General features: G+C 41.8%; 3 protein-coding genes across 3 annotated transcripts; 2 read left to right on the forward strand and 1 right to left on the reverse strand.

Annotated features, from left to right (window-relative positions):
• The first annotated feature begins 18,860 nt into the window (after positions 1-18,860).
• Positions 18,861-45,810, forward strand: top1a (DNA topoisomerase Ia). Its single transcript, XM_080845821.1, has 21 exons — positions 18,861-18,998; positions 19,461-19,485; positions 27,712-27,808; positions 32,039-32,165; positions 33,621-33,664; positions 34,578-34,661; positions 34,853-34,937; positions 35,090-35,184; positions 35,526-35,641; positions 37,722-37,843; positions 37,973-38,095; positions 38,251-38,438; positions 39,027-39,171; positions 39,579-39,722; positions 41,150-41,335; positions 42,028-42,096; positions 42,267-42,381; positions 42,856-42,983; positions 43,125-43,219; positions 43,512-43,661; positions 44,122-45,810. The coding sequence occupies exons 1-21, from the start codon at positions 18,966-18,968 to the stop codon at positions 44,222-44,224; spliced, it is 2,274 nt and encodes a 757-aa protein (XP_080701947.1). The 5' UTR covers positions 18,861-18,965; the 3' UTR covers positions 44,225-45,810.
• Positions 45,811-48,303: 2,493 nt separating this feature from the next.
• On the reverse strand, positions 48,304-60,983 carry LOC308370877 (zinc fingers and homeoboxes protein 3-like). The gene is made up of 3 exons (XM_080845610.1): positions 60,865-60,983; positions 50,476-54,090; positions 48,304-48,372 (listed from the first exon to the last, which is right to left on the reverse strand). The coding sequence occupies exons 2-3, from the start codon at positions 53,880-53,882 to the stop codon at positions 48,339-48,341; spliced, it is 3,441 nt and encodes a 1,146-aa protein (XP_080701736.1). The 5' UTR covers positions 53,883-54,090; positions 60,865-60,983; the 3' UTR covers positions 48,304-48,338.
• Positions 60,984-64,397: 3,414 nt separating this feature from the next.
• LOC308371290 (protein FAM83D-like) lies at positions 64,398-69,808 on the forward strand (the record flags this gene model as incomplete). The annotated part of the gene is made up of 4 exons (XM_080846135.1): positions 64,398-64,886; positions 67,530-67,697; positions 68,266-68,390; positions 68,866-69,808. The coding sequence occupies 4 exons, from the start codon at positions 64,398-64,400 to the stop codon at positions 69,806-69,808; spliced, it is 1,725 nt and encodes a 574-aa protein (XP_080702261.1).
• Between the last annotated feature and the right edge of the window lie 2,281 nt (positions 69,809-72,089).

The raw sequence follows: 72,089 nt of genomic DNA on the forward strand, positions 1-72,089 counted from the left end.
GCACCTACATTTGCATGCACTTTCTGAGGAGTAGTCACTAGGAAATGACCATTAGAGTTTCAATGAGATCGTGAAGACATGCAGACACGTGGTTATTTTCAGAATGACACAACTTCGCTTTCCATCCCTCTGGCAAGGTACATCTGTCAACCAATCAATCTGTTGTCAAATAAGGCGGGCTGAGTAAGTCCATGATCCCATGATTAGACAGAGAAATAGACACGAGACAATGCAAAGATCTGGAAAGACGGGTCGAAGAATTTTGGAATGCTAGACTCCTGTCACAGGCATAAATGTCTCATGACTGCTGATGTATGTGACGTGCCTGGAGTGCTCAGTATCGCTAACCAAACTCTCAACTTGTGACACGAGGCCATTCCTTTACAGGCAGTCAAGTGAGTCAGGTGATATTGTTTTTTTCTGGTTCTGTTTTTAACAGCCTTATGACAGTTCTTTGTTTGCCCCCCCTCCCTCTTCCCCCGCAGACACCACCAGGAAGACCGTCTCTCGCATCAACTCCATGCCAAGCATAGGATCCAAAAATAAACCTCTTGGGAAGAGAATATCTGAACAGAGTCAGACCCCCAGCATCAACGGCCTGCCATTTCCTCGGCTGGAGCCGGGGTCTATGGTGGAGGTGGCATCGGACAGAAATGTCATTCTGTATGGAGTGATCAGATGGATTGGTGTACTACCTGGAAAGAAAGACGATTGGGCAGGAATTGAACTAGTGAGTTGATATACTGTATCGGCAGTGGGTCCATGCACTTTCTAAAAACTTCTCCTACTGATGCACACTTAATTCACAAAAAATAAAAACACTGGTCTTACAGCAGTCCTAAGAGCCAGGCATGTTGTGGTGCTCATATTCATTTACCAAAAAAGGCTCCCCAGCATTGCCTTGTATTATTCCCTGCTTTTTTACTGAATCTAATGACTAAGTCACCTGTGCTTCTGTCACAGGACAATGAGGTTGGCACCTGTACAGATGGGACTTTCATTGGTCAGCGGTATTTCACCTGTAAAGGGAACAGGGCAGTGTTTGTGCCCCTGGAAATGTGCGTGCAAGACGGGCGCTTCCCCTCCCCCTCCCCGACCACAGAGACAGTGGAGCCACCTCTGCCTCCCACAGGTGTGGTTACCCCCCAATGCACCCACCCCACCCAGTGTAATGTTGAGGAGAAATGAAAGAACACAAACAGTGTTGAATGTGAAAGATGTGTCTATACACAGGCAATATACCATACTGAATGCATTTTCAGAAGAACATAATAACAAGTGATTGAAATGTTTACATGTGCCGTTTGTTGTTCCATTGTTTTGGAGCAGTCACTCCTGGAGAGGAGGGTGAAGAGGAGGAGGACGCACCCCCTCTAGCTGAATCTCAAGTCCTCACTGTGCTAGAGGGCAAAATGAAGGGAATCCAAGGACATTTCAACTCCTGCTATCTGGACGCCACAATCTTCTGGTAAGATTTCAAGAATTTCTGGTCAGGAGGTCATCGGACTAACAAGTCAGGGAAGTGCCTAATTGGTAATGACCTCAAAGCAGATTGACTCGTCTTTTTCCATTTAAGTCTTCAGTCTCCTTCCACGGTCACGGCTACGTTTAGGTCAACACACGATTCACATGATGCATATTTCGTCACCAGGATGGTGTGTGCAGCACCTAAATTTTGCACGACTTCTGCACGTGCAGGAGCATAGATATTCTCAGATGTCAAATAATTCGTGGAGGGAGATTACTGCAACAGTCGTACAAATATTTGTGTGGTTTACTAATGTTACGAGTCTTAACCCACTGTGCTTTATTTGGCACATTACCTCTGCTTATTAATTCACAAATGAATAACGGTGATGGAGCTGACTGCCATGTATATTTCACTGTACTGTGGTTCGGGGCATTACTTTCCAGTGGTGTGTAGATGGTATTTTTCTTTGCATCGACACCTGTCGTTAAGGAGAAGACGGCAGTGAGTTACCAAGTGCGAGCATGAAAGGTTTGGCGCTGTGTTGACGTCACCATTGGCGACCCCCTATATTCTCTGTTACAGCATAGTTTCATTAAGGACTCATAGGGTTTTTATGCAATGCTTCTCTGCAACCACATTAACATCTGATCTTTATCCCTTTTATCATTGGTAAAAAAATATTTGTACTTGTCTGCATTCATTGTAGAGATGGGAGAATCAAATTGTGTTGTATCACAGTATTTTTTGGCACTATTATATCGATACAGTCGATACAAGTATCACGATAAAAGTATATAATATAATATTATTTATTTAATATTGTGATTTAAATTAGTTTTTTGGTACATATGTTTACTCTGATAAGATTGCTTCTGAAATCCAAAAGATTGCACAGTACCTCGTTCTTCACTTTTGTCACAGTGAAAATTGGAAAGGAAGTCAATAACAAATTTGCAGTACCAAAAAATGCCTGAAGGGACTCCCAGTATACGAAACGTAATATATACATATATACAGCCGCGGAAAAAATTAAGAGACCACTTCAAAATTATCAGTTTCTCTGGTTTTACTATTTATTGGTATGTGTTAAAGTGAAATGTACATTTTTGTTTTATTCTATAACCTACTGGCAACATTCCTACCAAATTTCAAATAAAAATATTGTCATTTAGATCATTTATTTGCAGAAAAATGACAATTGGTCAAAATAGCAAAAATGATGCAGTGTCTTCAGATCTCGAATAATGCAAAGAAAACAAGCTCATATTCATTTTTAAACTACACAATACTAATGCTTACACTTAGGAAGAGTTCAGAAATCAATATTTGGTGGAATAACCTTGATTTAAAATCACAACTTTCATGTGTCTTGGCATGCTCTCCACCAGTCTTTCACATTGCCGTTGGGTGACTTTATGCTACTCCTGGCGCAAGAATTCAAGCAGCTCGGCTTCTTTTCATGGCTTGTGACCATCCATCTTCCTCTTGATCACATTTCAGAGTTTTTTTTATGGGATTCAGGTCTCGAAATTGGGCTGGCCATGACAGGGTCCTGATCTGGTGGTACTCCATCCACACCTTTACTGGCCTGGCTGTGTGGCATGGAGCATTGCCCTGCTGGAAAAAACATTTCTCAGAGTTGGGGAACATTGTCAGAGCTAAAGGAAGCAAGTTTTTCTTCCGGGACAACGTTGTACTTTGCCTGGCTGAGGTTTGTAAAAGACCATAAGGATTGAAAAAAGCGGACTGGAGGGTCTTCTAGTTTGTCTTCTCTGATGAGTCCAATTTTCAGCTTTGCCCAACACATGGTCGTCTGATGGTTAGACGGAGACCTGGAGAGGCCTACAAGCCAGAGAGTCTTGCACCTACTGTGAAATCGGACTCATCAGAGAAGACGAACTTAGAAGAACCTCCAGTCCGCTTTTTCAATCCTTATGGTCTTTTACAAACCTCAGCCAGGCAAAGTACAACGTTGTCCCGGAAGAAAAACTTGCTTCCTTTTGCTCTGACAATGTTCCCCAACTCTGAGAAGTGTTTTTTCCAGCAGGGCAATGCTCCATGCCACACAGCCAGGCCAGTAAAGGTGTGGATGGAGTACCACCAGATCAGGACCCTGTCATGGCCAGCCCAATTTCGAGACCTGAATCCCATAAAAAACCTCTGAAATGTGATCAAGAGGAAGATGGATGGTCACAAGCCATGAAAAGAAGCCGAGCTGCTCGAATTCTTGCGCCAGGAGTAGCATAAAGTCACCCAACGGCAATGTGAAAGACTGGTGGAGAGCATGCCAAGACACATGAAAGTTGTGATTTTAAATCAAGGTTATTCCACCAAATATTGATTTCTGAACTCTTCCTAAGTGTAAGCATTAGTATTGTGTAGTTTAAAAATGAATATGAGCTTGTTTTCTTTGCATTATTCGAGATCTGAAGACACTGCATCATTTTTGCTATTTTGACCAATTGTCATTTTTCTGCAAATAAATTATCTAAATGACAATATTTTTATTTGAAATTTGGTAGGAATGTTGCCAGTAGGTTATAGAATAAAACTAAAATGTACATTTTACTTTAACACATACCAATAAATAGTAAAACCAGAGAAACTGATAATTTTGAAGTGGTCTCTTAATTTTTTCCGCGGCTGTATATATATCTTGTAAGGATAATGGAAGACATTTCTCTCTCTCTCTCTTTCCTCTCTTTCTCTTTTCTCTTTCTGTAGTCTCTTCAGCTCATCTATGACTCTGGACAGGCTTTGCCTAAGCTCAGCTGAAAGAGAGGGGAGCATCTGCCGGCAGATGAGGAGAGACATTGTGAACCGGCTACGTAGGTAAGACCAACCTACCTCCACCTGATCACATTTCACACGTAGTTCCACAGGCCTGTCGCATGTTTCCAAATAGGGTAGATAGTTTTGACAGCAGGTCACAGAGGTTATGTCAAATACCTGTTGTTATTGAAGTGGGTAGGTTCAAGTTTCAGTTTCACACCAAATTATCCCAGGTTAAAAAAAACTGTAAAGGTGTGTACATTTTTGTTTTGCAAGCAGCATATGACCTCAGGAGTTGACTTTAGTGTGTATCTGAATGTGACAAGGAGCATGTTCTTAAAGGACAACTATGTGATCTTATGTCCTAAGGACAATAAATTATTGAAATTGGTCCAGTATTGAGTTAGAACTCTAGAATTAGCAACAGCTATAGAGTGGAATTCTATGAGGCAGGCCAGCATGTCAAAGTAAACCCCTTGTTTTCGCCACTGACTGGCTCGTACATGTTATTATAAGTGTCTGACAACATGGAAAGGATCCCTACAGAGATACACCTGTGTTTGTTTACCTCAATAACCCTGAAGAAACTGTAGAAAATTACAGTTTGTACGGTCAGTGGTTTAGCTTTCTCTTCTTACAGTCTCTGACGTAGCACCCCATTCAGTGCCTGTAGTCGATTGGCCTCCCATGTGGTGCTGGAGTGGGCACTCAAATGAAATAAAAATCAAATAATCTACAAGCATTAAGTGGGATACTATGTCAGAGACCGGATGATCAAGACAGGTAAAAGACTAATTGTCCTTAGTAAAAGTTTGGAACCAGAAAGATCTAAAATAAACAAACTAGGTTGAAAATGTCCTGAAATCCCTTTAAGCGAACCTGTCATCACTTTATCACAGGCATGGCTTTGTCCCAGCGGAGAATGTGATGAACTTCCGCAAGCAGCTAGGATGCAACACATTTGTGACTGAGGAGAAAGGTACATCTCAGCCGTCACTTATTTCACGTCTTGTTATTTATTAGGCTTTTGTCAAAAATAAGGACACACTGTATCTGTTCCATGTGGGCTGACATTGTTGTGTAAACATGATATCAGTCAGCTAAGAAGCACAGCCCCACCTTCGCTTGCTGAATTGGCTGAGGTTTTTTGCCTGCTGTTTTCCCACAGACCCAGAGGAGTTCATCTCTATTCTCCTTCAACGTGTCCTGCAAATGGAACCCCTGTTAAAAATCAGGTATGAGAGAATAACAGACATTTTTGTCATGTGGGACAGCAATGGCACAGTTGCGATTTGCTAGAGATTATTATTTTATTTGAATCATCTCACTTCAGGTCGAATGGAGATTCAGGAACGTCACAAAATGCCTACACGTACCAGATCATCCTTGAGAAAAATGAAGTGGGGGCCTGTCCTTCCGTCCAGCAGCTGCTGGAGACCTCCTTCGTTTCCTGTGATCTCAAGTTTGAGGAGGTGGGTAGAGAGCAGTCAAATCAAGTTTGAGTATTAGCTAAGGACCTGGCCAGTTTGAGGCACAATAATGTTCTAAAATCTAGTAATCGCAATCAGATAAAAGGGATTCTACGTCAATCCTTTTATATTTTTCAAACCAGAAGACATTTCATATAACAAGACACCACTTGATCTCACATGACCTCTGTTTCTCCCTTTGTCCTAGGTCCCATTTTGCCTTATGGTTCAGATGCCGAGGTTTGGTAAAAACTTCAAGATGTTCCCCTGTATCATCCCCTCCACAGAGCTTGACATCTCAGACCTCTTATACCAATGTGAGGCTCCATTAAGCTGCCCTTTAAACACTCACTAATGGCACCTCTGAAGTCTGAATTCTCTGTGCTCCTTACAGCTGCTTAAGAACGGCCTTAAATGTGCCACATTTTAAGCACAGCGGATAAACGTTGCATGTCAACTTTAGTCACGCTCAACATAATTCTGTCACAGCAGCAACATTGAATTGTCAATCAGTTGCTCCTCTTTAATCTCAGTGCCTTTCTATTTAAGGATGAAATAAAACGCAGCTACATTCGTAGCCTTATTGTATTTTTCTCTAGGGTCTTAAAAGTGCTTGACATGATTTTTATTGGTAATAGGATTATTGAATTGAGTTTAATTGAATTGTTGACAGCCTCCAGGGAGTGCTTTATCTGTGGGCGGCTGGCACAGCATGAGTGTGGCCAGTGCTTCAGAGACCGTAAACTCCAGCCTGGGAGGATCAAACAATACTGCTCCGCCTGCAACACCCAGGTAAACCCAGATATTATTGTCCCATAAGTAAGCATATTACTTTTCAGGAGCGAACATGTGTTACAGTCATATGATGTGGTTTGACTTACAATGCAGTTAATACAAAGATTGCATTTCATTAGTATAGTGTGTTACCTTGGAGACTCAGATGAATTCTCATCTTGCTGAAGCTTTTTAAAGACAGTCACCTTTTTCAAAAACATACTGCAGAAAACTGACGAGCATGCATCTACTTAAAATGACATCTCTCCCCTTTTTCTGTGGGTCCAGGTTCACTCTCACCCTTTGCGACAAGGTCACACCCCTCGCAACATGACGCTCCCCGCTGAGGTCAGCCCAGATGGCCCTGGACCCAGAACTCAGATGCAGTTGTTTGCTGTCCTCTGCATCCACACCAGCCACTACGTGTCCTTTGTCAAGTATGGCCCCGGGGCTCGATCCTGGATGTTCTTTGACAGCATGGCTGATCGCTGTGGTAAGGAACACTTGGTCACATGCATGTGACATAACATACATGTTTTTCACATTCCATACGTCTGACTGAGAACGTGGTCCCCACACAGCAGGGACATTTTCTGGTAAACTTCCTGTTTTGAACGGAAAACAGATCATCAGATCCTGATAATAAATGTGGCCAATGCCACAAGGATGTTTACTGTCTGAACCCTGAAGTTGCGGCTCGTAGGAAATACTGAGCTGGATCAGCGGTTCCTCTGCTTGTCTCATTGTTTTCACTCTTAATGGACAATTGGTTTAACTTCTCAAACTTTACATCCATATGACTTGATTCCCATTATGTTCTATGATGATAAAAAAAGAAGTTTAAAAAAATAGATGGGAATATTCAATGTGTTCAATTATTTACTTTACGTAAACACTGCTTGATACACCTCTACTGTTACAACAAATTTCTGTATTACATGATCAACAGATTGTGACTGTCACCTCGAAGGACACCTGAACTATTGTGTGTGCTTTCTCTTCACACAGGCGATGACCACACCGGCTACAACATACCAGAGGTCCGCGCATGTCCTGAGGTGGGTGACTTCCTCTCCCAGTCGGAGGAGGAGCTTGCTCACATTGACCTCTCACAAGTCAGCGGGCTGGTGCGCAGACTGCTGTGCGATTCCTTCATTTGCCTATACCAGAGCTCAAGATAAACTCAAGCAGTAGGCTCTGGCCTGACAAGAGCTCGAGCCCACTATCACATAAACAGAGTTGTTGTCATAACCTTGACCAGCTGGCGTCTTGGCAAAAGCACAGAAAACGTCCATGGACACTTGGAGGAACAGGAGCTACTTGCCCTGCCTTCGGCAACCATAACTCTAGCTAGAAGTGGATGCTTAGATAACGGCAAAGAACTCCATGTCCCTGTCTAGGTCTGTTCAAGAATTTGTGATACATTAGCACTGCATTTGTTCCAATGAAGTCCTGGCTTTTGATGATATGAGACTATAAGATGAGCCTATAACTTTAGATATGAAACTTAAATTCTATTTATTTGTGTGACGAGTTGTTTATATTTTGTCTAATTGTGGGTTGATTATATAAAATATTGGTTTACCGTGTTTAAATGATTATGTGCACTCCCTGTGTATATAGCACTTGAAGCACATACTGAATATACACTATATTGTAATTCACAAAAGGTTTGACAATCAATTTGTATTTGAATCTGTTACAAATTACCCATGTTTGATTAAATGCTAACCTGTTAATCTTGTACTTGTATGTTTACACAATGTCATTGAATGTTAGAAATCCTCAGGCTCGGACCTCAAGTCAATTTGGTGATGATCCCTTTCACAACATCCTACAAGATGGAGGGAATTCTGTTGAAGTACAACTGTCTGACTACTAACACTTTGTACGATTTTGGTACATGGTCCAGCACATACTATGGAATCAGATCAATGCCATAAATATTGATCTGATTCCATACAGCACACCTTTGACACTAGTAGTGCTAAATTGTCAATGCATTTTATTAGTCTTTATAACAGAAGAATCATTTCTGCCATCTGGACTTCGTATATCAAATAGGTAACTTAGCCAAGTCAGAAGGACTGTAAAAGGCAAGGTCAGGATGGGCTTACTTAAATCATAAACAATTTGTATTAACGTGGGGATTACAGTCAAATGTGAACTTTCAGCTCTATCGCAGTCTAGGCTGCAGATCCTCCTGGATGGATTTGAATATTTTCTTTTTCAGTAGTATGTTTGTGTTCTTGAAGTTCCTTCCAAACAACCGCCATTTACTTGCTCAAAAATTCAGGATATATTATTACAACTACATGCCTCAGAAGTTTGCAGCACAGAGTGATCAAATTAAAAAATGTGCTAATGTTATCAAACAGATGTGGACAAAGCATAATTGTCTACATGCAAAATAGAGGTTCTGTTCCACAAAAACCGAAGACCTGTGGCTCAATGGATTCATGTTACAGCCAACACACTGGCTGGGGGGTGTGGTCAGTACTAACAGGAACCATTCCAAGTTAAGCTGTCTGCATGAGGAATATGAAACAAAAAAAGTGTGTTTGGTTTGTGATCTATATGTTATGGTAGAGGTCTGTGTAACCAGGTGGAGCCCCAAGCAAAGCAGATGCCTGTTGCTAGATGTACTTTGAAAGGAGTGTAAAGGATTATGCGGAGGATTTAAATTATATATTTCATCCCTAAAGATTTCTTAAAACTTTCTAATGACCTGTGAAAACACTTTAGTATTTCTGCATTCATACTTGGACAAAATGTATTTAGATAGGCCTTGGGAAAAAATATGAATAAACTAAAACAAGGCTTCTGTCTTTTAAAGACACAATCCTACATTATAATCCATTACACTTTTATATTGAATTCAGATAGATAAATAGATGTCCATCCTGGGTGCGCTCTAAAAGTCTCCGGTGTTCAAGCACAATCCTGGCTCCGTAAATGGGAAACTAAAAGTGGCTCAGACTGAAACATATATTATTACAGCCAATCATCAGCATTGCTTCAGAAGCAATGAAGGGAGGGGAGTGTTTCATTGGCTGTTGAGCTCAAATATCAGCACCCTTTCACCAGGATTTAAGATGGTCCCTTTAACTAGTAGTACATTAGAAGTGCCTGATGTTTCCTCTTTTGTAATACATTGCTGTCTCCTACTGGTAGAATGCACAGGCAGCAGGAAGAGTCACTTTTTTGAGGAACTGTGGTTGACTAGTCTTAGTGTTAGTGAATTAGGTCAACCAAAATTTCAGCCATTTAGAATCATTGGAATTTCTAAAGGACATTTAAAGGTTATTCTTTTAGTTGCGGTCGGATGCTTACATAAACATTTGAATGGTATGCTTTTTATAAGCATATTAGAAACAACACAAACTCACTCTATAGCCATCTAAAACTCTGCATAAAACAACAGTATAAATAATGAAATAAAGTCGTTTGGCCTATGAGTTGCAAGAACAGGCATAAAACCGCAGATTTTGGCAACCCTAGCAAATGGTTGTTAACCATTATATCCCTATATCTTTTATAAGGCCCTGGTGGTCACATTTGCAAACAAGTGTTTCATCCAATACTAATATTAATTTTTTCTCTAAACTACTGCATTACCAATACCAAATGCAAAGTATTACGATGTCTTGAAAAAAGATATGTCCTGTGTGAAAGGAATATATAGGCCTTTAACATGGCCCATGATTACAGTGCAATCATAAAATGAAAACAGGTTGTTCCTGAATTAAATGGTTTATAATTGAATGTGTCATAAATTAGGCCTATCATGAAAAAATAGGCTAGGCTTTACACCTCTGCAAAAAATGACCATGAATATAGGGTAAGGGAAACATAATTAAATTGAGTAAAAAAAAAAAAAAAAATTGGCTGAGAAATATTGAAAATATTTTCAGTTATCTTCACACTGTTGAACTCTAGAGCCTTGCCCAAATAGACTGGACAACTGATCTCAATGATAATGTTTTGTCTCAACGCTTCTTTTGTAAAACAGGCAGAAATACATTCAAATGATGAATTGTGAGGTAGTTTAGGCCAATAATATAGGCCTAGTGAACCATAAGCCCCTTATACATGTGTTAATGTGATCTGATCACATCGCGTCTGTTCCGATAGAAACTCGCGATACGGTTACAATCATAGACATGTATAGGTAGACGCCCCCTTCGGCCTTGGACCGCATAAATCGTCAGCGCCATCTTACCAGAGGAGCTATTTCGTCATCGGAGTGAAGATGCCTAGTTCATGTGCCGCTTGGGGGTGCACTACCGTCAGGTAGATTCAATCAAGATCGCAAGGAATTACCTTTCACAAGTAAGACTAAACAATTGTTTCTATTTGTAATTGTAAAATTCAGTCATGTCACGTAGATCATGTATTATGTTGAGAGCTAAGAGCTAAGTTGAGACAGCTAAGTTGCCACCAGAATCAGACTATAGTCTAACGTGAAATGGCCATGAGGAGCAAAGCCTTATTCTATCGTTCGTCAACAGGAGATAATATTGTCAAGAAATATAGGACAGTATATATATATATATAATCTACCACTACTTGCTTGTGAGTAGCCTAATTACAATGTATGTATAATGTAATTATATAGCATTTATGGTCGCGACGGATGGCTGCGTTACGGCTGAGCGACTGGCCTTAATTTCTCTCTGTGATGTATTTAAAAAAGAGACTAGATTAAAACAAAAAAAGGCTCAAAACATGCCACTGTATATGTAATAGTTCTACAATATATGAAGGTGTCACGTAATGAATGAAACTACGGAAAAAAATGTCACGATATTCTACATGCACCTGTGAGATGCAGCTGCAGTCAGTCGCCGGCCGAAATTGACGTTTTAAACGATATTGCTATTTAAATGTTTTTTTTTGTTTTTTTAAAGATACATCTGTATTATGAATCTGACTGACTGGCTAGCTATCCTTTCTCGCAATTTTAAGGTTTCCCAAAGAGAAGCAGTTGAGGAGACAGTGGGAAGTGGCTGTGAAAAGGGAAGACTTTTCTGCTACTGAGGGGTCATTGCTCTGTAGCCAGCACTTTCAGCTGGAGGATTTTGACCGGACAGGCCAAAGTGTCAGGCTCAGGGATGGAACTAAACCATCTGTGTTCAGTTTCCTAACACATCTCAAAAGAGTAAGTGCATCACTAAGCTTGCTGAAAATGGTTTTATTTTGTGTGTGTGTGTTCATTTGGAATGATTGAGAATGAGATACACCTGTTCAAGTATTTTGTTCTTCTGTTTTAGAAAGTGGCAACCAGGACTACACAAGCCTCAAGGAAGGCTGAAGCGAGCCTTGTAATTGACTGTTCTTTGTCATTACAAGTCACTGAACCTTCACCTACCTACCTTGTGAGTATTTACACTAGCTGTGCCCCAAAACAGCAGTGAGCATCATGGCATCATAAACATTACTCACTACTGTTTTGTCCTTTTTGACTAGGAACACACTTATGCATTGCCTCCATCTCCATCTTCTTCCTTTCTATTTCCTAAACAATTTCTTTTAGATTATTGACAGGCTGTTTGACATTATGAACAGCCGCAATCCCCGTGCCAAAGGATTCAAAGCCCCCCTGGGATCTTTGAATTGGACAAGGAGTGTAGAACTCTTGTCCAGAGGCCGGGAGTACTTAATCAGTTTGGTGATGAAGGATGGAACTCCCCTTCATCGTTCAAAGAGGTCTTTTAAATAGTGACTCTTCCATATGTGCATGCTCTGCTTATGCATGCATATGATGCTCTGTTCTCTTGTTCCGATCTTTTTGCTGTCTGCGGTTTTTCAGTTCATACAGGTGAATGTGGAAATGTCCATGAAATGTCAGTGAATTGTTTGTGAATGTCTCTGCCTTGATTGGGGACCACAGCTACTTGCCAACCCGATTTGGTGGCCTAGTGGAAAACGCACTAGTCTACATTGCAGGGTTTGTGGTGCGGCAGGTTTTGAGAAAGCTGTCCTGTGGTGCGTGCCGTGCTTGCCTGGTGACAGATGCTGCACGCGCATCTTTCCACGAGAGCTACCAACTGCTGACTCTGAAGAACAAAGGAGGGCTGATGATTCCATCAGAGGGGACAGTGAAGGTGGTCAGGTCAGCAGAGAGGTTCATTCGCCAGTCTGCATCAGGGCAAGCTGTCGGTGTGTCTGTGGTCAAGCAGTTTGTCCGGGCTGACATTGGCACAGATGATGTGTTTCTCCTCAAGGAGCACATTCAGGACACACAATTTGGCATTGATAACCACCACTTTGCACTGTTGTCCTTGGTTGTGTCTGTATTCCATAAAATCAGGCTGCACCACATTGCAAAACTGAGCACGCTGCAATTACAGACTGGCAACAGTCGAAAAAAGCTCAGCAAGACCATGCTCTTTAAAGGGTTCTAGCCTAGATTAAGTTATTATATTATATCATATATATCTTAAAATATATTATATTATATTGTATCACATATGTATGTCTTAAAATATATTATATTATATTATATTATATTGTATCACATATTATATATATCATATATATGTTATTCCATTGCACATTATACTGAGTCATTATATTATATTGTATTATATATATGCTATGTTATTTATATTACAGTTCAACTATTGAGATGTGTATGTGTATATTGAGATGTGTATATTTTTACTGCTATAGAAATATATAGCTTTTTTTTGTAATGTTGATTTGTGAAATAACTGTGTATTGCCAATTGCACTGTTCAAGGTTTCTTAATGCACATACTTGAAAAGGAACTATTAAACTATGAAAAACACACTGACTGCCAGTTTCTCACTATTTGATGTATGCTCTTTCTCTTAATGATGGTCAATACGTAGTAACTAAAGAAGCACTATTTCGATAGTTTATAGATCTTCTCAGTATTTTTCAAAGTGCACGAGCTGTGCAATTAAAGTGAGCGTTTATCATAGACCCATGCACATGTATGACTGGCGATTTAACTAGCGAGATTCAAAGTAACGTAGAGGCAAATCTTTTTCACACACTTCACGTAGAGCATAAACCCTTGAATACTCCATGAAATTGGTTGCGAAATGTAAAAGGTTATCGTGATTTTTATCCAGATAAACCGCAGCTCCTGGCAACTTGCGCTTGCTTGACACATCTGACAGACCTCTGACGGCAGAGAGCTCCTCTCCCAAAATGGCGGCCACGCGTTTCACCGAGGCAACGGGCTGAAGCAGTGGAGGCGACGTCTATCTATACATGTCTATGGTTACAATTGCCTCATGTAGCACTGGCCTAGATGTGATCTGATCGTTTTTCCACCGATGTCTGAGCCTTTCGAGAGAGGTGGTTTACACCGATCGTTAAGCTCAGAAAAAGGCGTGTCAAATCAGGCCGATGTGCCATGGGGGAGGCGGTGACAGGAGGCTAGAAAGTTAGAGGCTAGAAAGTTCTTGCCTGTTCTTGAAAGGAGACTGATCCAATAGGCTAGTAGGCCTACAATTTTTTATCATTGTAATAAAACGCAATTTGGTACACCATTTTAATATGGTAATATAGCCTACTGTTTTTTGCAAAATGAAAGAAAGCATATCAAGGAAACGCCAACTCGAGCCTATTAATTCCGAAATTTCACCACATTGTAGGCTATATACTGTAACAACCCCAACACTTGCCTGCTTCCCTTGCAAATCAAAGTTTTCCGACTATTTCTCTTACCTTCTTTCTTAGCTGTTGATGTTACTGAGCTAGAAGTTTAACTTGTTCTGAACATCTCGCGCTGCCAATGCCCAATGTCACTTCTAAGTCAAATCACTCCATCATCTCTTTAAAATTCCTTATTCCACGAGTGGTAGGCTACAATGACTGGCTGTTTTAAAATATAACTAATAGCCTAACGAAAAAAAATAACCCAGGCAGTTTCATCTACGAGACGTTAAGGCTTCTTTCAATACTGACAGCTGACTCATAGCTTGCAGGTTTGCGGCGCTGCAAGGAGACGCGACATTTGAGAGATCGTCACTTAATTTAAACCTTTTTTGCTTCCGTTAGTGTGTGTGTGTGTGTGTGTGTGTGTGATAGAGACAGAGAGGACTCAGTGAAACATCGGAAAACACCGTGTCTCGTAAGCCTTAAGCTATCAATCACCCCACAATGAAATATGCCATTACAGTCGCGACAAACTTCTTGGCATTGTGGTGCGCCCAAAACGCAAGCTATAAACGTAGCCATCCTAATGTAACCAAAAATAACCTTCGTTCTATTTAGAATTTGTCTTAGTACTATGCAGGAATAAAATAGCATCTAAAGTGTCAGGATTCAGGCGAGAGCGCCTGGCTTCTATAACGCGCCCTGCTGCACTGAAGGAGCGCTCACTCGCAGCACTTGTTGCTGGAACGCATAGAATTGGTTTTGCAAGGTGCTGTAGTCGTGGGAACGACTGGCCTTGTTTCTCCCAAAAGGAAAGTAGATTTTCCTCTGCTGATCCCGCGTCTATATGGAAGTTTGTAGAGAGATTGCGGGGGAGTAAAATGCTCCGCTGCCGAAGTAGATTACATGTTTTTAACTTTGGGGTTAATTCCCTTTCCTTTACGTCTGCTGCTGGCTAGTAAATACAGACAGCCGGAAAGGTTAACAAACGGAATGACATAGCTACACATTACACACGCTATGTTTTAATAAAACCCACGTTACTCACATACTGGTTAACATGGTTTACAGCACATAAATGTTTGTCGCTACATCCAAACTATGCATCACCGTTGTCCCTCCCTGTATGCTCCAGCCGCACCATTTTACTTGCAATGTGAATCATTTAAATTAAATATGCTTATTGGCATTTGTTGCACCTTAATAATTTTCTACAAACATTATATGCTATGTATGGTGTAGTAGACTGAGACTCTATTCACTACTGCACAAAAACTAGACACGTTTGCAAAACTAGACGTTTGCAATGAAGTAGGTAAAACAACTTTCGCCAATATCTCCGTAAGGGAGATGGGTTATGTGCTCAAATTTCCTGGGATCAAAGAAGACGTATTCATGTGCAAACTAAAAATCACGTCTCAGGATTGCTGCGCATGCAGGTTATTCCGGGTGTATCAACTGTACCCATGTCTCAACTGTACTAATACCACTGTCATATAATTATGAGTTCACTAAAAGACGGAGCAAACACAGTTTTCTACCGTTGTTGAAACACATCCACGCGTAGACTCGTTTTCTTTCCGTCTGAGAGTGGTTATTCAAAGAAAATATTAAGAACTATATGGTGATAGAAAGAAGGGAACTTTAAGCCACTACACTGCCTGTGCACGATGCGGATCCACGTTGATGTTGTTAGTAAACAAACCAGGTGGGAGCACATCTCCGTCGTCTTTGCGCATGCCTGAGGCAAGGTAATCGGATCACATTTTGCACATGTAGACACGTAACGACAAGAGCCGATTCCCTTAAAAATGTTCACACCTACACACGAATACGATACGATAAACTGATCGGATCACATTGACACATGTATATGGGCCTATAGATAGATAGATAGATAGATAAATACAAACCCGATTCCAAAAAAGTTGGGACACTGTACAGATTGTGAATAAAAAAGGAATGCAATCATTTACAAATCTCATAAACTTATATTGTATTCACAATAGAATATAGATAACATATCAATTGTTGAAAGTGAGACATTTTGAAATGTCATGCCAATTATTGGCTCATTTGGGATTTCATGAGAGCTACATATTCCAAAAAAGTTGGGACAGGTAAAGATAAGAGGCTGGAAAAGTTAAATGCACATAGAAGGAACAGCTGGGGGACCAATTTGCAACTTGTTAGGTCAATTGGCAACATAATTAGGTATAAAAAGAGCCTCTCAGAGTGTCAATGTCTCTCAGAAGTCAAGATGGGCAGAGGATCACCAATTCCCCCAATGCTGCGGCAAAAAATAGTGGATCAATATCAGAAAGGAGTTTCTCAGAGAAAAATAGCAAAGAGTTTGAAGTTACCATCATCTACAGTGCATAATATCATCCAAAGATTCAGAGAATCTGGAACAATCTCTGTGTGTAAGGATCAAGGCCGGAAAACCATACTGGATGCCCGTGATCTTCGGGCCCTTAGACGCCACTGCATCACAAACAGGAATGCTACTATAATGGAAATCACGAAATGGGCTCAGGAATACTTCCAGAAAACATTGTCAGTGAACACAATCCACCGTGCCATTCGCCGTTGCCGGCTGAAACTCTATAGATCAAAAAAGAAGCCATATCTAAACATGATCCAGAAGCGCAGGTGTGATCTCTGGGCCAAGGCTCATTTAAAATGGACTGTGGCAAAGTGGAAAACTGTTCTGTGGTCAGACGAATCCAAATTTGAAGTTCTTTTTGGAAAACTGGGACGCCATGTCATCCGGACTAAAGAGGACAAGGACAACCCAAGTTGTTATCAGCGCTCAGTTCACAAGCCTGCATCTCTGATGGTATGGGGTTCCATGAGTGCATGTGGCATGGGCAGCTTACACATCTGGAAAGGCACCATCAATGCTGAAAGGTATGTCCAAGTTCTAGAACAACACATGCTCCCATCCAGACGTCGTCTCTTTCAGGGAAGACCTTGCATTTTCCAACAAGACAATGCCAGACCACATACTGCATCAATTACAACATCATGGCTGCGTAGAAGAAGGATCCGGGTACTGAAATGGCCAGCCTGCAGTCCAGATCTTTCACCCATAGAAAACATTTGGCGCATCATAAAGAGGAAGATGCGACAAAGAAGACCTAAGACAGTTGAGCAACTAGAAGCCTGTATTAGACAAGAATGGGACAACATTCCTATTCCTAAACTTGAGCAACTTGTCTCCTCAGTTCCCAGACATCTGCAGACAGTTATAAAACGAAGAGGGGATGCCACACAGTGGTAAACATGGCCTTGTCCCAACTTTTTTGAGGTGTGTTGATGCCATGAAATTTGAAATCAACTTATTTTTCCCTTAAAATTATACATTTTCTTAGTTCAAACATTTGATATGTCATCTATGTTGTATTCTGAATAAAATACTGAAATTTGAAACTTCCACATCATTGCATTCAATTTGTACTGTGTCCCAACTTTTTTGGAATCGGGTTTGTAGATGGATGGATGGATGAATGGATGGATGGATGGATGGATGGATGGATGGATGGATGGATAGATAGATAGATAGATAGATAGATAGATAGATAGATAGATAGATAGATAGATAGATAGATAGATAGATAGATAGATAGATAGATAGATAGATAGAAAGATAGATAGATAGATAGATAGATAGAAAGATAGATAGATAGATAGATAGATAGATAGATAGATAGATAGAAAGATAGATAGATAGATAGATAGATAGATAGATAGATCGATAGATAGAGTACGTAAGCTATCCCCAAACGAAAATTTCAGTGTTGGAGCAATTCACATAAATTACAAAAAAACCTAATGCTATTTACTCATTCTAAGTTAAAGGTAAAATATGCATCCTCAAAGGAAGAGTCTCCGGGGAGTCATCGTAGATGACAGTCCTCAATGCAGCAGAGCTGAAGCAGCTTGTGAGTGAAGACACTCTGTTGTCTGACCAGCAGGTTGTGTGAGGTGTGTATAGTGTGTTGTCCATTATATTGAACAGCTTGTGCAACATTCTTCTCTCCCCAACCAACTATAGGCGCTCCAGAGCAGTCCCCAGCACAGAGCCAGCCTTCTTTATCAATTTGTTCAATTTCAGAGGAGTTGCTGGCTCTGATGCTAATGCCCCAACAGATGGCTGCAAAGAAAATTGCACTTGCCACAACAGACTGGAAAAAGATATGGAACATTTGCAGCATTCATCGAATGACCTAAGTTTCCCACAAAAAGAAGAGTCTGGTTTGCCCTTTCCTATAGACAGCCTCATTGTTACAAGATTAGTCTGGTCTGTTGTCCAGGTGGAACCCATGTAGCCCTGCACCACCTCCACCTCTCACAATAAGTTAACCATTTCATCATAAAACATCCGAAAGAATTGCCCATGAAAATATGTATGTACCATCATCGATGGACTATCAATACAGAAAGTTCACCGTGGTAGAAAATTAAAAAAAACTTCCCGTTTCCAAAATGTGGTCTGATCAGTTTTTAAAGACATCTCTTTCCAAACAATAGTAGGCCTACGATGGAGACATGCGTACAAATACACCACTTCTCCGACGCCGTCATCAGTTGCCACATGGCTAGAGAAGTAGGCCTACTAACGTGGGCAGGACAATCAAGTGTGGGCATGCTGCGAGGGGAGGAGTTTCGGGTCTCATGTTTTTTTCATCCTTTTTAAAAGCCAACGAGCATGCGCAGTCTTTAATTTTTCGGACTTAGCTTGTTACACAACTGCATCTTTCTTCATTCTGCCCACAGCTCTTCGCCGGCGTTTTACTCTAACATAATTTTAACTTTGATTTTAAAAAGTAAGGTCGTTGGAAATGAGTGGGGACAATGCCCACAACCATTCCCAGGTAACATTTATCATAATTTGTCATGTCATTGTCCTATGGTGAATGTAGTTATTGTGGCTAGCTCCCTGTTTTAATTGCCCCTACAAGCAATAGCTTACAACCTGGCAAAGCGAGCTGGCTAGCTGGCTAACGTTTGTCCAAGAAGTCAGTTAGCTAGATATCTAGTTCGCTTGGCGTGCTGTTTATTAATTTACTTGACAACTAATCGTTAGTAGTAAGTCGACTTTAAAGTAATGATGGAGTTGTTTTGTATGCACTGAGGACTGCCTTGTCTTAGCAGTGTTGTACTGAGAACTTTTTGAGGAGTTGTAGCTTTAGCCATTTCATCAACCATTTGCAACCCTGTAAGGTGGATGGCTAGCTATTCAACATTAGCTGACGAGCTAGCTTGATAGCAAGTTCAAAGTTAGCAACCCACTGATATGGCTCACCTAAAACCGCCAAATATGTTTTATCTTACAGGTCGATTCTGGATCCAGGTATAATGGTAAGTATCAATCTAACAACATCCTTGTCTCCACAAACAAGTGTTTATAACATGACGTTTGTGATTGTCCGTTCTTCAGCTAGCTAACCTAGCCATCCAGACTGAGTTTTTAAGGACAGAAATGGCGTCTCAGAGACTAAGTCCCCTCTCGCTCACTGACAAGCGTCTATTGTTCAAATTGAAGCCTTTAAAAGCTCATTTAAACCGCATTTTATTTGAAAGTGAATACAAAATCACACAGAACCAGAGATACTTTTTACGAAAAGTGCTTTGATTTGGACTACGGGTTGCCAACAGTGGTCTTATTCTGCTGCTGAAAGTAGAGGTTTGGGGGTTGAGGACTTAGTCTCTGCGCCATTTTCTTTTTCCCTGCCTAGCGGTCTGAACGTAGAGCACATTAAGTGCAGATCGACGTGATATGGAGGCGAAGCATGGAGTAGCGTGTGGTACCATCTGAAACGCGGTCCTCGGGCTCGGGCCTAAGATATAACCGTACTATTTTATACCATATATCAGATCACGTTTACATTACATATGGGTTATTCTGGACGACTTTTAAAATCTGACAAATATGATTCTGAAGTGAGAAGTAGACGGCCACAGCCATTTAAGAACAGTGATATGTGGTGTCACGGGCTAACCGATGTAGTTAAGGAACGGTGTGTTCACAACTAATTAAAGGAGGAACCTTTAACTAGCATATTTGGAGTTTCTTACATTTGTAACGTATCTCTACCTAGGCTGTTGCTGGTCTCTCATTGCTGTAAATTTCACCTACAGTACTCTTAAAATGTTTTGTCCATTCTTCTGTGGAAAGGGTAATACCATTATCTTTAACAAAGTGCACCCCATACCCCAATACTGCAAGCCCATATTAAAGGCGTGCACAATGATGTAGCCTTTATACTTTTTCATTAATTGACACGCCATTGTAACTCTTCCAGTTAAATGTGTCTTTTTTTTTTTTTTTTTTTTTTAAACTAGTTTATGGCTTGTCCTTTCAATATTACAGCTCTTGCAAGCGCATTTCACTAGCGCTTGAACATGTTTGCACTATTCTAATGCATCTAGTTGTTAGTTGATTCACAGAAGCGCCAGCAGTGGTGGAGAGACTGAGAAGAGTCATAAGAACTCCCAGCTGTAGCACTCAGTCTTTCTGATTTGTAGGGGGGAGACCTTTTGGCCTATGTGCTTTCCTTGTCAGTTGTAGTGCTAGATCCTTTTAGTAGAGGTGATCCAACAAGCATGTATCTGCGTTTAAAATAAATAACTAATGTACTCATGGCTTACTGTCACTTTGATGTTATTTTTTTTAAACCCTCACTTTAGTTAGTTTAAGTGTAAAGATATCTGATTTTAATGTTAAGTTTTGAATGTTGCTGCTCCCGTTGAGGATATGACATCCTTGGAGGGTGGTGACGACGACGCATCCAGAATGGAGGAGGTTGATTAAAGCCACAGTCTATTTTGTGTGCAGAGTAAATCTTGGCTTAAGTGCTGTAAAAATATGTTTTTAATGTCGTGTTTTGGGCTGTTTTTCAAAGTTTTAGATATAGGATCTCATAATCAGGACCCTGATGCCTGAACTGAATTTCTTGGATTGTTTCAAACTACCCCCCTATTGGGCCTGTCTGGCACTTCCTCTGGTGGCCACTTCCCTTACCATGACTTGCGCAAACAAGCTTCTCCGAGCACTCCGTGTCCCTGCCATCACAGTATGTGTGATGCTATGCGCAGGCATAGACATTATAAGGGATGAGATGAAATCACGGTCAGGAAAATGAATGGGGGAGTAGGTAACACTTAACATGGTAGATTTGTAACTAGATGTCCAGCCCTGTATTATGAACAGCCAATCAAATTGTTGGAAAAGGCATAACTGATATTTTGCCTCACCTGAAACTTCCAAAAGCAATTGCCACACTGCGAAATTAGGTGCGTGCACCGTTAAAAAAAAAAAAAAAGTCAACATGAAAAGTAATACCTAATACCTCTTCTTGGCCTTATTTAAATGGGGTGTGAAAAAATTAAGGTTTGTCAGGTTTAAATGCAGATTTGTGTGATCTAGCCTACTTTAAATGTCTGTCTGACCATCCTGTGTTGGATTGCAGATCTTTCACCATTAATTTAGAAAGGAGCATGATCTTGTTTGCCTGAAATAGCTAACCGGGGGCATGACCAAGATGGCTGCTGAGTGGCGAGGCTTGCCTATAAGGACCTTGGCGCAGGCCATGCTGTGTTAAATAGCTGGCCTATCAGCACCTGAGTCTTACGTACCTGGCAGCCATGCTGCTACATTTCAAAGACATGTTGCCTCTCAACCCCCCTAACCTGGTTCAGGCTTTTCTTTGTAATGATTGTAGTAGTGAAGGAGGGCAGTGGCACTTGATGTGCTACGTTCTGGAACTGGATCTTCTAAATGTCCCCTTGTTAAGAGGTAGTGCAAGTGTGTTGTGCCTACAGCCATTAGAGGGTGCTGTCCACAAATGCAAGTTATTCATCCTTATGTTCTCTTGCCTTCCAACCTGTACTGTGGCATCCTCTCGTAAAGTTCAGAGCAGCTTGTCATCTTTCTGGTCGAGTCTAGATTTAAAGTAAATAAACTCAAAGCAGTTTGTCAATCTAAAATTGGCCTCTGTCCTGTTAATCATGCTGTGGCCTATTGCAGGAAATTCTCTCCTGCTAGTTTTCTAATGGCTGTGACTTGTTTATTTAAACACCTGGGCTGGTGCACATGGAACATGTTTAAATGTATTAAGAACAATAAAATGCCCCCCATATAACCTCAAATTAGGTAATTGTTCCCCTTTCCAGTTGTCTTGTGTCCAGATCGCCAGTTCTGAGAATAACCGATAGGTCTACATGACATTTTGAAAAACCATAGTTTCCTGATCCTCCATCTCTTACCTCTGTTTGCTCTCGGCACTGCTTCTTCCCAGGGAGCAGTGGGGCACTCTACTCAGCCTTTCCCTTCCTCCTTTCATGTTGGCCTCTTCACCCTGCAAACAGTGCCTGCAGGCCTCTACAGTTTCAGTAAACCCAATCTAGTGTACCGCACTAACGGCTGTCTCAAAGCAGAGTGCTCCTTTGGATAAACACACAGCTGAATTTAAGAGAGGTTCTGGTGAACATAAACGGGTGATGCACTATAGTGGTGGGAAGAGACCCCCTTTTTTTATCAATACATTTCAATCAGCAACAAAGCAAATAAATAGAATTAATAATGTTGGTTTGAGCCAAATAGATATTTGAATAAAAGCCCAAATGATGTGTGGTTTGGCCAGTAGTAAGTGTTACCGACCAGATTTAATGTCAAAATAGAAAAGGTTCCTTGCCGTTTTAATAATGCGTTTGGATAGCTTGGGTGCATATCTGTCATAGTCCACTGTAGTACTGGGGTGGGTGGAATATTGAAAATATCAATATATTTGAAGGCATTTTAGTCATCAGAAATTACCGTTTTCTTAATATCAAGAGAGTGTAATGTAGCTTGTGCGTGCTGTATGTATGGTGACCAGCCAATCAAGTTATTCTATTGCTACGAGGAGGATGTAATATCTGAAACATCCCCATCTTAAGCCCCCTCTGGAGTTGGTAAAAGTGAATACTAGCAACTACTTCAAGGGCAAGTAGCTGGGGCAGAGCTGTGCACCCAAAGCACCTCTTGCTGATGCAGACAAATAGACGATGTATCGGATTTGATCATCTCGTAGTGTCATTGCGACAATCTTGTTTAGTTGTAGACTGTTCCTTGAGTAATGGCCCATGCTACAGCTGCAAAACAACCTAGCCAGCCCCAGTAAATTGGGCATATCAGTGTTCCTTTTAGTCTCAGAATGCTTGAAAAGTGTGCGTTTTTAAATCGTCAAATGTTTCTCACAGGGATGGTCCACACACACACACTTTCATGCCGCAAATATTGAATATATTATTAGAATATTTTGGCTTCAAGTGCAAAGTTGAGATTGTAGCGTTCACTTTGCAGGGCTTGATACTGCGACTGATCTGGTCGCACATGCCACTGGAATTTTGGCGGTGCGACTTGAAATCACCGGCGCACGTGTGCGCCTATAGAAATAAGCAAAAATGTAAGGCTTGCGCCTAGATAATGGGCTGCAGAACCAAGTCATGAGCGCTAAAAATAAAGATCCACGCCCCGCTGACAAACTAGTCCCCTGTCAGGAATAGGGATGCAAATGATTAATCGACTTTAGATTAATTGTCGATTAAGAGGTTGCTCGATCAAATTGTATTAATCACGATTAATCGCTAGAGGGCGCTAGCGCGAGAGACCGGTTGAAAACAAAATGAAGCGAGCGAGAAGAAGTGCGGTGTGGGACCACTTCAACATTGTTAATTCAGGTAAAGAAGTCAAATGTTGTCTGTGTAATGCGGTATTGAAATACAATAGTTCCAATAGCTCACTCAGTTATCATTTGAACACTGTGCATGCTGCTGTCCTGCATGGCACCACCAGTTCACCTGGTTACTGCCGCGAGTTAAGACTGTAGTCTTAAAACTCAAGTTAGCTATTAGTTCGTTAGCGGGCTAGCTCACCTAGACTTCATAGAGTTAGCTACCTAGCTCGTTAGCGGGCTAGCTCACCTTGCTATGAATATGAATATCTCTGTCTACTCCCGCGCTAACGTGTGCCCGCGAGTTTGGCTCATGAGAGTTAGTAAGTAAGTAAGAGTTGAGTTGGCTATTTAGCTTGATAGCGGACTAGCTCACTCAGGCTTAATGATATTAGATACCTAGCTCGTTAGCGGGCTAGCTTACCCTTGCCTGATGGCTTGCCATTAAGAATGTAACTACTCTATCCCTCACTAACGTGAGCGCGAGTTAAATTTAGCTTGTAATAGCCTAGATGCAGTTTCTTCATAATCTATCCACAAGTTAGATACAAGATTACATATATAGTTACAAGATAGGCTCAATAATATTCTGTTTGGCTCGCTATTTCATTTCTTCTATTCTTTTTTTTTTTATGTCTGTTTCAAATGCAAGAACTGAGCCAGTCCATAATTTATTTCTTTGTTTTAAATTAAAGAATGTATTTTGTTATACCATAAAAAAAACTTTTCTGCTTTCTTTTCCTAATGCATAATTACTTGAGGAATGTATAATAGAATAGAATATAATATAATTATCATAATGTAATGTAATAGAATAACTCAACTATTTAGCTGATATTTGTAAAGGCCCTATTGAAGCACTGAAACTCAGGTGAAAAACGCCGCTTATCAATTAATCGAAAGTCGATCGATAAGATTATCAACTAATGATTAATGAATTAATCGATAATTTGCATCCCTAGTCAGGAACAAATAAACTACTCTGACTCAATTCCAATGACGTAATGCAGTTAGCTGATTATGATTTGAAGAAGACTGCTTTGGTAACTCAGTGAATAATACGTGCCCTTCTTAGATTGTTGTTTGCCAGCCATCAACAGAACAGAAGACTTTAACATTTTATGTTTTAAATGCGATTGGGAAGACGAGCAAATGAATGTGACAACCGTTGAAAAGGGGGGCGTGTCCGGAGCAGAGTTCAGCGCAGACGTGAAATTTCATGACTGCTTTTGTTCTTCATTTAATGTTTGTTCATTGTTGCGATCGTTGTTGTGTTTATTTGAAAGAAATTCAGTCTTACAGGGTAAAATACAGGGGGTTTTGGGCGATTTTGATGCACAAAATGATGTTTCCGTTTGAAAAGGTGCAATTCCATTTTCAATGGTCCATTCCGTTTCAAATGGTCCATTCCGCGAATTCTGTCCGTTTTCGCAGAAAACTATTGACCCTACATGCAAAAAAGACAGTCTGATACCGCTAAATCAAACTTTAGCGTATTCACAATAACACAATAACTCTCAAAATGGTGCAGAGTATTGTAGGTCTTAACTACAATACTCTAGCTAGCTGCTAAGTGTTTCAATGGATTTCTGGTCTCAGCTAACGCTTAGACCAGAAATCCATTGAAACACATAGCAGCTAGCTAGCCTCGCTGCTAAGAATTATAACGTTAGCATGCTAATATGCTCCCACACACTCCTCTCATTGAGGCAGAGGTACTGTTTGCCTCCAGTTTCTTGGCTCTTTCACTGCCGTTTTATGTAAGTTCAGCCATTCTAAATAGGTTCTACACATACGTGAAATACATTCTCTATTTAATGGATAGAGAGCAACGCTGTTCGAAGGTTTATATACAGTTGCCGTAATGCTGCAAGCTTTGTTGTTTACCAAAGTCGTACCAAAACATTTTGACAGAGCGCCGTGTACCACACAAAATCGCTTCGAGGTCAGTAAGCACAGCCTGAACCTGCCAAGATGAAGCGTTATATAAGAGATTTGTTCACCAAAGCCTCTCGAGAGAAAACTCTGGTTCATGTAGGCTGGTCAGAAAACTCTGACCAGCCTACATGTACGCCCGATAGCTATGTGGAAGACCTTCCCACGGCCACGGACAGGTTCCTCCATGTACCGGGCGCAGCCGAGCACATGGAGGAACCTGTACCAAGCACGTCGACACCCAGGGAGCCACCGGAAAAAAAAAGGAAGTGGGTTCAGAGCTGGACGTAGAGCCAGGAGATCGGAGTCCAGCGTCTCCTCTCTGTCTAATTACCTGACTGAACGTTGTTGGTTTTTCTGAATATAAAATAATTTGGTTATAACAAATAGTGTGATTTGTCCTGCTTCCCCTACCATCTAAACCTCCTAAAATACCATGCAATTATTTTCCACTTATCCATGTAGGCCTTTAACTAAGCAAGTCATGCCTCTCCTTTTATAATCTGTTCAAACATGTCATTCCAGGTTGTTAACATTGATCAATAGTAGTATTAATTGGTTTGGCCAACTTTTTTTATAGTGGTGCGCCTAGATATTTGTTGGTGCTCCCACCTTTTCTGGGTTAGGAGCACAGTGCTCCTAAGCCAAAAAGTTAGTCTCAAGCCCTGACTTTGGCAGACAGGTAGGTATTGAATATGATCTACTCGTGCTGAATTAAGTTGCCCACCCTTCAAATCCAAATGTCAACCTCAGAATGCTGCCGCTTATTCATATTTTGAAGTAATATGATCATACAAGGCTGTGGTTCCCAAAGTGTTGCTATAGGAGGGGGACGGGGATGCAGGTCAAGGGTGAAAAACACAACAACTAGTCAAATTAAGTATGACAGTGCTCTTATAGCATAGCTGCCTTTAAAACATATTAAGTGATGAGTTTTCAGCCTACTTTGTACTCCTAAATATGGTAGCTAGCCTTATTTTGATTATTTAGATTTAAGACGGCATGCCATTTATTTTTTCTTTTTTTTACCATATTGCCCAGCCCTTGTCTATACTACTGTTAGTTGTTGGCACTCCTACTTCACACCCTCTTCTACATTATAAGAGGGTATTTAAAGTTAGGTCACCAGTGTTGAAAATGAATGGTTGTTCCCCCCCCTCCCCTCCACTAGGAGGATTGGCAATCTGGCTCAGAGGTCTGAGGTGAGTTTGGCACACAGGTGTGAGGGATGTATAGGACCCTGTTACTTCCTTCAGCCAGAGGGCATTTCTTCCCCACACTGCATTTTCATTTTTTTTTGTTTTACTTGTGTGCTTGCCATTTGAAGTAAGCTGTAGATTGTCTTCTGTTTTACTATTGATATGCCCATACCTGTATGCAAACATCCGTTGTGTCCTTTTCCACTGCCCTGCTTGCATGAGGGTGCTCAAGAACACTTTGTGGAAAGTAGGCCACAGCCAGACGAAAACAATAACAGGCAGTGCACATGGTTGCTGAGCTTTACAGAAGTCATGAGCTCATGGCTCCGCTCATCTTCCTTGGTCCTGTGTGGGTTTTTCTTTTTTCTCATTCTCTCTTTCTGGCTTGGCACTTGTCAAATGCAGCCCTCCTTGAGTTAGTTCTTTCAGGACGCTCTTTTGTCTGTGGAAGTAGAGGCTTGGATGTTTCACAATTGTGTGCTCTTCAATGCCATATTTAGTCCAAAATGAGTACCTTGAGCATATTTAGTCTTCAAAATTCAGGGTCTGCAGGTAATTAAGTGTTGCATTCACCGAAGTTATGAGTTTTAATGAAAACTTCGCTCAGGGCCTGTTGCCTGTGCTTTTACCAGAGATTGTCCCAGGCAGGAGTGGGTGATGGGTGTTGGCTGAATGATGAGTATTGGGGCAGAGTTCAGATTTGCTTGGTGTAATGTAATCACGTCTCTGTTTGACAGATTCTCACAAACACAAAGAGAAGAATAAGGACAAAGAACATAAACACAAGGATCATAAGAAGGACAAGGAGCGTGAGAAATCAAAGCACAGCAACAGGTATGGCTGCCCGCCCTTTTTCTTGTCAGTAACTTTCTCTTCCTCTTTCCCCACCCTTTACTTTCTTTCTGCGTGGTTGCTTTAATTTTTCCCCATTTCCCTTCTGCTCACTACTTCTTCTTTTTTCTTTCTCTGCCATGTTCTTGTTCCTCCCCTTCTGTCTGAGCCTGAGCCTTATCTTTGGTCATTCTTTTCTTTTACCTCCAGACGGAGACAGGTCGGGCTGTGTGCATGAGCTTAGAGAGGCAGCCTTTATATCAGCTTGTCTTCCTTTTGTAGTTGCTGTCACAACTGACATTACCACACCTCATGTTCACTTATATTCCTGTGTGCGGGGAAGAAACTTTTATCGGTATTAGAAGGCGAAGACCGCTTCAAGTGAAACTGGCAGATCCTTGTCCGAACGAGGCTGAAACTGTACTGCAGCCATGTCCTCTCTCCTAGCCCATGCAAACAATGACACTGCAGGAGGCAAAAGCACATCATGTGCGCTCACACATCGTTCAGCTGAGGGTGTGCAGTGAGTTTCTCTCCACTCATCGTCTTTCAACTGGACCCCCTGATGGGATCACATTACTGAACTCGTAACTAGCCATTTAGAGTTCTTAAACAGAGCTCAAATAGGCCAGCTAGCAGCTCATAATGACAAATTGTGCAACAGTGAAGTGTATCTGCTGAAATCTTGGAGGGCATTGGTAATGGTTGCACTATTCATTTTCGTATATAATATCTGAGTATGGTCACCAACCGTTTTTACATTGATCCACTGTAACTGACCGTAAAGGTAACACTGGATGGTCATCATTGTATTTGTATCCTCGTAATCTCTTTGCATTATGATGTGACCACAGGATGATTAAACACAAATTCATTTTACACCGGATTACAATGCCCCCAGGTTGGATGTACAACTTTTTTTGCCATTACATGCTATCTGATCATGATGGAGACACTGAAACCCTCTGTTACACTTGGCAGCGAGAGGGCCGATGTGAAGGCGGATAACAATGGCAGGGTATAGCTTTTCCACTAGACTGTTATTTCAGGTAGCTAGACCATAGTGCTTCGCTGCTAAATTGGCCTCCTCTCTTCTGGTTGTCATGCTGAATATGGAGTACTGTGACCACACAGATACATGTAGATAATGCAAATGCAGTTGGTCAGCCTCAAATTGGTCTTGTTGGTGCATAAAGGAGACATTGCTTGTTGTGCTGTGCTAAACAACAAAAAGAAAAAGACTGTACAGTGATTTTAACTTACCCCTTTGCTGTGTAGTGGTGATCTCCTATATCTGTGATTTTGGCTGCATCATTTTGCATACTGTATCAGCCAACCCTTTCTGGTGAGTGTAAGAGATCAGTATAAGAAGGCTGTAATCGACCCCGTTGAATTAAACAGAGCTGCTTCTGTTGCTTTGAAACCGCTTGAAAACATTACTTTCCCCCCTTATCTGTACATCGGGGCTGTGCTTAAAATATTTAGATGTTATGAAGGCCCAAGTTGATGGTTTTTGGATTGGCCCATAAGCACCAGACTTGTGTGTCAGCAGTATAGAATGACGTAAACAGAGACGGCTCCAGGCTCGTCCATCTTATATGTGCCCTACTCTTCTGATCTGTATTTATCTTTTCCCTTTGAGACCTTTTCTTTCTCTGCTTTCTCTGTCTGGCTCTGCCTTCTGTCTATACTAGGGCCCGACCGATATGTTTTTTTTTCAGGGCCGATACCGATATTTATGAAAATGGGAGGCCGATAACCAATAACCGATATGTGCAACCGATAAATAGAAAAAATCAAATTCTCAAATAAATTAAAAATGGCACACACTGACTCGAACTTCCATTAAGTGTTTTTAATAGTAAACATTTTAAGTACAGGGAGCTGCCAGCAGCATTTGTAAAATAAAGCCAAACTTAACTTAGAATAACTTAACGTAGAATCAAACTGGGAAAAAATTAATAAATCAATCAATAAATAATCATCAATTAAAAAATAAAATCACTCCCTGAGAAATGAGTACAACATCACTGTAGAACTACTTTGAAATGAACCATAGGCTGGTTTAATGCCCCAGCCTAATATTGCCAATTAAGTAAGAGAACATTATAGTGCAGGAAGCACAGCTGCTCGGCATGTTGCCCAGTGAGGCTTCTCCTGTTCTTCGAGTAGCACGTATAACACCTCCTGAATCAAGAGTTTATTTTACGTCTAGTGGCTGTGCTGGGCTGCTTGTCTGCCTCTGGGTGGCGAGGTGAAACGAAAGCATTTAGGTATAATGTTTTCACGTCACAAATAAAGGCGAATTACAAAGAAGTATTTGGATCATTGTACCTAGCGCACATCAAACTCCTTACCGATCGGCCAAATGCCAGCACTTTGAGATCACACCAGGCGTGATTAAATGGTCAAAGGGCCTGGGAACGCACAATAAAGAAACTAATAGACTGAACGTACAATGTGTCTTTAGGGCCTGAGTCGCGTAGCGTAGTCTTCATGAAGTTGTTTACCTAACACCAAGTTAGTTAGCGCAAGCCGAAATTAGCTACCAGAGATGCTGTCGTATCTCTGTAGCTACTTGCTGCTAGCTACTGCTAGCCTGTCTGTCTACCCGTAACAAGATGTTACACCAGTTTGAAACGCAGCGACTGGCCAAAACGTAATTCTATTTAACTTAATTTGAGGGACATTGCGACCAATCACCGTTGGTTCTACCGTGCTGGGTAACTTGTTAGGGAACAAGGCTCTCACCAGAGCCGTAGATGGGAATGTATATAAGGCTCTGGCTGCAGATACTCGAGCCTCTATGCTGGCTCTTACTCAGGCAGGCTATAACGTAGCTAGCAGGCTATCAAGTAGCTAGCAGGCTCTAAATGGTTCGTCTCGGGAACAAACACGAACACGTTTTATTTGGTCTTCATTGACCATGGCTTTCAGTCCACCTTTCGTGTAGAACTACAGACACGTTCACGTTTCCGTGTGTGTGTCCGCATGAACGTAACAAGGCCACCCACACACAACCGTCACACAGATGTGCCCACTCTAGTTAAGACGGGTGTGTGTGTGTGTGCGTGCATGTTGTTTTATGGTACTGTTCTAGTTCCTCAAACATATGGTCTCCTTAGGGTTTTGATGTTTCCATGTTGTTGCCGGGTAGAACAACCAGGGTACTGTTCGGCGACGCTCGCTAAGCGGTTTAGCAAGCTAAATTCCAGGCAAAAAAACAGACAACAGCCATTTATCCAGTTCGGCGAAGCAACTTTTTATTAATAACCATGGTAACCAATCGCTTAGCACTAACCTGCTCCAGGGCAAGCTAACCAAAGTTTAGCTGGCTAAACTTGCCACACCCATGCCAAAAGGAGGGATCCCATTGGCAAGGATATTATAGTTTGATTAGCGTAGGAAAAGTTCTTTGCGATCTCTAAGAAGATCCATTTTTCCATCATGATGAGTTCTTGTATGAACGCTACCGATCCACCCGACAAGGAATGATTAATTTAGAAGACCACCTCGTTTAATTTATTTTGTAATGTCGGCGATGCGGAGAACAAAGCACTCATAATTATATGACAGTGGTAGCCTATTAGTAGCTTGAGACATTGGTACAGTTGATAAACCCGAAATAACTTTCATGCTCAGCCTGAGACGTGATTTTTAGTTTGCACATGAATACTAACGTTTTCTTTGATCCCAGGAAATTTGAGCACATAACCATCTCCATTATGGAGATATTGGCGAAAGTTGTTTAAGATCTTGATTTTATGTCCCTTCTACAATCACGATGTTATTAACCATACGTCATCAACAAATGCAACTTACATCATTGCAAACGTATAGTTTTGCAAATGTGTCTAGTTTTTGTGCAGTAGTTAATAAAGTCTACCTCACAGTATATCATTTTTGTACAAAAGTTGGATGCATGATAAGAAAAGAGAAACACACACAATATATTTTCATTGCTTCAATTTAAAAAATCATGGTTTTGGTGATCGACCTATCCTGCCTTTTGAAGCAGGACATGCACACGCAATTTTTAGCCTGGGACAATTTAACCTGAGGATTTTTTATCTTAGCTCACGTCGCCAGACAGGCTTGACCTGTTCTCATTTAGCGAGCTAAATTAATTATCTTAGCTTCAGTTGTACGCCGGACAGGGCCCAACTCTCTCTTGTCGATCCTGCTATAATATTTTTTTTTTCCCCTCTTCCAAACTCCTTGGGGAATGTGCAGCGAGCAAAAGGACTTCTCAGACAAGAAACACAGAGACAAAGACAAGCTGAAGCACAAAGATGGCTCCTCTGACAAACCACGAGACAAAGACAAATTCAAGGACAAAGAAAAGAGGAAAGATGAGAAGGTGAGCCCTCCCATATTCATTTTGTGTGTGTGTGTGGTTTGTTTGTTTGTTGTTTGCATCCGTTTCTGACTTGAATCTTATCTGACCTTCCAGATCTTTCTCAACTCAATAGAGGGGGGGGGGAATACCCTCAAAATGTCAGAATTGATTCTATTTCAATAACTACAAGAAAAAGAGGGTCAACAAAAAAAACGAATTCATTAATTGTAACTGTTTATTTCCTGAATAGATTTTAAATCTGTGTGTCTAAATGTTGAAAGCTGGCGCACATAATAGAAAATCTCTGTCTAGACTGTATAAAGTACTTCTGCCTTGTATTGCTTTAACCAGTTATAATGGGGGGTAAAAAAACGTACGCTTTGGGATGTGACGTCTTTAAAAACTGGGAGCAAAGATGTGTATAGATAGCTACCATTCTAGAATTGTTGTGTTAACCAGTTTGTTGCATGAACATGCGTGTCACTCCCAATGCAAGTCGGTGCAGGAACAGAAATAGTTGTAGACAGGCCGGATATGAACAGGTAGTTCAGTACTGAAATGGCTATATATAAATCAGTGGGGTAAACAATAACCAATCTGCTGCGTGCTGTGGTTTGGATTGTTTTGGATTGGGTGGGGGGGTGTAGTAGTACTTAGGTGGGTTAGTAGGGTAGATGCACCAGAAACAGCCATGGATGGATGGATGCATGCATGGCTGTGGAAATGTAACAAGAAGCGTTAAGGGAGGACAGATATTGGCTGCTTCCTGTTTTGCGGCATGCATGACTCTCTGTGACCTGTAATCGTGTGGCCTGAGGGTGGGGCAGAGGGCTGTCATCACTGAGTCACGGGAGGATGGCTGCATGATCATTAAAGACCAAAACCCGCTCCCTATCAGAAGGAAGAGATGCTAGGCCACATGGCACCTGTCAGTTTCTTATGTGGTTACCACTTGTTTCGAACTCCAGTTTGCAACTAAGCTCATAACAAAAGTGTTGAGTATCCTAGTTGTCTAGACCAATAGACAATAGATAGACGTTTCATACATACTATGTGGATAAATGGGCAAAGCTGTTTCTCCAGCAAGATGGAAAGCCTAAGTGCAGAGCTGCTAGCCACCAAGCTGCTGGCACGGTTAAAAAATGTTTACATGTAACCCAATAAGCAAGCTGGTGCTCCCTTGCTGATAATGTGTGGTTGTGAACGAGTATTGTCTACATTAAGGTTTTATTTAATTTCTTTAATCTACTTTTTTTTTTTAATATACCTTTTCTACATTTTACTTTGTCTTTTCATAGACAGATGTATTTAATTTATGATCAGATGAAGGCATTGATCATTGAAGTGGTGTGTGTGTGTGTGTGTGTGTGTGTGTGTGTGCCCCTTTTAAAAAAAATCATAATGATAAATTAAATCACCCAAACCTCAAGTCAGATTTTTAAATGTATTTATTAACTATCTACTTTCTTTTTGTAGAAGTCCTTGGAAGGCAAAATCAAGAAGGAAAATGGCTTTGCCAGGTGAGTGAATTTCAATGACCTATAGCTTCAAATATGATTTAAATTATTACTAGAGCTGCCAGTTTAACGCGTTATTAACGGCGTTAACGCAAACCCATTTTAACGCCGTAATTTTTTTATTGCGCGATTAACGCAAAAAAAAAAAAAATCATTAAATAAGATTAACATTCTTTTTGCCCTCCCAAACTGTGTAGTAGGCTAACGTTACGTTTGCGTGAGTGGTGAGCGCGATACGGCGAAATGGATGATAAAAAGCTTCTGAATAGAAAGTTTACCTTTAAAAGTTGTGTTGTGCAAAACAAGCGAGCTTCACTGTTGTCTGAAAATGTCAACAGGCAGCTGGCTGAAAGCACAGAAGTAGTAGGCTTACCTTTTATTGGTTACCTAACTGTTACGGTTCATTGTTTTTGAAATAAGAGGCCTGACTTTTATGTTCACAGCAAACTTGAAAAAAAGAAAATATTAAGCCATGTTTAACAGCACTATAGGCTGAGTCCTTCTTAATCTGAAAGTTGCACTTTATAATTTGATGTTGTACCGCCCTGTTTTGCAATGTTGTTTTTTAAACAAATAAAACATTGCATAAAGCAAGCCAATCCACCTTCCTTGTTGATAAGAGCATTCAAATAAAATAAAAATGATGGAAAAAAATAATTGAAGAGACGTTTAGAATAGCCCGTGGTGCAAAACATTTGGGTTATTCGATGAATAACCGGGTTCCAGACAGCTTCGCTTGTAGTGATTGCATCAGTGCTGCTCTGGGTGTGCTTTTGAGTGACTACTCCAGTTAGAACCTAGTCCACTAAACGCCTACTTGTTTTCATCAGGAATTTACCTTTATCACCCCAGAGACCATCTTTGTGTGAAGTGCTGGTGTTGACACTTTTGTTCCGTCTTTCCTCTCTCCCTCAAGCCCTCCTCGTATCAAATCTGAACCAGACGGCGACGATTTCTACCACTCTCCCAAGTCCCTGAAGCGCGAACGTGACGATGATGAGTGAGCAAACACACGCACACACACACACACACACTCTGTTGTGTTGTCTTAATGTTTTAAGGCTTCAGTGGCTTGGCAGACTTGGTCGATGCTGATCCTTTTTTCTGTGCCTAGCATGAGGGGAGGGCATTGATGAAAAACCTCTTTTCTTCTGTTCCTCCCTACCCCCACCCCTGTATTTCTCCTCCCAGATCTGACTACAAGCCTAAAAAAATCAAAGTAGAAAATGATAGGGAGGACAAAAAGGCAAAGAAAAGGAAACCGGAGGAAGACGAGGCAAGTCGCGCCGTTTGTCCATCTGTCTCTCGGGTGTCTTGTGTGGCTGGCACTTCACTAACTAACTGTTCTTCCTCTGTGTGTGTGTGTGTGTGTGTGTGTGTGTGTGTGTGTGTGTGTGTGTGTGTGTGCGCTCCTCCTTCTCTTCATAGGACATCAAGCCCAAAAAGAAGACCAAAAACAAGAAGGGAGAAGTTGCGGACGGGAAGAAGAAAGCAAAGAAAGAACCGGAGGAGAAGTGGAAGTGGTATGGGTTTTATTTATTTTTTGTTTCCCTTTCGTCTTCCTCCTCTCTTCTCGTCCCTCTGAAGATGCCTCGTGTCGTGTTGAAAAAGAGGGAGTGTACGCCGCACCGCACCACTCCACTCCTCTCCCGGCAAACGGGGACTGGGTTGTGTAATGACTACAGCCCTCTGGCAAAGCTTAAAATATGGATGATGTTTTCAGTTCTGGGTCGCAACGTCTGGCTCATATAGTTGCATACGAAGTCTGGCCTTCTCTCTTTTTAAGACAAATTTTTTTTTTGTGTCTCCCTTCCCCTCCCCCTCCCTTCAGTGTGTTTTAATTCATTCTTTTGATTTCCTCTAGGTGGGAGGAGGAGAGGTCCACAGATGGTTCCAAGTGGAAGTTTCTGGAACACAAAGGGCCGGTGTTTGCACCTCCTTATGAGCCTCTCCCCAGCAACGTCAAGTTCTATTATGATGGTAAGTGGCAGCTGTACAGTGGCAGTGGGCAGTTCTCCGAGGCTCGAGGCAGCCCTGGGCAGGTGGAACCCACTGTGCAAAGCCTTAACATTTTCAAGGGGTCCTGTTTGCCATTTTGGGGCAGATTTCAATGCTGTGGATAAGTAGAGTTGGAGGAGGAGGAGGAAGGTTTTGTTGCATTTTTAAATCGTACATTGCCGTCTGATTCTTAATTGATCTGGGGCTGGGCACATATTCACAAACCATCATGAGGCGAAAAGTAGCTCCTATCTTGCCGATTTAGTTGAGCGCCTTAAAAAATAATGGGTGTCTCTAAACTGAGAATCTTTTTGAATTTAAGAGTAATTCCCAAAGCCCTTTAGCACTAAAAGTAGCTGTTAGTCTTGACTTTAGACCAACTCTCAAACAAACAAGGTAATGGCCGTTTCTATTATCCTACATCACGATGTTTTGAAATGCAAATGTCGAATCCCTAAAAAGCAAGCATGTGACGTCAGGTATAGCAACAAAGCTCTGTGATTAGGATTTAGGGGAGAACAACTAGTGGAACTTTTAGTGTAACTTAAGACAACTCGTAGTAGTCAAATAAAATGCTTTGTGAATATGGGCCAAGGGGTCTTTCATTATTTACCTTTAAACTTTTAACTGAGTTGGATGTGTGCCTTAATGTAAGGCCCTTTCCATGTTTATAGTTACATGTGGAATGAAGCTAATAAAATCTTGGCCTATAATGTTGCCTTTCTGTGTGTGAAATTCTGTGATTTAAGAATGAATTGCAATGAATCTCTTCCTCAAACTTCACTCTTCCTCCAGCTCCATTCAGTAACTTCAATGCCCACAAAGGACTAGATTTATTTTTGTTTTCATGCTCGTCGACTTGTCTTGTTGAATCCTTAAAGCGAGTGATTCATGCATCTCGTTCAAATAAACTCCCGCAGCCCTATACCGCTGAATAGATTGAACCATTCCACACCTGCGGTCCCCAGTTCCTGCTAGACCCTTGTGCTTCGGTGTCCCACACAGTCCTCAATGGAGACTTGGCAATGGTTGATTCATTATTACAGTGCATGAAATGCCCTGTATTGTTATTCCTAGGCTTTTTCTTCTTATTATTATTCCGTTTACCGAACTTCTGCGATAATTCAGCTCCAACCGCTTAACTTAGAAACTTCGTTCAAGCTTTGCTGTGTAGGTCTTGTAAAGGACACTTATACTATGTAATTTTCATTTTTCTGAACTTTATACTTTATAAGATATTAAAGAAAAACGAATCTAAATTTTCCCATTGACTTACATTGGGCCATTATGACATCATAATACGGTCATTAAACTGGCTTGCACCTGTGCTTCACTGACACCTGTGCCAATGTTCCAAGGCTCCTTTTTTCTCTGTCCCTCTCCATTCAACTGTATAACTAGGAATATTAAGACACCTTCCATACTCTACTACTTTTTCTCTCCCCTTCTTTCTCTCTATCCCTCTCACTCTACTTTCTCTCACAATCCATCTCTCTGCTTCACTCTTTTTTTCTCTCCTTCTTTCAATATTTTCCCTCTTTACTGTCTTTATCCAGAGCCACTGTTGCTCACTCTTTCCTTTCTTCTTTCTTTCTTCCACTCTTCTTTCCTTCTTCCACTCTTCTTTCCTCTCTTCTTTCCTTCTTCCACTCTTCTTTCCGTTCTTCACTCTTCTTTCCTTTCTCCTTTCCATCTTCCTTCCTTCTTCCACTCTTCTTTCCTTCTTCCACTATTCTTTCCTTTCTTCTTTTACTCTTCTTTCTTTTCTTCTTTCCTTTCTTCTTTCCTTCTTCCACTCTTCTCTACTTTCTTCACTCTTCTTTCTTTTCTTCTTCCACTCTTCTTTCTTTTCTTCTTTCCTTCTTCCACTCTTCTTTACTTTCTTCTTTCCTTTCTTCCACACTTCTTCCCTTCTTTTACTCTTCTTTCTTTTCTTCTTTCACTCTTCTTTCATTTCTTATTCCTTTCTTAACTTTTGCATTTCATGCACTGGTATTTCCTTCAGGAAATGCATTTTCTAGTTATTTTTAAAATTGTATTTCTTTTTTCTCTTCCTCCAAAGGCAAGCATATGAAGCTCAGTCCTGACGCTGAGGAAGTGGCTACCTTCTTTTCTAAAATGCTGGAGCACGATTACACCACCAAGGACATCTTCCGGAAAAACTTTTTCAAAGACTGGAGAAAGGTGCCTCAAAAATACCAGTGAATCCTCAAACATCCAAATCCAAAATCAGATTTTGTCAGAACAAAAGCTCTGCCTATGTAATCATAGTGTCAGCTTTGCTACATTGTTGGTCTTGGGTTCGCCTCACAGGAAATGACATCAGAGGAGAAGGCCAAGATCTCAGATCTGAACAAGTGCAACTTCACAGAAATGTACGAGTACTTCAAGGCTCAGTCGGAAGCCAGAAAGCAAATGACTAAAGCGGAGAAACTGGTAAGTCTTGTTGTTCCATACTTCTTTCTATGTTCCTTGACATTCTCTCTCTGTATTTTTGTGCTTGCTGAGCCATTGCCGTTAACAGGCCTAAATATTGCTCCCGCATTCGTCACCACGTTTGTACCCATCTGTTGGTCGTGTCCTCTGTGTAGAAAATCAAAGAGGAGAATGAGCGCATCCTGCAGGAATACGGCTTCTGCATCATGGACAACCACCGCGAGCGCATCGCCAACTTCCGCATCGAGCCGCCAGGCCTGTTCCGCGGCCGTGGGGACCACCCTAAGATGGGCATGCTTAAGCGCCGTATCCGCACCCAGGACGTCATCGTCAACTGCAGCAAGTAAGACGAGGCTCCAACGCCATTTTAAGAGATGAGCGTGGGGGGACGATAATAGAAAGGAACAAACTTTCAATGGCAGCATATTGTGTGCCCTCTCAAGGTCTTAAGGTCTGTGTTGGTGATGGGAATTTCAATTATATTTGGCTGACTCGTTGAGACCAAGGCACTACTGAAAGTACAGTTTGAATAAGAAAACTGGTCAAAATGTGAGACGACTGCATCAATACAAAGCCCAAACAAGTGGATCAAGAACATGTGTGTTTCAGTTGTCTTCAGATCAGCTGACATTGGTTTAACATGAGTGTAATGACAATGGCCATCTCAATTTATTAAACTGCTCATAAACCTCTGATATTTTCTTGGACTGAAATAGTTTGGGTTTAAATTAATAGTTTTGACTTCGTTCATAGCTGTGATTTATTCAGAGCTAAATTCTTCACAAACTTTAATGTTCCCAGGCGTGGCATGTGGTAGGTGCCTGCCAACTGGATTGATGTGGAGCTGATCAATGGAATCGACCTGCCACTCAACATCAGTGAAGCGCTGAAGAGTGACCCTTGACCTTTTGTTTGATTTTTCCTCTTTCAGAGACTCCAAGCACCCCAAGCCTCCCCCTGGCACCAAGTGGAAGGAGGTTCGCCATGACAACAAAGTGACATGGCTGGTGTCGTGGACTGAGAACATCCAGGGATCCATCAAGTACATCATGCTCAACCCCAGCTCCAGGATCAAGGTACCAAACAGCACTGCTTGTAAAACGGGTCAAAAGTTTGAGCCCGATGGCTCTGCTTGTCTATGATTAGTCTTGAGTCGTGAGGGGATATCTGGTGATGACCATGAGGAGTTGTTCGTTTGTTCCCTTTTTATTACTCCGTCTCCTTACCCAGTGGTCCCTTTCGCTCCTTTTCAGTTTTTCTGCTCTTTTATTTGTGCTTGTGGCTTCGACTGTAGAGAGTTTGTTTGTTCCTTCCTCTCTCTCCTACTGCTTTGCTTTATTACTTGAGCTTTTTATTTTTATTAATTTATTTTTCTCTCTTGCTTCGAACAGTCCTCCTTTCCTTTTTAGGTTTGACTTGCTACCTTGCATGCACCCAAGACGTAGAGTTAGTGTGCTGATTGCCGTGTGATTTGTCTGCGCAGGGCGAGAAGGATTGGCAGAAGTATGAGACAGCCCGGCGGTTGAAGAAGATCGTGGATCGCATCCGGGCTCAGTACCGAGAGGACTGGAAGTCCAAAGAAATGAGGATCCGTCAGAGAGCCGTGGCTCTCTACTTCATTGACAAGGTATCCCATGATCCTCCACTGCTCTCTCTTTGGACACAGCTTTCTTCAAGCATCCAAAACAGTGACCTGCACATTTAAAATGATCCTATAATGATTGTCTTGGTTTCTAGGCAGGGAAAAGGATTTGTTTTCTCCTAGGACTGTATTTGGAGGGACGACAAAGCCACCAGATGCAGAGTTATTGAAGTTCAGACTAACTTGTTACCTCTAATGCACCACTACAGTCCCAACCCCCACTCTGCCTTTATGACTTCAGTGTGTTTGCACAGAGTAGAGATTATTTAATTTATTTATTTGCCTTAATACCATTCCAGAGTAGGAGAAAAACCCACACTTCAGTTCTGGTCTCTGTCTGCTGTGCAGACGTTCCTTTTTTGAAACACTAATGTCTTTGAAGCCGAGTTGCCATGGGTGTCAACCTACTTTGATCAGCTGCGATCACAGGATCCTTAGCTTAAAAAGTCCTTCTGAGATGCGCGTATTCGTTCTGTTTTCATTTTTTATTCTGGCCAATTGAACAATGATCGTTATTGATTAGTTTTTCAAACGCATGGGTTGGACTAGCCCCTGACTGGTAGTATATACCTCTTGCCCATGGACTGTTGGGAGTGTGAGGAGGTTGTTGTGGACCTGAATGAAAGACCGTAGTAGCCTTAGACATCAGAAGGCAGCACCCCCCTGTGCAATGATACTTCATTGTCAAATGATGAAACTGATTCAATTACTGTTAGATTAAAGAGTTTTCAAAGTTGATCAGTGGGCTATTTGCCGTTATCTGAAATTAAAAACTATCAGTTTAGATTTACTGTTACACCCTTTTTTCCAATCCTTCGTATGTCCACCTTTTTTACTTTTGATGGCTGACTCAATCCTTCTCCCCACCATGGGGGGATACCAGTACTGGCTGCTTTTTTTTTTTTTTATGAAAGTGTTGTGTTGCTCTACCTTTCCATCTTAAAATACCCCAAATGGATTCCAAGACATACTTGGCCAGGTCTTAGTTTTCATGTTTTGTTCAGAGACAGAGAATATTCCTCTCTTTTCCAAAGTTCTGGAGTCGTCTTGACGTCCAGTATTTTGGTATATCCACATGCATTCATGGTGCCATCTACAAATGTCCTCTCTTGCACCCCATATCACACTCCCACCTCCACTGTCAGGACTGCATTAACTGTGGTAGCCCTGGCCAGGTTCAGGTTTGTGCTTAACATCAGGGTTTGTAACTGGTTTTGTCCCAGGGACCACTATTCTGACAACTCTTATTTCAATGTTCTTTGTCACAGTTTGTTGCTTTGTGACTGTCTCTCTGGTCTTTGACTGAATAGCCCTATACAGTTACAATTGAGTTTCGTTAAATTGATATGCATCCGAGTACTGTTATGTAAGTGTGTGTGTGTGTGTGTGTGTGTGTGTGTGTCCCAACCTAGTTGGCTCTGAGAGCTGGTAACGAGAAAGAGGAGGGTGAGACGGCTGACACCGTTGGCTGCTGCTCGCTCAGGGTGGAGCACATGAACATCTACCCTGAGAAGGACGGCCAGGAGTACGTGGTGGAGTTCGACTTTCTTGGAAAAGATTCCATCCGATACTACAACAAGGTTCCAGTGGAGAAGCGGGTAAGCAGCTGAGAGGGAGCCTGGCGCTCGCTCGCTCACGGCAGTTGAGTCTCCTCACTAGGCTAGCGTAGGAATAGACTTCATCACTATCTGTATGTGTCATAACATTAAGTTCAAAATCCACAGAGCTGCTCCGATGTATGTATGATTTGTGAGGTGCTATGTTATTGTACACATGAGCAGCACCAGCAGAAGAAGCAAGAGATCTGGTATAAACAGACTAGATGGAATGTCTGCCATCTTGTTGTTGCCCATCCAGCTGCTCACCGTTCTCTTGCTCTGAGAGGAAAGTTTTAAAAGGAAAGCATCCAAGGTCTAAGCCCTTTTGTCTGCATAGGTGAGGGCTGGGATATTGCCTTATAAATGAAGGGCTTGTAAATGGGTTGGTGAAGGATACCCTAGAATGTCTCTCCAAACCTTCCACAATTATAATGGATGCCTTTTGTTGTTGTCCTTGGGATGTCTGTTGTGTAGGTCTAGTCAAGGGCGTCCCTTTATTCCATTTAGCCAGTGAAAAATGGTATATGAAGTTCAAATTGATCGATGCTTGCTCATCTGGTGTTGGTATCTGCCCCCCCCCCCCCCCCACCCAAGCTGCACTAACTGGCGTGTAAGGATGTGCGAAACCACATAAAATGAGGGAGTGTTCAGTATGTTTTGTGTTTATGACACGTCTGTGTCCTTGGTGCCAGGTTTTCAAGAACCTTCAGCTGTTCATGGAGAACAAGCAGCCAGAGGATGACCTGTTTGACCGCCTTAACGTAAGCAACAGATGGACATATTTATCAAATAATCGCTCTCCATGAAAACTAAATCGGATGAATATTTCAAGTACATTTCCAGAAATCATTGTGAAACAGCGGAGGAGAAACAAAGCCCTGTCATAAACTTTGTGTTTTATTTATTTATTTCCCCCCCTTTCATTCTCTAGACCTCCATTTTGAACAAGCACCTTCAGGAGCTGATGGATGGCCTGACGGCTAAAGTGTTCCGTACCTACAACGCCTCCATCACCCTGCAGCAGCAGCTCAAGGAGCTGACTTCTCGTAAGTGCTGCCCTGACCCTTCACGTGACCTTTGACCCTGACACTTTAGCCCTGCATTACCTCACTCCCAATCAAGTTTTTTATCTGACCTACCATCTGTTAAACCAAAAAAAGAACCGCTTTTGTCAGATGTATGATTGAGACGGTGAATGAAGGCATTCCTCAGAACTGGCGTGTCAAACACAGGCCTCTGCAGCCCCAGCCAGCTCCAGATGTTTGGCCTGCTCTGTCCCTTTTGTCTTCACAGCTCAGCTCGTACCTCCACGCCAAAAAAAGGGGGCGGGGGGTTTGGGGGGGGGGGGGGGGCGGGCAGGGCAGAGAGACATGCACGTCTGGCTTTTGGACGCACTTTGCCACACTGGAAACTTCCAGGGGGAAACCACATGCTCTCGCCTTAATGGCTTGGCACACCGTAGGACGAGGTGCCAGTGTCTGCTGCTTGTAACTGTTACTATCTGCTCATTCTTTATTTAGCCGACGAGAACCTCCCTGCCAAGATCCTCTCCTACAACCGCGCCAACAGAGCTGTAGCCATCCTGTGCAACCACCAGAGGGCGCCCCCCAAAACCTTTGAGAAGTCCATGCAGAACCTGCAGACTAAGGTGAGCACCGTAGCCAACAGAGCAGCATGTCAGGGCAGTCGTTGAGCCTGAAGGCTGCGTTCTGCTTTTGTGACGAGGGTTTAATCATGCTTAATCGCGTTTTTGTTTTGTCTCTGTCGACTGTGTGTCCACTGTAAACAGATCGATGCTAAAAAGGACCAGCTTTCTGATGCAAAGCGAGAGTTGAAGAGTTCCAAGGCGGACGCCAAAGTAAGGAGGGACGAGAAGGCCAAAAAGTAAGTTGAGGCTTGATTCTAAAGCCAGGAGTTTCTTTTTTTTTTTATAATGTTTTAATTCTTGTTTTTGCTCAATGTGCATTTGAGAAGTTGTGCCAAATGAAACGCAACAGCGCCCAGCCGGGCCTCAGCGTGTGCCCTTTCAGTGCAGGGACCACAGCTGGCCCGTTTGGATTCAAAAGACATTTGCCAACTCTCTTGGGTTGTGTCTGAGGCCCCTTTGTGAAGACATGAAAGATTTAAAGCAGATTAAAACGAAAATTACAAAAGTGTGTGTGTGTGTGTGTGTCAGGACTGTGGAGGTCAAGAAGAAGGCAGTGCAGAGGATAGAGGAGCAGCTGATGAAGTTGGAGGTGCAGGCCACCGACCGCGAGGAGAACAAGCAGATCGCCCTCGGCACCTCCAAGCTCAACTATCTTGACCCGCGCATCTCTGTAGCCTGGTAAGCCTGAGCCCTATGTATATATGCGTAGACTTGCCCTTGTGTGCCCTTGCACAACACACACACACACACACACACACACACCGTTTTGCATGCTCCAAAAAATCATGCCATCATTTTAAATGATCCCTGATCGAAATTGAATGTTTGCAAAACTACAAATTCAGAAATATATATTTTGAAAACTAGATATTCTGTCAAAGTGGTTCTCAGAATGCATAAATGATGCCTTAAACCCTTTGCCAATGAACCCCAGTTGAATATGACCTTGATAACCTGTAAATCTGGCCAGAAAGCTGAAGAATGGATAACAAGGGCGAAATATCTGGAAGGTTGTCAAACCCGAAAACGGCAAAATCCATACGTTCTGGAGGTCATCACTGAATATGTGTAATTGATTGTTCTGGTATAAATGATTCATGCACTTTTACGTTATTCTGTTTGTTTCACTTCACTCTAGGTGCAAGAAGTGGAGCATTCCTATTGAGAAGATCTACAACAAAACTCAGCGAGAAAAATTTGCCTGGGCTATCGATATGGCTGAAGATGACTATGAATTTTAGAAAGCCTGCTTTGTGGTTTTAAATTTTGTTTTATGGTTTCACCTGTATTTCTTCCCCCCTTTTTCTTTGAAATGCCTTTTTAGCGCAAGTGGTTTCTGCAGGTGCTCGTAGCTGTCATAAAAAAAAACAGTATTGAGTGAAATGAGCTAATGACTTTGTACAAAAATGAAAAAAAGGAAAAAAGAAAGAGGAATAGAAGAAGGCCAGTGAAGGGGGTGATACGAGGGGGAGGTTTGGGAATTGGGGGGACCAGCGTGGTTAGCCGGCGGACTAGTGGACTGGATGAGGCCCTCTATGCAGTGTGTACTGCAATCATGTTCTAGCTGTGCTTTTCACCTCAGGGTCCCCAAGTCCTCCTGCTCCTGGGTGGTAGGGTCTGGGGTCCATGCGTTGGTCCCTGTCAGCCTCTCTGGCTCTCCCACTGCCCCCCCGCCCCCCCCCCCATTCTGGGCCACCAGGGCCTGTAAAGGAGTGTCTGAGTACCCACCACTCCTAGAGCTACTGTATTCAATATCAAACTGCTTTGTGTATCATTTGGAGAAAAAACAAACTAATGTTTTGTCTGTATTTTTACCCCTTCTGTATAATTAATTATATATTTTAATAGAAGAAGAAAAAAGATGATTTAAAAAAAAAAAGAAGAAAAGAAAAGAAAAATGATTTCCATAAGTGGAGCCATGGCCTTTTGTTAGGGAATGAAATGTGTACTCCACTTTGAGTTTTTATGATGTTGAAAAGGAAGGTATGTGGTGTTAAATAGGCTACCATAACAAGGTGGTTTGGGCTGTGTGTGTGTGTGTGTGTGCGTGTGTGTGTGTGTTTTCTGATAGAGGAATGAAGAGAAACATGAGGTAGATGAACTGGACCGAGTCAAGCCCATACTACACTTGGCTTGCAAGAGCAATGGGGAAATGCTACACGTTGGACAATATTTACATATGCAGACAGAATGTGAAATCTTTTTTTTTTTTTTTTTTTTTCTCCTTTTTTGTTAACATTTTACAGTTTCTATCAGGGACTTTTCAATGTAAATGTGAACCAATATATATCCCTATGCATTGCCACAAAAACCTATGGTTCTTTCTGCATAGCTCTTGTGTCTCCATCTGGTTTTAACTTAATCATTTCTGATTACTGTTTCCAAGAGGAATTAAAAAAAAAAAACTCCCTTATCTGTTACTTGAAATCATTTATTTTAATGTATTGTTTTGGAGGTAGTTCAGTGGAAGATTTTGTTGTTTTTGATTTTTGTTTTCTCTCTTCCAAAATGGTATGTGAGGGATATCAACTTTGCCAAAAAATAGTCTGTGTTACAGCTGTAGGCAGTTTTTATTTTTTAATTGTGTAAAGAATGAGAACATAACATATTTTAACATGAATTGTAATGTGAATTCCTCATGACGTTTTATTCCATTCTGTTTTAATTTTGGATGCAGAGCGAGGAAGTGATTTGAGAGAGTATGCACACAGGCAGATTCTTATCCTTCCTCCTTTGCCCGTGTATCAGTTCTCTCATAATCTCCAATCATGTTGCATTTTATTCGTTTTGTTTAATTTTTTTCTCATTGTAGGTTATTTAAGAATAAAATCCCTACAATTCATTAATTTTTCTGTCTCTTTCCTATTGTCATTGCATCCCTCCCAATGCCTCAAGTGACCATATTGTGACACCATTTTTTTAAATATATATATATATATATATATATATATGAAGACTTGAACTTGAGCAGGGTCTCAGCATCTCTCACTCTTAGGCGATAAAAAGGTTTGCATTAGGAAAGACATTTTATGTTTGACGCAGCGGCTTGGCAATCACTGGATGAAAGACTTCCTGTGTTCCAGGAACCCAGCGAGGGGAGCAGCAGCTCTGTGCTGCTATGAAAGAGGGCCCTGCAGGAAGAATCGCCAGGGAAGAAAAGTGCCACACTGTTTGTCTTGGAAAGAGGGGGCTGCAGTACATGCAGTGATGGCTGACTTGCCTCAGGCTAGGGTTCATCCTTATACTTTCTGTTTTTCTTTTGTTATTTGTGGTGTTTAGGGGGTGGGTGCAACTAACCACCCCTGACAGCTCCACATTGACACAATGAGACTGTTTGACCTTTATGCGTGTTGGGGAAGGGTGATGTATAGAAGAAAACTTGGTGGGGGGGGGGGGGGAAATAAAATACTTTTAAAAAAAAATTCTCCATCCTTTTGTTACAGAATGCCACACACGTTGTCCCCCTTGAGAAGGCTGAGCAGAGAGAGCATTCGTGCAATGAATGTTGACTTTGGGGGGCAAGGCCTGTTCGCAAGTGCTGTAGAAAGGGAGGCCTCAAGGAGGTCAATGAGGACGAGCCTCACTAAATTCTAAATTCCACGAGTAACATCAGGCGCACTGGTGTATAGGCTTTCAGAGTGTTTTTCCCCCTCATTCCTGAGCTATACTGTGGATACTTCCCTGTTTATGTTCACAATTATTTATATTCCAATATCAGCATCTCAGTCACAAAAAGCAATTGTCCATGATTTGAAGTAGCCAGGTTGTAGAAACCACATCCATCTTGTGTGTTGATGCTGTGTTTTAAGCTTTTACTTGACGATGTTGATCGTACGATGTTAAGGCTCAGTGAAAGTGTCAGAATGGTAGCTGTAGTTAATAAATGTTAAAATTACACTTGGAGATGAAAACATAATGTATTGGTGCATGTGTATCAAAGAAATTTGGCCCAGGTTTGCTGTATTCCATTTATTCTGTAAAGATCTTGAATGTGTAGAAAGGGTAATACAACGGTGCTAAGTATGTGTGTTTTCATAGTCAAAAGTGAACAGGATAATACTGTAAGCCCAGATTTGTCTTTGCTATTGTTCAGAGAGATCAGACTTGACCACATTCAATACAAATGCATACAACACCAGAAAGGGATGTGTCCACTCTCTTTGGGATGGTTTAGCACCTTTCTTAACACACATAGCAGCTTGTTTGGAGATGCAGGATAGTTGCATTCACATTGTTTAAATCAACATCGAATAGTCAGCAAACACAGAAGTCCATTCAGCAGAGCTCTTCATTTGGCTGTCTAGCTAGGAATTGTTTTTTTTTTTTATTACACCATGTCATCTTTTTTCCAAGTCCACCATTTCAAGTTCTGCATCATATTAGTCTTTCTTTTTTTAATTAGTTTAAACATAATATTCATCATTTCAGCTGTTTTTTTGTGTTTTGTTTTTATACAGAAGTTTTAGTACCTTTCTGAAAAATACAGCAGCAGATTCTCCTGGGGAGATTTCTAGCCATTGATTTATAGACTCCTTATAGGGTCTTTGCAGCACAGTTGCTGTGGAGCCAGTCACTGTAAAACAGGGAATGAGTGGGTAGGGTATTAAGGCAACGTTTACATGTGAAACAACTCAGAAGTGTGCAGCAGACACCACTAATGCGGTCAAATATGACTTAAGCCTCTCCTTTTTTTTTTTTTTTTTTTTTTTACTTTTTTACCTTTTAGTTTAAAAAAAATTGTCCTTTTTTTAATGTTTTCTTTTTGCTTTTAGCGGCTGTGTGATTTTTCTTCACTAACATTTATAGAGCTTAACATAAAGTACAGACTCACTCTTATCTGGAATTACAGTGATAACAGGAGAAATACATTTAAAAATCCGTTACGGATATAGTACAATTCAAGGCAGTGCTGAAGTACTGATAACTAAAAAATCAAAAGTAAGAAATATCACAATGTCACAACGACACCTTTGTCCAGTCATTTAAAAAAAAACAACAACAACCAAACAACCCTTATCAATAGTGCAGTTTCAGACATGGTTCACCATAGGCCCCCAAAGAGGTGGGTTTATCTTTCCATTTTCCTCCATCTCCATCTTTCTGGTCCTTCGGTGGGCTTTTTCTCTCTCGCTCTCTCTCTCTGACATTCTTCTCGACGTATCCCTCCCTTCCGGCGGGGGGGTCTCACACTGCCTTCACAGACTAATTACAATCACGTGTGCTGTCATAACGAAAAACAAACCCACAATGGTTAACAGTAAACCCCCCCCCCCCCCCTTCTCCCTCTCCCTCCCCCTCCCTTGCACCCCCAGCCCCCCCCCCCGACTCCTGTTCGGCTTCCGCTGCCTGCAGTCATCACACCTTCAGCAGTTCCCTCCTCAGACTGTCCCTGGGCACAAACAAACAGAAACGCCCATCAGACCCCATTGACAAAAAAATAAATTACAAATATAAAAGCAAAGAAAAAAACCTAAATGCCAAGTGAAACATCTACGTGAGGCCTCAAACAGTTGGTTGTCTCTTCATTTGCATAATTTTAAATATAATCCCCTGCAGCCGTGACATTTTCACCATAAACAATTTTCATGATTTATTCACATATATTATCACGCGCTCTGAATCTATAATTCAACGGCCCGAGCTCCATCGGAGCTAAATATAGCTTCTTAACACAGACCTCTGATTGTTTGAGCATGCAATGCTATACAAGTATTTTGTTCTCCCCTCTCTTTCTACCCTGCTCTATTTTTGACAGATCACAAAATAATACCTGCCAGAGACTAGGTGATATATATATTTTTTTTTTTTTATCAATCTCAGTTCTGTGACTCTCTGAAGAAAAAATTGTAAGTTGAAGACAAGTGTGTGATCTAAGATAAATTGAAAGTAGGAAAGATGAAGACAGCAGGCCTGCTATTTTGTTAAATGCTGGTCAAAGAAATCACAAGGATCATTTCAAGTATAAATAGGCTAATGGTGTGCTCCCACTGAATAACAGCACATGGATGTGTTAAATACAGAGCCCTGTGTTTGTGCTCTGACTTGTTATCTGAATCTGACTGTATCTGTAGTACTGTATTACTTGTTTGTGAAATGTTTATAATGTACAAGGCCAATGGAATAGTCCCTTCCTGGCAGATGGTGCCATGTATGTGGATTTGGGTTTGGTACCGAAAGAAAGAAAAACATCCAGTGGCAATAATCTGAGGTCATCAAAATGCAGAGAATATTCTTGGGGTGAAATATTTGAATGTTTGAATGTCTATCTGCTATTCATCCAAGCATCACAAGGAGGAGGACTCTTGGCTGCATTAATCACAGCTCATCTGACACTTTTGACTGTTTTATGTTCAGAGCAGAGAGAATGTCTGGCTCTGAGGACACCTCATCCTCATGCTTAGAAACAAACAAGTATTTCTTTTTTCCCTCCATGTGATCCCAGGAGCCAATGGAACATTCAAAATAAGCCAACTCTATTTAGGCTTTGTTGTGGAGAAGACCATATCCCATCAAATAAGACAGAAAGTTGTGTCTTGCATTCTGTTCTATTTGTTGGAATACTAGTACTGCTATAAAACCAAACATAACTATCAAACAGATAATCAAATACCTTTTATATACTTCCTCATACATATTTTAAGGTACAAATGTACTGAACCATTGTCTTTGTTTGAGGCCTCAGCTACCTGGTTTAAAGATATATAGTGACACAACAGTTCTGGATTGGCCAATAATGAGCACAGTAGATTCTTAAGCATGTGCAACTCATGAAGTGACCTCTACTTTTAGAGATATTATTTACAAAGGGAAGATAACTTGAACCACTGTTTGTAGCTACGTATCTCATGTGACTTCACATATTAAACAATACACAAGCTGCTCTGTCGGTTTCTCTTGCCATTGGCTCCTGCCCTGTTATTGTCCAGCAACAGGGAAGTTAGCCGCTCGTTCCAATGACTAGTGGAAACCTAACCTTAATCAACACACAGATAGAAAACTGATATCTGATAGACTGATAATGGTAATCGTTTAACAAAACGCTGATATCCAACAAGCTTTTGGTAAGGCTCCACTTCCCTATGAAAAAATAGATTATTTTCTGGACCTTATTTGCAGTCTCATTTGCTGTGACAGTAAAACATTTAATGGGCCTAAGTCCTAATTTTAAGTCACAGTTGTTTCACATGAGTAAGCATGTCAATTGTGTAATATTTCTGTTACATCCAAGGTTTCTATTTTTGTTGTTATCATTACAGGGTTAACACATCTTTGAAGTTTTGAAAAAACACAAGAGGAAAGATAAAGAAATTAACATTTAGATTGGCACTTCTGATGCACAAAGTAACACATAAACAACAGATCCAGGTCTGAAGAGAGAGAAAAAAATCTGTGAACCAAAGAATGAGCTAATTTACTAGCTGCAGTACCTTAAATGAATTGCACGTTATCTGCTACAGCTATGCTTTGTTGTGAACACATTTGAGGGACTCACCTGGACTGTTTGTCTTGGGCCTGGTGCTCCCTAAAACTCGGACTGTCAATAGGCTGCTGGTGTTCTTCTCCCTTGACTGCCCATGGGTCCTGCATTGGTGTCGCCACTCTTGTCATGTCATCTAGGCCTTCAGGATCTCCAGACTTCAGCAGTGAGGACAAGTACCTCTGTGAACCCTCCAGCACACAAGCTTGCTCTCGTTCGAGACTCTCAGATCCAGCCAAACCCATAGCCAGATCCGGCCCCATGAAATTGGTCTGGTCATCCCTCTGAGTTCCTGTGTGACCTGTTATGTTGTGTCTATCCTCCTCTGCAAACCATACTCTGGCCTCCGCCAATGTGTTCTGGTACGTGTCGAGCCATGGTAGCTGTCCATTCTTGTAGATTCGACGACTGTCGCTGAACCAGCGCACCACCTCTGACTTATGGAGTCCTGTGACCATGACCAGCTCGTCCAACTGCTGGTTGTTTGGCCACGGGGTGCTGGCAAAGGTCTTTCGAAGAAGGTGCATTTGATCAGGAGTTATCCTGTCAGACAGAAGAGAGGAGGATGGTGATGACATCATTTTAGAAATGTCCGATTCTTGCTCAGGTGACACGACCATCAGTCCGTGTTTGTCCTCTGGATCAGTTACCTTGAGCATCTTTAGGTTAATTTTGATGGGGTTGACTTTTGGCTCAGGGCTTCCGCTCTTGCTCTCTGATTGTTCCTCGTCCATTGGACACAGTTCCTTCATTGTTAGTCTCTGGCTTGTGACCTCTGTTTTGAATTGACCATCCTCCTTGGTTAAAGTGGGGGGGGAGAGGAGGGCCCAGTCACCATCGTCTTTCTTGTTCTTATCATCTCGCTTCTGACTAGCCTCCCTCTTTTGCCTTTCAGAGAACCAGCTGTGGATCTCTCGACGGGTCAGCTTAGTCTCAACTCGAAGCCTGTCAACCTCAGCCTCAGACGGCTGAATGTCCAGACAGAAGCTCTCCTCTAAGGCAATCAGCTGCAGTGGGTCACGCTCTTTGTAGTAAACAGCAGTGGAGTCTGGAGAAGGTACGCGGGGCACTTTATGTGGAGAAGCTGATACAGAAACGTGTTGCTTCAGCAGTGTAGGGGGAGGGGGACTCAATGTGGGCTGGCTGGTAGGGCCATTTCTCAACAAAGAGTTGTCTGCAAGGTCCAGAGAGGGAATGGTAGAACTTGGCAATGGAACATCTTCAGAAGGCATCTCCAAAGACTGTGACCCTTTCACAGCGCGGTCATGGTAAAGCCCATCACTGAACCACTTGTGAACCTCTCTCATTGTTAGGCCAGTGGCAGCCATTAGTTCCTCTACCTCATTCTGGTTTGGGAACTGGCAGTGGACATAGCTCTTCTTCAGTGCTTCCAGCTGTTCCTGGGACTTCTCAGCTTTACTAAGAAAGGAGTCAAGGGAGCTACAAGGTTGGATAGGGCAGTGCAGTCGAAGTGGTTGTGTGTTTACCACTCCACTTCCATTGCTGGTGAAGGGGGAAGTGTCTGTGTTCTCAGAGCTGATCTTGCTGGTGTGGTTTGAGATATCACTATCTTCAGTATTGCTAGTTCTCAATGGGCTGGTGCTAGTGTTGCTATCACTGTTAGATATGCTGGCAATGCTGTTCTCATTATTGTGGCCGGGGCTCTTGCTTTGGCTACCGATGCCTCCATTAGCGTTAGGGTTGCAGCTTGTAGCTTTGCTGGTGGGGCTAGTGTTTCGAATACAAAAGTTGTTGCTGACAAAGTTGCTATAAATGCTGTTCAAGGCACTGGTGCTGCCATTGCTGGAAGTGATGCTTAGACTTGAGGTGTTACTGATCGTTGGTTGGTGATAATCATCAACACTACGAACGACAGCTAAGCTGCTAACATTGTCTTTGCCTAAGCTGCTGACTCCAGCCTCACCCTCAGGCAGCTTGGTGTACGAATGTACAGCCTGTCGGTGAGCAGATGTGTGACTGATTTTACTGCTGATGATGCTGCTGCTGCTGCTGCTGCTGCTGCGATGGCCACTGCTTGAAAGATTGCTGCTCATAGCTTCAAAGATGGTACTGGTAGCAGCTCTGGGCTGTAGTTGTGCTGTTGTTCTAACCACTGACAGGGGCTTTGCTGGAGGCCTTGGGATCACATTGGACTGGGTGACTATGACCCCTGGCTTCCACCTACCGATGACACCTTGTGATACCTGGGGAGCACGGGAGTTTGGCCCCACAGTGGCTGCCTGGGTGGCTGTTCTGTGTTGGTGGATGAAGTAGTGGGGCTGCTGTTTCAGTGAACCTTCGGGTGCTGCCTCAAAAACTGTGTTAAACATCCTTCTCCGGGTGTCCTCAATCTCCTCTGGGGACCAGCTGATGCCTTGCTTTAGACGCTGAGCTGTGAACCACAGCTTGATTTGTTCCTCAGGAAAATCAGACACCACAGTCAGGTAACAGAGCTCAGCTTTGGTAGGGTAGGGAAACTTGCTGAAGGACATCTTCAGGAAGCTGCTGGAGTCCATGGCAGCATCGTAGGCAGGGATGCTGCTAAGAGGAATCATCACCTTGGGGAGGTTGTTGTTTGGATCGGAGGGAGGAAAGGCATTGAGTGGGAGAGACGAATTTGGAGGATTAACTGGAGTGGTAAATGATGGTCGAATGGGACCTCTGTTCTGCGATTTCAGGCTAGGAAGTGCACCAGGTCCACTGACAATTTGCATGGCAGACGGGAGAGGGAGCCTCCCAAGGGATCCATTAAGTGCTGTGGTCTGCATATGTGCCAACACAGTGGGGTCTCTGATCTCCACACCTTTGTCACTGCTTGAGTCAACCCTGTGCAGCTCCCCAGTGTGGGAAACCACAATCCTTCTGAGATCCTCCTTGGTCTTGGTCATCTTCATGGCAGACGTCCTGTTGATGGGAATCCTAGTGTCACCAGGGTCTTCTGTAGCCACCAGGATCAAGTTCTGTTCCACAACAGTTAGCCCACCTTTCTTTGAGACTCGGAGGGAGGTGCTCAAGGGGCTCCCTGCTAAGCCAGTTCCTGGGTGTGTCTTTGCATTGTGTAAGATTAGGGCCTCGAAGCATGACGCTGAAACCCTACAATTCTGGCAGTGGAAACTTGGCTGTGTACGGAAGTCCATGTGGTGGCTGTCCAGATGGTCAAGGAAAGGTGTCAGGTCTGTGGTCTCAAATCTACAGGGTGGGCAGCTGTATGCTGCCCCTCTGGTGACAGGATGCTTCCAGATGACATTGCCCTGCTTTTTGGGAGGGGCGTGTGTTTCCTCCTCCGCTCCAGAAATGCTGAGAATGCTGTCTTCGGGAATTGTGGGTAGGAGTTCAGGCAGGCAGCCCAGTATGATCTCCTCTCTGTGTTTGCTTTTCGATGGGATCATGCAAGGGATTGTGGACTTCCTTTTGCTGGCCATGGCTGTACATGGATGGCCAGAGGGGGGTTTGTGCCGATGGAAGATGGGTTCACTGTTGGGACTGATGACCGTTTTTGAGAACTGTGGTGTGCGGATGGGCTTCCGTGTCACGGGCCTGCCATGATATGGTGGCTATTACTCATTCATCCTAATTTTTAGGACTGCTTTCATCCAGTACAGGAGTGATTATCAGCCACACATTGGAAACCTGTGCAATGAGAAAAAATTACATGTGTTAATTCTGCATACTTTGCTAAGCTATTTTCAGTTGAGTTTTAGAACTGCATTTCACCATGTTTCAACATTGTGTGTTTAGAATGTTGTAGAATGACTATCGTAAAGAATATCTGGGCCTATGGAATATAACATGGAATTTGAGAATCTTTTCATGTTGATGAAAGCATTCTTTAGCTAGAATATTCAAACCTCCCCTGCTGAAGGGTTAATCCTGTTTCAGGAGATGCATTCCAGCTAGCGGGTGGTGAGTGTTGTAGAGATTATGGTAAAGGTAAAAGGTCAGGTATTTAGTAGGTGCCTTTGTCCAAAGCGACGTCAACAACACTACATTGTGTATTATATCCCCTTGTAGCCACATTTTATTTTGTATCATATTCTGTCCTATTGTATCATACAGAAGTATCATATTCAAAATACACAATATGGAATATTTTGAAACAGATTTCAGTTTTTCAGTTTCATATGAACCTGTCCCTTATGACATATTACAATAGCAACCTTTATCATGTGTACAACATTAAGTCTAAAATGCTGTCACAACCTGGACAAACCCTAATATTAATGTGTTCAGAATGAGTTCAGAATGAGTTCAGCACAGCATCGTACAAGCCATTGCTCTGCCACCCCTGCTTGCTCCACCACAAGCAAAACTTGACTGCCTAAGTTTAAAGCAGTTAGTTCTTGTCAGGATAAGGTTCATCTGCAGTTCAAATTTTTCCGCCTGCTCTGTTTTAACAATTATGTAAATACCTTGTAATGATTGTTACTCTGGGCAATGTACCATATGCAGCCCAGATTATGAGAGCATCAAATATGAAAGTGAAGGAAGCACAGTATGTCTGAGCTTCTCTTCCCTTCCCTCCCCTCCCCTTCCCTCCCCTGCCCTTCCCTTCCCCTCTCAGTTCCCTATACCCTAACACAGAAATGGCATGATGTGGTGGCTTGTGACAGTGCAAAAGCATGTCTTCCCTGTGACAATGAATCATCTACATTAAGTGTGATATGGATTCCTTCTTCAGTACACAGCAAACACACAGCAGAAACATTAGAGCAGTAGAGGCAATGCATTCATGGATTCATACTTGAAGGATTTCTCTATGAAACATTGACAGGGACTTTTCCCCAGGGTCTGTCATGCTTAATACCCCCCTGTCTGTCAAATTCAAAAGCAAAACATCCTATGGTGAGGCTTGCTGTAAGACAAAAACAAGGTGTTGGGTCCATCTTCTAGGTAGTGAGGCAGAAGTAACATACCCCAATATACCTCACATGAACTCAATAATGCATAATGCATGATTATTCACATGTGAATGCATCTCCCATCTGTCTTCAAGGCCTATAGTAGCACATTATTATTTCAGACAATGTACCTTTAAAAAGAGCTGGGCCAAAACCCAACAGTAGTCACAGTGAGGGGTTACGTGTTAAATGCAAGGCTTGTGGTGGCAGCTTTCCTCTTGGCATTGAGCGTCTCTCCCTCTTGGGCAATTTCGCTCATTCATCACATTAGACTGTGTTCTGCAAGGCAACGCCACTAACTGTACATCTGAGCACATCTGATAACAAGTTAGTCTTGGTTAAACCTACTGCTGTTCACTTAGGGCTTCAATACTAGGTCCAGGTGAGTGAGAGAATATATCATATATATACAGTGGGGCCTCCACGTGTATTCCCTCACTGTGGTCTACTGGCGTGTAAATAAAAGATGAAACCATTCCAGAATTAAAAACCCCAAGTGACGGCCTAGAGTACACAGTGCTCCCAGACGGACTGTGACGTCTCTTTTTTTCTCATGACGGCTGCCTTCCTGCCAAAAAAAAAAAAAAAAAAAAAACAGACCAAAAAAAATCTAGGTCACCAGCATCTTAGGCTGTAATCCCGGCCCTCTGCATCCAGACACGGGCATTTGCTGAATGTACAGCCAGTGGAAGGGTCATGATGCATTTCATCAGAGCTTAGTTAACCCCTTATGGGGACCTTAAAAGCCTCTTCACTGCCCCCAAATCGGGATTAGCCGTTTGCTGCTAAAATGATGTATGATGTTAATTTTTCATCCATGAATACCCCTCGCCGGCATAACAGTGTCTCTATGCAGGACGACCTTTAAAGATATCACATGCAGTAACAAAAGCTCAACAGCAGTTGTTTTAAAATCTAACTAATGAGATGAGGGGCAAGAGGTAGAATGTCACTTCACATCAAGATATGATTAAAATGGCAGGGGTATTGATGAACCAAGCGAGGAGCAAGACAGGGTCTCTGCTTTGGCAGTCGAGGGAAGAGGAGCTGCACAGAAATACCCACAAAGACATATGCTGTCTTGGCGACTGTCCTGGCCGAGAATCCAACTCTTCACAGTTAAAGAATCCACTGACAAGTGGAGTAGTTAAAAAATGTTACATAAAAAAGCAGGTCAGTCATCAAAGAATGGGAAGCTTTATCAGCCCATTGGACAGGACACAAGACAAGAGGTTTCCAGACAGGGAGACATTGAAAAGGGTGCTTTCAAAAGCATGGCCTCGTGTTTCAGCTGTGGGGTTGACTGGGTTGTCTGTGACAAAAAACCCTCCCCAGTCACCATGTGTCCCAATACAGCTCACACCTCAGCGGCAGAACTGAAACCCTTTTCATCTGCTGCAAACTGGGAAGTAACAACCCAAGGATGGGAATGAAATAAGCCTCTGCAGGTATGCACAAATGTAAACTTGGCCCCCTTTTGAATTCTGTGAAAATGGCCTTGTGCTAAAATAATTTTATTTATTAGCCAGTTTAAACAGAAAACTAGGAAGAGAAAAACATTCCAGGAAATGGTAATAATAAACGGCTAACATTTATGCATTGTAGTCCAACGTTTTGCTGTTATTTGAGGGGCCTGAATATTGCAAAAAACAGCACAGCTCATAGCTGTCTCTATTCCATAATTCCCGACACACACAAAAACACAAAGTAAAGCAAAAATAAAAACAGTCAGAGAATGTGTGTAGGTGTGTGTCAATGAGAGAAGGAAATATATAAAAATTTCCCTCATAACTAGTTCAGAAAAAAGGGCTTTGAGAGAATTCTTCATATTGGATGCAGCAGGCACCTTAATGAGGCTACAGTGTCACTGAGGACCCAGACAAACCCTGCCTGCCGTGACCACCTTTGTCAGCCGAGCAGCGCCATGTCAGAGATGCCCACTGAGGGGTTGGCCGTTACCTTGCTTCTACTATTAATTTTTTTTCTGTGTTAAAAATTCAGCAGCAATATTGTGCATTTTTAATACCAGGTTTTCAGGTTACCAGGTCAAACTGAGATACAAAACTTTTTGAGCGATAGCTCATAAATAAAAATAGATTTTTTTTTAGCAGAAACAAAAACATAAAAATGCACAGGATGTCAGAAGTGTGCCTGCTGTCTGAGGGACAGCAGGGTCCCGAAACTGTCTGAGGGGCATCAGACTCTTCATCTCAAATGAATTCCAAAAGATGTGAAACAGTCTGTGCCCCCAAAAGCACATTCTAAACAATAGCACCCTCATTTGCAACAGACACGATTTAGAGTGGAGAGCCATATTCCTTGCCCAGGCCGTTGACTTGCCTTTGTTCCATTTCCTGTATGTCTGGCTCTCTGATGCAAGTGGCGGCCTGTGCGATGTGAGTGTGTAGAACACACTTAAGCAATATTCGTACACATGCAGTATCATCATGTGTGTGTGTGTCCAGGAGATGTTTGTGTGTCCACATTAATTATGAAAAGATGTGAGCTCCACTGAGACATCCTTTTACCATTTACCATCATTAAGGGATGTATCTCATTAGCAAAATGCTAACAAAGCAGGTCTTTGAAGCGCCTTCAGCTGTCTGTCCTTGGTCAACCTGTATGTGTATATTTATGAGTGAGTGACTGAGTGAGTGAATGTGAATGTGTGTGTGTGTGTGTGTGTGTGTGTGTGTGCGTGTGTGAGCTGTAGGTAGTCCCCTCTTTGCCCCCCTTACCTCTGTGACTACTGCATGGTCTGCAGGGAGACCAGTCAGCAATGCCACTCATGTGTTAAGATTGCCATAGCAACCCCTACTCCTTGCCCACACACACACTCAAGACAAGATGCCCTACCCCTCCCAATAACACACACACACACGCACGCACACACACAGTGTCTCTCCCTTTCTCTTTCTTTCTCTCTCTCTCCCACACACACACACACACACACACACACACACACTCCAAGGGAACACCACTTGTGCCCTACCGCAGACACAGTTTCACAGGGTTTTGGGGAGCAGTCTTTGTGTAAACCCTCGTTCTGGCTAGTCAGTACCAAATTCCCTTTTTCATTGCTTAATTTCGCTCCCTTCATTATTTCATTCTGATTGGAGTGTTCAAGAAATACATGCCATTTTTAATGGCAGATGGGGTCTTCCCAAAGACTACGGCACGTTGAATGAGGCATAAAGACGGCCTTGTGGCGATGTAAAGCTGACATTTTGGACCGCCTGATCGCTTATGTACGCTTATGATTTATTTTAGTGGTAGGAACCCATACATTATTTTACTTTTGAAAACATTTTGGGTAAAATTATACATTCTTTTATATATAATATATATATATATATTAAAAAAAACACAGACAAAATTGGTTTAGCAAGCAGCAGCAGGCTGTTGACTCCCTATTACAAAAAAAACTAAACAAATAAAGCTGGAAAATGGCAGGGTCCCATGCATTGTCCACTTGTAGTCAAAATGGTTGATGTCACTGCCTCATGCTAACTGCCAGGTTGGTGCAAATACCTGCGTCCTCTTACTTGACCAGACGCTCCACCGCAATAGGACACTCCTGTCAATTCAAATCGCATGCCATTTTCAGCTCTGCAAACCATAAATGCCTGGCAAAGGACATTGTGTCTCGCTGAGGATTTGACAACAGACTGGACTCCAACTCTGAGGCAAAATACTGTAAATCAAAGCAATCAGATACAACAGGATGTTTATAGCACTCACTAACACAGTGACCACTGACAATTGGGGGTTGGGGGAGACCAGGATGAAGAATAGACTAGAACAACCACCCGCCTTCCAACAACATTAATGTGTACGTTTGTAGAGGACTGAGGAACACTAAACAGCAATGTTGAGCACTGCTTGGGAATAGATCTGGTTGGCATTAGCCCTTATTCTTTTCTATGAATGCAAGGAATGCAACATACTCTAACTCCAAATCATGACCATATGAACAGACCACTGGCAATCAAAGAAAGAATTGCACTCTTGTATAGAAGATCTAGAACACAACATTTGACACTGACAGTTCATAATAACAGCAAAACATCCACTACCCTAAATGTTACCAATGGCAACTATTTGGCAGAGAGACCCTCCTGTCCAGTCTTGTTTTGCAGGCATACTGATATTCACTGGCCTCAGCTCTCACCAGAGCTGTCGACTGTCCCTAATTGCAAAGATTCACGATGAAAGGCAATATGGCTGGCCTGATTAAAACAGTTCAGAGGAGCCAGGAGGATGTCCATTCTCTGATGTTTCCACCATGGGAATTGACTCATGGGAACACCGTGAACACAATTGACATTCACTTGCAGATACAGTGCTGAACAAATTTGGAGGCAAAACTGTCAACCTCTGCCATTGCAAAGTATGAGGTTTATTTTGGAAGCTTGGAGTATCCTACAGCCATGCCAGCAGCCAGATTTACAGTATTTGGTATTTGGTACACATTTCTCATATAGGCTACTGATCAGTCCTGAGATATTTATTCTTATTTTACGGAAGCCTAGTTTTTTGTTGTAATTAGCCCAAATTCTGTATATTAATGCGGATCAACCAACCGACCCCTTTCACGATTAAATGCCCTTGCTTATAAAGCCCTACTGAACTGAACTGTTATCCTTTCGAAAATCTCATTGGCTGACTGAATATTTGGAATAATTTGCCTCTTCTCGGAAACAGAGGAACTCGTGACAATGCAGACCTGGTTTCAAAATACCTACAGATTACTCTAAAAGGTGAAAGCTACGAGAAAACAGTGCTCACCCTATAGGTTCAAGACAGGTTTGTCAGATGACTTGCCAAATAAATCATAACAGTACGTCCCAAAGTTGTAGATATCACTCAAATACTTTAATTTACAATAACAGCATCCGTACTACAGATAGGCTAGATGATTTAGACTACCGATAAGCTATACGATTTGGCAACACATAAAATAATTGAGGAGTTACAAGCCATTTTACACTTTCAATACTGTACTCTTCCTTGAATGATACGTTGTTACTCTACACTTACCTTGCGAGGAGAACGACCATTCTGATATAACGACTCACCATATGAACACTTTCCGACGAGTATCATTTATGCTATAGTCTAACCTCTGAAAAGACACGTTGTAGCGTGTGAGTAGGCAAATTAGAACCAGACAGAACGTTCAGTAAATTATCCACAAACTGTAACAAACTGGTGAGTTAACCCTTTCACCCCAGAATACCTATCCGGAAAACGTTTGCGGCGGAGCATGCCGGATAGTTGCAGTTACCGAGATGAGTACTGTCGATTCCCAAAAATGTAAGTCAGCACTCCCCATCTACTGTCGCCATTTTATACATTGGCGACTTCATGTAAACTGCCCTGACTGCTGCGCCGCATAGGAGTAGAATAGCTAGCAATGACAGCTTTAAGTAAAGCAACTTTGGGAAGACAAAGCTAAACCGAATACATAGGCTACGTCTTGAAGTAACAAGTTTAAGTTCCCTACCTTATAGCTGGTCCGGTATGAAGAAATGGAAATCCGTTATTAATACAGAAATGAATAACATTAGATTAGCTCTGGTCGGTGTCTCCGACTAGGAGGAGGGGCCGAGACCTCTCCTCAGCTGAACCCCGTGAACTGACGTGAACCCGTCAGTGACCAAAGCAAGGTACATCAACTCCCTATGCCACACTGTTTATGTCGGTGTGACACGGACGGCGGAATGAGAACGGAAAGAAATTTACAGTGTGTGGTCCAAATGAGCACGTGATTCAGAGCGTCACCCAAACCCAAAAACCCTTTCCCCTTGTCTGAGCGTAGCCTAAACGCAATGGACACATGAGACACAGTTTTGCCGGCATTTTGAGGAGATTTGAGGTTGCATGCTTAAAAAAAAACACGTCGTTGTAATAGGGGAGCCAAATTCTGTCAGGTGTTAGTTCAGACAGCGCTCTTTTTGGAAAATTAAATTTGAATGACTACTTCTGCAAGTATATGTGGAAACACATTTTTGTTTGTTTGTTTAAGACACAATAAGGCTTTAACTTCTTCATGAAACAAATAAGTTTCATATATTTCATATCTGTACGATTTGTTTTTATCCTTGCCACGTTTGTCACGGAAGGATCAAAAGCCTCTTTTATTTGTAAAATATAGACAACCTAAAGTCTGAAGTCGTTAGTCCTACATTTAGTAGCCTACTTGGTGGGATGAAGTTGTAGGTCGATATTGAAACCAGAACGTTCAGACATGACGATGTACATTAGAAGTTTAGGTTGAACCCAACTGTTGGCTGTATTGGGGTTTCAAGTGCAACAATATATCCCTCGAAGAAAAATCGTCTGCCACATTCCATAATGTCAACACACATGGTCTCCATAAAATAGTCGACCCTTTGCATAACCGGGGTGCGTAAAATATGCATCAAAATATCTAGCTCTGTAGATACATTGTGACAAGTTTGCATTTTAGTATGGTATTTTCTTTTCTTTGACACAAATGTAACACTGTACAAATCTATCACTGTACAACACTGTATAGGTGTTGTTAATGCCTGTCTCTGAATTATCACTTCTAGAAAAGATAACTTCGAGAAAGGACAAAATATAGAGCAAATTGTCCTTTGAAATCATATCTATCATCTATTTAAAATGATCTTTATACACTGAGTGGATAACGTATACAGGAAAGAGGTCTAATCTAGAAACTAGGCCACATATGGCATCTACCAGGAATACGCGAAAAATGTGGGCTAGGCACAAATATCTCCAAAATATCATTGTCATATCTCAAGCACATCTGTATACCGAACTGTTATAATCCATTGGGAACCATTATATGTACAGGTAAAACCTAAGGATTACCTGAGGATTAAATTATGAAATGGCATTTGCAATCTGTTGTTACGACTGAATAGCACATTTATATTTAAGCAGAAAGGGATAATTCTGGTTGTGAATTTGTATTTATGTTAAAACACTGACATCATATAGAATACAATTCACATATATATTCTCCATATTCATATGCTCAAATCTTTCAAACCACCGAGCAGAACAGCATATGGTTAATCAACAAGGAAAATAACATTTTGTTCAGTCTTTGCTTTTCTGGTGGCTGCATCAGCTTCCCGCTTCAATCACACATCTGATTGGTGACAGAGTTGACCTTTGTGATAGTGATGCTTTTGAAATCATGACAGGTGAAGGAGAGGGAGGGTGCAAAAACAATTCTAACAGATGTGTTTGTGCCTAACAGACAGAAATATTTTCTTGTGTCATTTAGACACAGGTGAAAAATAAGGTATTAACATTTTTGTTTTATCTGCTTTTTGTATGTCAGTGATGGGAGTTGGTCCTATAGTTTAATATAGATATTGATTGGAGTAGTACTTTATAAAGGATGAGTACATATTTATGCACAGCATCAAAACCTAAATATTCAAAGGATTGATTCAGTCCAATTCAATTTTGAAAAAAACTGAGAGAGCAATACATCCTTTGATGTTCACTATGATTCATGATTTTCCTGCGTATAGCCTTATTTACCTAAATGTAATATTGTTATATTGTCTCGGTATGTCTGTGTTTCATGTCACTGTTGATGATTTAATACTGATCATTTAAAACAATATGGTAGCTCTATAGAAACCATGACTGACATTGTAAGTCTATTACAGTATAATTACAGCGTTTCATATCAGAATTAATTGTGTGAATTTGGGGTTAGCATTTCTCTAATACCTATATATATGTGGTATTATGCAGAATATATTACAGCAAATATATCGACAAAGAAAGAGATGAGATTAAATGAAACATACAATATATTTTATTAGCTATTGTTGTGTGTCCTTCCGAGTCTTTTTAAAAACAGTATTTAGTGATATTTACCTTGGCTCAGAAGATTTCCGACTGCAACTCTGGAGTCTCCCTGGTTTGTCTTGAAATCATGAGTAGCCAAACAAAAATGTAGATAATATACTGTCATCACAGTAAAGGAAGCCAACAACTGTTGTGTGTGAAAGGGAAGGGGCAGGGCATGTCCCTAAGTTTTTTTTTTAACCCTTTATCTCCTGACCAACAATATACTTGCATATAATCGTGCAACAGCTATTCAGTGAAATTGAATCTGTCTGAATATTTGCTGGTAAAATTGAAATGGTCGGATGTGTCATGTAACATAATTTGACAATCAAATGTAGCCTAACTGAAGTTACAGTGAACCAACGACACAACAATACCACAGTATGCTGATAAATATCATCATACTGTGCTATAAGGAAACAAAGAAATGTAATGATGTTGGTCCAGTGCCACACACTCTTAAAATTCCTGAGGATAAGGAGTTTGGTTTGGCACAGTTTGGCAGTGATATATTAAATCTCTGGTCTGAGTAACATCCTACATGTAAACTGACTTAACAGAATATACATTCTTTGAACAATTAGAAATAGGTGAGGACTGAGGTAGAATTTGAAATCATATAAACAAATCAGTCCGTGTTGAAGTCATTGGACTCATTCATAACTAAATCTTGACCCAGCCTTGTCCCACGCAAGTGAATACAAATCTGTTCCAGGTCATATGTCTGTCCAGATCTTGTCTAGGCTATTGAATGACATGTAGGCTATGCAACATTGTAACGAAGTTCTTCATTCGACCACAACTGAAAACAGCTTTTTTGTAACTACACCTGGTTTGCGTATCCTACTTTACATAACGTACTTCTGTACGTTTTGTGTGAATGTTCTTCCAGGTGGAGACGACTTGTTTGCCTCTGAATTCAAATGTTCAACCAATGAACACCTATCGTTTAACCAACTGACAGTTGAAGCGGGCAGTCTTCGGCGGCGGATGTGTATCGCGTATTGACAACCGAATGTTAGTGAGCCAATGACATGTGGTGGTGGGTCGGACCTAGTTTGAAAAACGAAATACGAATGAATTGCATTGAGTTGACTCGTAGAGTCCTGGAGAGGTCATCGCTTCGATAGAATCGTATAGCCTACGTGTGCAATACCAACAATTGATTGTCTAATGGCGTTATCGCAATGCTTAGAGGATTCCCCCGGCTGGAGATCACTTCCAAAAGGAGAGCGAGATGTAGGCCTACATTTAGAAGAACTTTACAATGAGAGGCATCGACTTGCTTTAGAGGAACTGCTCTCGACTGGAGTTGACTCTTACTTGGGATTTCTAAAGAAGGAGAAAATCCCGAACTTTCTGTCCGACGAAGAAATTAAACGTATATCACGTTCAGCTGTAGTTCCCAAAGCCTTTTCGCTTGCAGGAGACGATGTACCCTTAGAGCAATCCGTCAGTGCTTCAATGGACTGTTCATCTGTTACCTATTTTCCAGATGTGTCCGACGTGGAACCCCCTCTTCTGGAGCTTGGTTGGCCTGCTTTCACGACAGGGTCATTTCGCGGAGTTACCCGGGCTGTGGCCCACTTTCAGCCAAGCTACGGGGAGTGTATCTATAGCTGCAAGGAAGCAGCGAGAAAAATGATAAAAGGAGCAAAAGAGGTACGTTACATTGTGTAATTTGCCAATGCCGCTTTAACTGTCACTGCCCCTTTAGTTCCCCTTAACTTTTTAGCTGCAAAAAACGAATGATTCATATTAAACTGACTCTATAATTTCCAGTCAATGCATTACTATGTATGTGATTTAGAGTTATTATTTGAATTGTGTGTGTGCAATGTTATATTTAATAACATGAACAAATGAGTACTTTTCTGTCTAACAGACACAAGTTTGTTTGCCACGCGTGGAGTCTATATCTATAATCACCTGGCCTAAACGTAGTTTCATCAGCCTTCACGGCCTCAATGCTATCCCAGTTCCTACAAGCCCTGCTACACAGTGGCTTAAAACGAGTCCTCACCTGTTCATGTTCATTCGCATTTTTTGGTAGACTTGTCCCCCTTCAGGCGCGCACACACACCACACCTATGTACGGTCATGTAGTTATTCTGCCAAGTTGCATGCATGATTGTCGCATGAGTAGATGTTTCACAGTAGACACTTTTTGAGGTACAATAAACTGGGGGGTGTATTGTGTGGGGGGGGGGGGGGGGGGTTGATGATACAAATAACTGTACAATAGGTATATGTGGTTCTATCAGTCCCCCATATGAGCATTTCTATGCTCACACAAGAACCACCATGCAACAACCAATCAGAGCAGGAAACATCAATATGCGGTTCCATCAGTCCCCCATATGAGCATTCCTTCGGTTAGTGTTCTGGACAGGCAGTCTTTACCATGACAAGAAGTGCTGAATCAGGAACATTTTTCAGAGTGGTCTTCCAAGCACATGGATGGCAGGTTGAAGTGTACGGGTGTCCAAAGGTCATGTATCCCTTGTATTTTATTCACTTTTTGCTGTTTAGTCTTTTCTTCAAAGTTTTTCACGTTTTTTCAGTTGTATGTGGCAGCGCTAAAGCGCCACCCACAGGCGTGGGGTATGTACTACAGCCCGTTCAACACAATCTGGTGGCTCCGTTTTTATGCAAATCTCTGTTACCAGGCTCCGTCTTTACGAAATTAAAAGATTCGATTCGTGTGAAAAATGAACCCTATTCAGTGAATCTAGGCTTCATGTAAATGGGGCTTGAGTCATCACTCCCCTTCAGCAGGGAGGGGGGCTAACCTTCGCCTCTGAATTGACGTGAGGTGTTGGGTGACCTTGGGATTATGAATTCTTGAATGCATGTACTATGTATGTATGGGGGGGGGGTTAACAGAACATTAAACCATTTCACTGTGAAAGAGGGGGGGCTGGGTGTTTGGTAGTAGTCATCTGAACAGGAGTGTACAAGAGTAATGACTATAGTCAAGGCACAAGATAAAATGAAAGGGATAAGGGTGCAACAAACAAAGACAAACTAGATAGAAGGGGGTTGACAGAAACTTGGAAACATAATGAAAGTAAAATACATATGTGGGGTGAAGTTTGGTCTTGGGTGTGAAGGACTGCAGATAGCAAGGCCCACAATAACCATTTGGATGCTTATGAACGTGGCACCATTGGCCATCCCATTTGGTTAGGTCACAGACAAAGGCAGATTGAAAACATTTGTCATATCATAAATAGTGTAAGCAGTGTCAGTAAATAAGTCACAAAGCTTAGAAGCTATCACAATTGATTGGATGACATCCAATAGTGACAACTGAAAAGTAAAGCAAGGCGTTTTCATACTCTAAACAAACCAGAATAATAGATATCGCACCATGGTGATATTTGCTAGGCTGCAGCATTTGCATCTACAAAAAAAGGCCACAGACCAAGAAGCAAACAAAACAATACACAGAATAACAAAATAAAAGAACTGAGAGTGGGGATTAATCTCAGTTTGGATACAATGGTCCATTGAAAGAAATTGAATGATTTAAAGAAATTGAACGCTTTTTACACTTTTCCAAATCAAACCATTTCCCCTTTAAAAATAACAATTAGTAGTCAGATGTATGTCTTGGTATATTCTCTAAGTAAAATTTTAGCCCCCTTTTCAGTGGTTCACAGAGATGAAATCCTGTTTTAAAATGGAATCTCATGTCAGCCATAATGATCGCCATGCCGACTGAGTGAATTAGATTGCTGGAATGAGAAGAAAGTGCACAGGTGGTTAGGCTTAATGAAACACTCACCTTAAAGAATGGAATCTCGGTTAGATTTCGTCTCAGCATGTTCTCCAACAAGTTAGAGATCTGATAGAGAACAGTACATCCCTTAGGTATTTTGTGGTTACATAGCATATCTCGATATCAGTGGCAGACTTCATAACCTCCTATAGACTTATATAACTACCTTGTTTAGCTTTTCTATATTTTCACAATGGCACGATTCATTCAGATATTTCTGTAAAGAGCTACCTTGAAATATGTGAAAGGTGTTTACAATTTTACATCATTATTGGTCCCCAGTTTTGATGATCAGGAATGTGGCAAAAATAGGACAGATTATCTATGTCTCTACTCTGTGTTGTTTTTTTTACCTTTGTGTTCTTGGTTTGAGCGTGAGACCTCAATAAGGAAAATAGTTGCACTGATCTTACAACTGAGGAGTTTGCATTGAGGGTGCTTCCATGCTTGAGATGGCTGTGGTGTTTAAAATCCTAATGATTTACCACAACACTTTTTCCCTTCTGTTATCTGTATCACAGTTGATCGCCATAGTAACAGACTCCTTGACAGACCTGGACATCTTCTGGGACCTGCAGAAGGCTTGTACCAGACGCAGGGTTCCTGTGTACATCCTGCTGGACCAGGAGGCTTTGCCCTCTTTCCTGCAGATGTGCAGCAACATCAACGTCCGCCTTGAGGAACTACGGGTAAAGTCATTTACAGTGCAAAACCCTGTGGATACCAGTGGGTATGCTGTATATCTGTATTTAGCACTACTCTGCTTGAGAGTGAGTCAGGGAATTTTACACAGATAAAATTAAAGGAAGTCATGAACATTTTAAAGGTCCTGGAAGCATCATGAGCTCTCAGTCATCTACTGCATAAAATTGTTCTTGGGTCTGCCTATCTTTCCCTCTAGCCTGTCTTCACTAATATCTACTCTGCATTGATCAATATTTTAGGACATTTTTAGTTTTAACCTTTGTGGAAGTGTGTGACAGTTGTCAAATGTGCGACATTACACAAAACAAAGTGTGTAATTTGTGAAGATGAATTTGAATAGGTTGTTGAAATAGATGCTGCTGAAAGGGACGGACCCCTGCTAAATGGGTCCTTGTGTGTGATGCATATTTAATTCAAGATTTCAAACATGACAATGTTCTTACATTTTGTGTGTGTGTCACAGTTGCTGATGTATTGTCATTTGTTATTTGAAGCTGTCTGTGGGACGTACAAGCTTTTTCATTGTGAGATTATTTGCCTTGTCTCTTGCAGCTGATGCGTGTGCGCACCATTACTGGATGCACATATTACATGAGGTCGGGAGCAAGAATCACAGGGAAAGTTCACGAACGCTTCATGCTAATTGATGGGCACAAAGTAGCTACAGGCTCTTATCGGTACGACGCATGTTTTCTGTTGCTTATATCATAATATTACGTAGAAAAAGTAATTTCACTAGATGCAAAAGTAACCGAGACATCACATATATTATTTAAGATAATCTTTTGTGCGTTTAAATCGGTACTTTCCAGCCAGCTGAAGTATAGTGTGTAATGGGAAACAATTTCATCATTAGTGCTCCTACTTTTGCCAGTGGTCTTGGTGCGGCACATGTCTCTGGAATGTGACTTATCTTCACCTTTGTTTATTTTGATTATGTTATCGTAGTGGACATGAGGGTTTATGCTTTTCTACAGGCTACCAGAGATGTTTTCTTTCAGTCATGTTTCCTACTGAGAAAAGGGTGTTCAGTAAACAATGTTCCTACACTAGAATTAGTTATCAATAAAAGTCTTTGTTCACACTGATCATTTAAACCATGAATCAAACATAGTCAGTCACTGTGAACAGTCTACTTCCTTCCACCAACAGGTTCAGCTGGACAGATGGGAAGCTTAACAGCAGCAATCTGATTGAACTGACTGGGCAGATCACAGAGAAATTTGATGAGGAGTTTCGCATCCTGTATGCACAGTCTCTTCCTCTGAGTGCCAAGGAATGCTCTCGGAGTGCGCGCAGCAGTGGAATATACGATCACCTGCTCCTCAAGCTCCCCTCCACCCCATCGTCCCAGGCCCTGAAGGCAGCCATACCTGACCAGGTGTGCATGACTAGCACGCCCAACCGGCCCCAGATGATGGAGGCCCCCCAGTCCGCCCAGAGGGCAAGAGAGAAGAGCCACAGGAGCAGCCACACCTCGAATGCCTCCACCCTCGGGGGGGACTGGATGGAACAGGATGTGTTGCAGGAGGGGCCGCTGTATGGTGCTCCAGCTCCTCCTCCAGCTGAACCTCCGCTGGCAGCTGGCTGCTCTGCTCCAGCCTGTGTAGCTATCCCCACCTCCTCCTGCCACATATCCTCACAGACCAGCAGCCAGAATGTGGACATTGGCGTGCAGACCGATCTAAACACCTGGCGTCAGTCGTCTGGTTTCCCCCCTCTGGTCTCCAGCTCCTCTGTCAATACCAACTGTGAGACTTCCTCCTCATCCAATTCCGGCTCCACCCCGCCGGACGTCAAAGTTGGCCCTCGTCCGCCAATCAGACATGGCCCCACCCCTCCGGATACCAACCTGAAGGAGAGCTTCTGGAAGCTTTCCAAAGAGAGGCAGGGCCACTACACGTCCATCCGCTCCAAACTGGACAACATGGTGGCCATGCTCTCTCACCGGCGGGAGCTGGTGGACCTCACCAACCTGGCCCTGAGTCCAGCCCTGCGGAGACGCAACGCTCATCAGCAGTCCAGGCGGGCAGCAGGGGTCATGATGGAAACCACCCTCACAGGGACCTGGCCTAGGTCAAGGGGTTTGCAGTGAAGAGACAGGACAGGGGACATTAGAGGACTGAAGGGTACTGGGTTGCAATCAAACTGACGAATGTTAGTGAATGAAGATACATTCAACAATACTACTGTGCATTTTTTACAGTTTACTATGGTTGTCAAATGTGTAATAGCCAAGTCTTAGGAGGTAACTTTCTGACAGGTTTATTGCGCTGGGACCAAAAACATAGTTTTTCTGACTCTATAGATCATGCTGAAAAAGAGAGCTGCTCTCTGTTATTTTCTTCAGCTGCATCTTGTATTGAGGGCTATATTGTGGGTAAAAGGGAACTGTTCTTGTTTGTTAGACATCCTAGAAATACAGCTTCTACTAAATGTATTTAAAGGTTACATTTATGTCATGTACTTATGAGGACAAAAGTCAATTGTGTACAGAGAATGACCATTTTGGAAAAAGAATAAGTTGGTTATGTCATGAGTTACTGATATAAAACTAAATCTATATATATATTACATGGGTAGGTTGGATCACAGGTTCCCTAATAGGTTTAAAAATATATATACAGTATATTTGAACAAAAGCACTTAGTATTGAACTTAGCACTCTAGTAATGTGTTATCAAAATTGTATATCTTAATGGGTACATTTGAAGTATGCATGGTCTTCTAACACAGAACATTCAGAAACACTATTACAATCAACTGCTGTATATGTGCAATCTAAGGACAAGACACTACTGTAAAGTGCAACACTTCTACCTTCTACAAGGTACTTAACATGGCACAGAAACTGTAAATTCTGTTGCTAAGGTGAGGTATCCTCTCTGTGTGTTGTTTTCCAATAAATTCACCAAAATGTTTTAAACCATGTTTCTTTTACTGCATCATGCTTTAATAAAAAAGCTATTCACAGGTGGCCTCTTTGGAGTTTGAATTTTGCTGGTGATGTACATTTTATCAAAGGTACAAGGTTCACCAGTGGAAACCTGGCATTGAGGTTTGGTTCTTTGTAAACACGGGCTGTTATAAACGTATGGCACAAGCATGGGATCTGTAATGTTTAACTACAGCTGCTCGGTTAGAGGTCTACTTGACATTTTGTCCACTGCTGGAGTAACGTTCTATTTTGCTTTCACATTATTGTTCAGAAAAGGACATGAAAACTGCCTGTCCCTGTGCATTTAGTTAGCATTTTAATCTGAAACCTTTTTAGCACAGTAAACCACAATTTTACTACTTCTTAAACTTCATGGAAATGAATTTCATGACTTTAGCTGTGTAAGTGTTATGTTTTTAATTAACTATGCCATAGTTAAACATCTCAGAAGAACTACCTAAACTGAAATGAGAACAACATGTTCCATTTGTGCCTGCATATGGGTAAACGTGAGTTCATGTGTGAAACAAAAAAAACGCTGATGCAGCACTGAAGTCATGGAAAATCAGTCAAATTAAACTGATCTGCTGTGGGCAACTAGTGTTACATGTTGACAGGAGTGTCTTTTATGAAGATATTGGTGTTGGATGCATTTTACACTAGGGGGCAGTCTGACTAGGCATTGCCTAGTGAGAAGACAAAAAAAAAAGAAACAGGCCGCAATGAATGGGTGCATTTGTTCAGCTTTGCACAGACGTATTGAAATTATGACATTATATTTACCTGTGCATAAGGAATTCCTTCCCTTCCCACCCACTGCGCTATTTATATGAAATGTGGGTAGAGGACAAAACATTTCTTTGAGCTGTCTGTACTGTCTTCAGCCAGTAGATTCACTGACAGTGAATAAAAAGACTTGGCATGTACCAGTGAAAAAGCAGACTATTCACTTTTAAAGCATGGCATATACCTGTGAATAATTAGACCTTATTCAGTTTTAAAGCGTGGCATATACCCGTGAATAAGAAGACTTTATTCAGTTTTAAAGCGTGGCATATACCCGTGAATAAGAAGACTTTTTTCAGTTTTAAAACGGTATATGTGCAGTGGCATGTGCCACTGAATTTTAGTCTCACACTCTCGTGCAGCTTAAACACAGTGACCACTAAGACCAGTTACCTGCAGGCCTTGTGTCTAAACAGTGACCACTAAGACCAGTTACCTGCAGGCCTTGTGTCTAAACAGTGACCACTAAGACCAGTTACCTGCAGGCCTTGTGTCTAAACACAGTGACCACTAAGACGAGTTACCTGCAGGCCCTGTGTGATGTGCTGCCTTTTCAAAACGACACCCTCTGGAGACCCGTTGGAACCTGTCCTATGTTCTTTGTCCCATAGTCTCTGATCAAGTTTCCTCCAGGACGAACTCTTGCATGTGC

Source organism: Sprattus sprattus (assembly GCF_963457725.1).
Source record: "Sprattus sprattus genome assembly, chromosome: 10".
In the NCBI taxonomy this organism is placed as follows: domain Eukaryota; kingdom Metazoa; phylum Chordata; class Actinopteri; order Clupeiformes; family Clupeidae; genus Sprattus; species Sprattus sprattus.

Coding starts and splice junctions, on each gene's coding strand:
- top1a (XM_080845821.1), top strand. CDS start 18,966: ATGAGTGGGGACAATGCCCACAACCATTCCCAG. Junction 35,642..37,721: donor CGTCAAGTTCTATTATGATG/GTAAGTGGCAGC, acceptor CTTCCTCCAAAG/GCAAGCATATGAAGCTCAGT. Junction 38,096..38,250: donor TGACTAAAGCGGAGAAACTG/GTAAGTCTTGTT, acceptor TCCTCTGTGTAG/AAAATCAAAGAGGAGAATGA.
- LOC308370877 (XM_080845610.1), bottom strand. CDS start 53,882: ATGGCCAGCAAAAGGAAGTCCACAATCCCTTGCATGATCCCATCGAAA. Junction 48,373..50,475: donor GCCCAAGACAAACAGTCCAG/GTGAGTCCCTCA, acceptor GTTTGTGCCCAG/GGACAGTCTGAGGAGGGAAC.